The 71,710-nt window shown below is 33.0% G+C and overlaps 6 protein-coding genes, 1 long non-coding RNA gene and 1 pseudogene across 8 annotated transcripts; 5 read left to right on the forward strand and 3 right to left on the reverse strand.

Annotated features, from left to right (window-relative positions):
• The first annotated feature begins 12,145 nt into the window (after positions 1-12,145).
• LOC112735025 (cold-regulated 413 inner membrane protein 1, chloroplastic-like) lies at positions 12,146-14,449 on the forward strand. Its single transcript, XM_025784595.3, has 6 exons — positions 12,146-12,580; positions 12,663-12,797; positions 12,896-12,991; positions 13,214-13,278; positions 13,976-14,045; positions 14,133-14,449. Exons 1-6 carry the CDS (start codon positions 12,405-12,407, stop codon positions 14,293-14,295), a joined length of 705 nt encoding a protein of 234 aa, XP_025640380.1. The 5' UTR covers positions 12,146-12,404; the 3' UTR covers positions 14,296-14,449.
• Positions 14,450-15,077: 628 nt separating this feature from the next.
• Positions 15,078-17,251, reverse strand: LOC112735024 (uncharacterized). The gene is made up of 4 exons (XM_025784593.3): positions 17,113-17,251; positions 16,384-16,842; positions 15,741-15,780; positions 15,078-15,640 (listed from the first exon to the last, which is right to left on the reverse strand). Exons 1-4 carry the CDS (start codon positions 17,168-17,170, stop codon positions 15,400-15,402), a joined length of 798 nt encoding a protein of 265 aa, XP_025640378.1. The 5' UTR covers positions 17,171-17,251; the 3' UTR covers positions 15,078-15,399.
• On the forward strand, positions 15,582-18,005 carry LOC140182759 (uncharacterized). The gene is made up of 4 exons (XR_011878862.1): positions 15,582-15,717; positions 15,917-16,091; positions 16,303-17,579; positions 17,673-18,005. It is a non-coding gene; the product is annotated as an uncharacterized lncRNA (long non-coding RNA).
• Positions 18,006-19,055: 1,050 nt separating this feature from the next.
• On the reverse strand, positions 19,056-23,937 carry LOC112735026 (carboxyl-terminal-processing peptidase 1, chloroplastic-like). Of its 2 annotated transcripts, none has more exons than XR_011878861.1 (12): positions 23,346-23,920; positions 22,811-22,930; positions 22,246-22,383; positions 21,855-21,959; positions 21,589-21,757; positions 21,253-21,329; positions 20,816-20,860; positions 20,501-20,584; positions 20,171-20,209; positions 19,962-20,055; positions 19,733-19,862; positions 19,056-19,638 (listed from the first exon to the last, which is right to left on the reverse strand). XR_011878861.1 is itself a non-coding variant. In XM_025784596.3 (12 exons), exons 1-12 carry the CDS (start codon positions 23,793-23,795, stop codon positions 19,583-19,585), a joined length of 1,476 nt encoding a protein of 491 aa, XP_025640381.1. In that variant the 5' UTR covers positions 23,796-23,937; the 3' UTR covers positions 19,056-19,582. The 2 variants fall into 2 exon arrangements, 1 of the variants encoding a protein (XP_025640381.1); XM_025784596.3 differs by having other exon boundaries at positions 19,993-20,055; positions 23,346-23,937.
• A 2,450-nt stretch (positions 23,938-26,387) lies between these two features.
• On the forward strand, positions 26,388-30,081 carry LOC112735027 (uncharacterized). Its single transcript, XM_025784598.3, has 12 exons — positions 26,388-26,731; positions 26,834-26,933; positions 27,030-27,138; positions 27,658-27,746; positions 27,969-28,025; positions 28,112-28,220; positions 28,313-28,414; positions 28,554-28,618; positions 29,201-29,304; positions 29,383-29,447; positions 29,594-29,648; positions 29,750-30,081. The coding sequence occupies exons 1-12, from the start codon at positions 26,674-26,676 to the stop codon at positions 29,908-29,910; spliced, it is 1,074 nt and encodes a 357-aa protein (XP_025640383.1). The 5' UTR covers positions 26,388-26,673; the 3' UTR covers positions 29,911-30,081.
• A 9,446-nt stretch (positions 30,082-39,527) lies between these two features.
• Positions 39,528-45,131, forward strand: LOC112735029 (uncharacterized; annotated as a pseudogene).
• A 4,203-nt stretch (positions 45,132-49,334) lies between these two features.
• LOC112735030 (potassium transporter 5-like) lies at positions 49,335-54,049 on the forward strand. The gene is made up of 8 exons (XM_025784601.3): positions 49,335-49,548; positions 49,947-50,169; positions 51,229-51,477; positions 51,575-51,625; positions 51,714-52,027; positions 52,128-52,242; positions 52,324-52,578; positions 52,663-54,049. Exons 1-8 carry the CDS (start codon positions 49,381-49,383, stop codon positions 53,796-53,798), a joined length of 2,511 nt encoding a protein of 836 aa, XP_025640386.1. The 5' UTR covers positions 49,335-49,380; the 3' UTR covers positions 53,799-54,049.
• Positions 54,050-54,409: 360 nt separating this feature from the next.
• LOC112735031 (actin-depolymerizing factor 3-like) lies at positions 54,410-55,989 on the reverse strand. The gene is made up of 3 exons (XM_025784602.2): positions 55,725-55,989; positions 54,904-55,169; positions 54,410-54,782 (listed from the first exon to the last, which is right to left on the reverse strand). Exons 1-3 carry the CDS (start codon positions 55,725-55,727, stop codon positions 54,632-54,634), a joined length of 420 nt encoding a protein of 139 aa, XP_025640387.1. The 5' UTR covers positions 55,728-55,989; the 3' UTR covers positions 54,410-54,631.
• Positions 55,990-71,710: the final 15,721 nt, after the last annotated feature.

Raw genomic sequence — 71,710 nt, forward strand, 5'->3', positions numbered from 1 at the left:
CCCGGGACTTCTGGATCTTCTTCCTCTACTCCGACCACCCCGGTCACGCCATAGGTTGCGGGTTTAGTGGACTAGCCGTTCATCATAGTCCCCAACTCCAACTACGTGCCGTCGTCCACAGCGATGATGCCTCCTCCTACCACTCAGCAACCCGCATCCATGGTGATGCCGAGTCCAGCAACGATTGCCACGACCTCAGAATCTAGCCACGACAGTGAGGTAGCAGCTGATGGAGCTCTACCACCTACCATCGTACAGTTGCGCATTTGGCCTGATGGCGGCACGGGATAAGTATCACATTCAATGCTCATGTATTTTCTATTTGTTGTTTTATAGTTTTATTGATTATGATTCCCGTTATTATTGAGATTTTCTGAAAATTGATTCCTGCTTAGTGAATTTAGGTTGATTTGGAATGCTGCTGGTTATTATTTTCTAATTTTATTGATTATGATTCCCACTGTTGTTGAAATTTCTTGAAAATTGATTCTTGTTTAGTGGATTTAAGTTGATTTGGAATGCTGCTGGTTATTATCCTCTAGTTTTATTGATTATGATTCCTATTGTTACTAAGATTTCTGAAAATTGATTCCTGTTTAGTGGATTTAGGTTGATTCTTGTTTGTGGGTTATTGTTAGGTTTTTGCCGAATCCAAACGTGTGTACTCAGTAGATGAGGAATGTCATATAGGTATTTGTGAGACCATATATCATAAAAATTAATTTGATACTCAATATAAGATTTCTCACTCTAATACTTGATTTCATTTTAATCTATTAACAACATATAATATTCATTTAATGAGTTTAATTGATATACAAGTGGCTGCATTGTATTGGTTTTTCTTTAAAATGATATAGCATCTTTTTAATGATACTGGTATTATTTCAAAGATTATATCCAATACAAATTTTAATTTCAAATCAGTTCAATTATGATAAAAATAAAAAAATACCTAAACAATATCCTACTAGAGTTGCTCTAACCATATTAAAGTTATGTATGTATATGGATCAAGGTCTTCTAAAATAATAACCATATTAGTAAAGTGAGAAGAAAGTCTAATTAGTTTTATATATGTGTGGAAATTCTACCGATTTTTTTTAAAATAACATGTAATTTATTTTTTATGGCGTATCAACTTTGAATTGAATGATATTTTAATCTTATTATTAACTATACTAATAAATTAAGTTACTTCAATTTAATTAAAATTAATATCTTAACTATAATAAAATTATTTTGTATTAATTTATTATTCAAAATGGATAATTATATAATTTTTAAAAATATTGATAATCAAACTCTTTTTTTTCTCAAATCATTATTCTCCAAAGAAAAACTTCTCAATTCTTTCTATAACTTCCTGCATCATACAATGTTATTATTTAAAATGTGGGATAAATAAATAAATAAATAATTCGCATCTTATTTATCAATGACTCTATTTATACTGAGTTGGGCTTCTAAAATCTTTTGTTGTTATTTAAGTTATTATTTAAAATGGATGATTATTTGACAATATTCTTATAATAGAGTGAAAATCATTAAAGAGAGAATTAACTGTATTTTAACTATTAGATTAAAAGAAAAAATACAAAAGTTTTTCTTTTCTTTGTGTTACAAAAAAAGATTTAGAAAAATAGTTTTATTTAAATTATATAATGACCCATTTTAAATAATAATTTATTACAAATAATTTTACTATGGTTAGGTAACTTAAGTATCATTAGTAATTAGATTAAGATATCATCTAATCAAAAGTTAACACGTCATAAAAAAATAAGTTACGTATTATTTTCAAGAAGGTTTGATAGAATTATATATATATATATATATATATATATATATATATATATATATATATATATATATATATAAAGAGAAATTAGAGAGAGACTCTCTCAGATCATTTGTAAGCTTTTCTTTCTTTAATAAAATTTCTTTCAATTTCAAACATTTATCTCCTCTCTCTTTGACTAGTTCTATGCAGGTTCTACTACCACTCCAGTCTTCTTCTTTTCTCCCCTCAAGTTAGTTGTGAACAGATTACCGCCAAATTTAATTTTCTTTATGTTTTAATTTTTATATATTACTCTTCTGCATTATTATTTGCATATTTTCATATCTTAACATAACTTACTTCTAACTCTCATTTTCCTTTTAGATCTACTTCGGGACTTCTGATTTCAGAGCCTCTCTTTAATTTCTCTTTCTAGAATTGGTATTATCTCAAAATTCTGCTACAAAATATTGCTGAAGTGTATTTTTATAGACCTAAGGATTACTGTTTCTACAGTACATGTAATATTGACCTAAATTATAGATACAGTACCGGTTGATAGGTTATAAATTACTGTATAAATAGTACAATTTTCATTTCGTAAACTATTTCTATAGTATCTATAACACCAAATCTTCTTCTAGGTTAATTCCAAAACAGTTGTCTTCATTTTGATTGTAATTGCTTGAAGATGATGTTGAAGAATTAGGATTTTATTTTCCTTCTTGGTCTTCTTGTGCTTAGAGCAGCTGTAGGATTTGTTGTAGATTTTTGTAAATAATTTTTTGGATTGAGAATCTATTAAACCTGCTGTAATCTGAGCTTTCTGGTTGAGAAAAACAGATATTTTCTGGTTAATTACCTTGACAAATTTAGAATGTTCTTTGAACCATTTGTTAACTTCATCAGGATGAGCTATGGTTGAATCGAATTGGGACCACCATTTGATGTATGCATTTTTTTGGAGTATTGGTGGTGACTTTGGATGATCTTGTTTTCCACGAGAATACCCACATCAATGCAAATATAGAAAAGAATTTTAGGTTAACAGCGACATAGCCTTCATGTTTATCAAATTGTTTTTGAAAACTTTGAAACCTTCATCAGTAGTTGAGGGTAAAATTTCTGGTAGTGGGATGAAATAGTCCCACCATTGAAAAAATCAATTTGAAAAATAATAATTGATATATCTTTTGAAGTAAATAAGCCAAGAGTGTCTGTTTTGTTTATTTTAAAAGCAAAAAATCTTTGTTCACGTATCCATGTAATCCCAATAAAGGTATTTTGTAACACCCTACCACACAGAGCTTTACATCTAGGATGTAAAACAGAGATAGCGAGACACTACGACCTCTAAAAGTAAAATTATATATAACATAGATGAAAATTTGTTTTATCTCGGAGCCTTTGAAGATAGGTATTAAACAAACACATTAAACAGAAGAGTGCATCACTCTCGAAAAAAATGATAAACGTAAAACCGGATAGGGTAAGAGTAAAGCGGCATATATGCATAGATACATAGGAAAAGAATTCCAAAGATACAAATAACAAAACTTCTGACTCGGCTCTCGAAGTTTAAACCGGCCATGAGCATATAATCATACATACATATATACATATGAAACACAAAAGACCCAAAAGACAGTTTACAAAACCTGTTTCTCCAAATCAACCTCTAGGAGGGATAAAGCAATATATATATATATATATATATATAGTAGAGGTATACAAGTATCTATATATACATCAAATTCAAAATAAAATCCCAAAACATCAAAGATCTTTGCCTTCAGAAGCTCTCAGTATGCTTCAACGAGGTGTCTCACGACCTGCATCTGAAAACCATAAAATATGTATGGAATGAGAATCGGAGATTCTCAGCATGGTAATGGTGCCGCATACATAAGATATAAGGTCTCGAAAAAGCCAGAGGCAATCCTAGGATTCTGACACTTAGATTATAAAACTTAAAGAACTAAAACAGAAACCATAAACTAGGTGGTCCTCTAAGGTTCTAAACTTAACCAAAATCATACTAAAACCCTCAAATCCTTTGCCTTTCCTCCAATCCTCCAACATTGATGAAAACACACAAACAAGCAAGCAGACAATGGCAAACACAATTAGAATATAAGTAATGCAAATAGCACGTATAACAGTTAAGCATATTAAATTCACATAGGCATTCCCAATTAAAGCATAAGCAAGCAATTCAAACATATACATATGGTGTATGTCTATCCTACTGACCGTGAGCTCATGTGTCAGTTAACTGCCAGAACCCGACACACCAGGTAGCTAACCCGGATACCGTCTCTCGACTGCGTATCTCCAGGAGGCATAAAATGGGGGAATTAGTGCCCTACCACCTTCTCTTGAAGGCATACACCAGGGAGAAATAAATCGAGGGATTAGTGCCCTACTACCTTTTCCTAGTGAGGCTGTGCCATACTGATCGAGGGATTAGTGCCCTACCAGCTTGCAGACAGAGAGAGAAAGAATGTGAAGGAATACGTCGGGGATTAGTACCCTACCACCTTCCTCACATCCCACAAAACATAATCACAAGGAATGTAGGGGTAAAGAATCAAGGGACTAGCGCCCTACCGCCTTCCCCACATCCAACACATCTATACCACCATCATGTTCATTCATTCTCAAATTCGTCATTATTACCTTTTTACATTTGTTCATAATCATTGCATAATCATTCAGTATAGCCATAGCATCACACATATACTTCATACCTTTTCATTTTCATACATAATTCATCATTTCAAATCTTACTTCACCCCCAAGTTATCACATTTTCCTAGCTTCATCTTATTACTAGACATACCACTAAGATCTAAGGGCTAAAAGAGTAAAAATAGAGGTTTAGAGATTTAAAATTAGGTTTTAAAACACAAAAATTCACTTTGCTAGAAACAGGGGTGTCGTGCCTTGCTCGCGTATGCAAGATACCAAACTCGAAAGGGTTGGTCGTGTCGCGTGCAGGTGGTCGCGTACACAACCCCTTAAAATCCTTTGCTCGCATACGCATGCACCAGCCCGCGTACGCGAGACACCCAACCCGAATGGAATGGTCGCATCATGTGCGGTGGCCGCCTACGCAAGTTCTGCAGATCTAGCAAAAATCTTTATATTGCAGAATTTTAATTTTTCACTCCGAACTTGCGACGCACATAACTTTTTCGTTTTAAAACATTTTTCATCTATTCTTCAAATGACATAAATTTTACGGACCCAAATTTTCATATGAAACAAGTTTGAAACAATTTGGGGGTTCGAAAGCTGAGTTATGGCTTGCCGAAATTTGGCCAAAATTCAGATTTTCATAAAAGATCATAAACCTCTATTTTCACAAAAATCAAATTCAATACCAACATTCCACTCATACAATTAGCACCACAACATACCATTTACAGCACCACAATCTCCACATCCTACCACAATCAACCATACCTCAATATTACATAATTTCATACATAAATTCCTCAATTAACCAATAAGATCATCAATAATTCATCACATATACATATTCATTCTTAACACCTTGTCAATCATCACTAAATCATCATATTGCATTCTATTTTCATCATCAACATCAATCACTAAACCAATGGTCAACTTATTTCAACAATCATCATCAAGGCACTAAGCAATTAACATATTCATGTATTCCCACTTATCCTATGATCATCTAGCCTAAGTTTTCACAAGACATTATATATTAAATATGAGAAACCAAAATCATACCTTGACCAATTTCTCTCCTAAGTCAAAGGCACCCCAGTTGGCACAAAACCCAGCTCCAAGATTCTCAATCTCCAAAATAATGGCACCCAAAACTCCACCAAGCCTCCAATGTTCATAATTAAGCTCCAATTCACATATATACACCTCACCTATATCATATCATGAATATCCATACATGCACACTTAATACCCAACACACATAACCAAGAAATCCAATAGGATTTGAGGGTTCTCACCTCACCAACGGAGAATTGGGTCAAAATCCGGCAAATTCGCTAAGCTAGTTTGATCCTAAACATTAAAATCGACAAAGTTTCAACATCCAATTCATCTAGTTTAAAAAATTAGGGAAGGAAAAATTGAGATTGAGACTTCCTTATCAAATTGACCACTGGACTTTGTAGAGCTCAATGCTACGGTCGCGTGGACGCAAATGGTGCGGCGATCGGAGTTTCGAATTAAAAGTTATGTGAATTTGATTATCAAGTGAGGGTTTGTGTCTTTGAAGGGTGTTCTTCCCCCATGCTAAACTTATTCAGCATGTTTGGCTTGCATGGGGAATAAATGAGCTGAAACTCATGGACTTTTATGTGTTGGGTTGGGCCTTGGGCCCAATACAGGCCCGATTCGTTCGATTCGGTTTGTTTAGTCTAATTTTAGGCTAAATTTTTTAAAATTAGTGTCAACATTCTTATTTTAATAAGCTCTATTTCATTAAATTATAAAATTTATATTTCTACTTTTTTAATTAATTATTAATTTATTGACTAATTACTTATTAATTTTACAGGTTTTACATATTCTATTAGGTCAAATGGTTGAGAAAATTTTGTTATATTGTTTGGATTTTTTTTTTAAATTAAGTTGGGGTAAGGATTTTTAATATTTAGATTGTGGAGTGGATTGTGTTTATGGAGTCTTTAGAATCTTTATAGTGTTTGACACTAAAATTGAATCAAAATCTACGAGTATAAATTTGTAGAATTATCTGATTTTATTAGTGGTTGTTGGTTTAAAATGAAATGCTAGTGAGAAGACTTTAGCTGTGATTTTTTCTAAAATTCTGGTTAAATTAAGAGGACGAAAGAGAATTTATATTTTGAAAGGTATGTGGTTTAAGGTTTTGGAGGTGGCTATGAGTATTTGGGAGTTGTGTTTGGGTAAGAAATTGGGATAATTTTGTTTTTTGGGTCTTGACAAATTGTTTGTTGGCTTGCTATTAGGATTAGTAGGTTTGTGATAGATGTCAATCTCTTCATCTAAGTTGTCACATAAGTCAGTCTAAAATTTGTGATGGAGTTTTGTCAATCCAGCATCTTGTAAAGCTAATATGATTTGGATTAAAAAAACATAATCTGTTTTTATTTGTTTGGCTATTTGAGTGGTTTGTTATTGAGTTGGTGACTCAACTATATCTTTAAATTAGATAAATGACCAGGTCCAAAAAAAAAATTTAGATAAATGACCCAGTTAATAACTATTGGTGTGAGTTAGTGGATAAATAATCTGATTAAGATAATTGACTCCGATCGTTTAATTGACCCTTATATATATCACTTACAGTTGAAATTCTGAATTTTACTCTCATGCAAATACAATGAACTTGGGTTTAATTAGATTAAGCCTTTATTAACTTTTGGTGTTGACATAAACTAACCATGCCTCATTAGTGGGCCGTATGAGAAAGGTAAAATTGATATGAATATGATTGTGCCTGCAGTCTGAGGCAAAAAGAATCACGTCGGAATAGACCCGGCCCGGTCCCCTTGGAACTTTGACAGCGACCTCCACTACTATCGCTAATTAACAATAATAATTAATATAATACAATACAATGAACAAGTGGACTGCAAAGTACTAATAAACAAGATCTGAGAAACCGTGTATCTTGAAGTGAAAGCAATACAAAAGCATGTGACGTTGAATTCTCCAATCTCCATGTTAATCTGTATTTTATTGTTCCATGATTTTGGATCTTTCCACGTTCATAATCCTACCACGTGAGATTTGATTGAAGAGTAACTGCTTGTGCAGGGAAAGTTCTTGCGGTGTAGTCACTTGTTTAAAGCTTTTTCAAATTAAGTTTTTTTCCCAAAAAAAAAATGTTTTGGCCTTCATTACAATAGATAACAAACATAACATTTTGCCTAATAAGTTAACAATTAGCTGTTAATTGATTGTCAGATATAAGGAGCTTATTTATTTGTTTTTTTTTAATGTACATAATAAAAAAACTAAAAGAAAGAAAAAAAATTAATATTTAAAAGACCATAAGATAAGATAAATTCTTAAATTATATCCTCTTGAAGAAGAGATTGTAATCTTGTCGGAGGTTAAATTCAATCTACTGTATTTAACAGTTTCATAGGCTCCGTCTTTTGCCATTTAATCTACCACACATATATCGATTCTCTTTTAATAAGAATAAATTTGACATCCAAACTCATGTTGTGCTTGAGCTGAAAAATTATATGTAGTAATTTCTTCTTTTTATATTTATCTGAAATCCTCTAATTGTTCACCAGTGAAAATGCTTCAATGAAATCTGTTTTCACAAATCAATAGCCCCACTCTTAACTCTCTCACCATGAGTGAACCACGCCAAATCATTCAAATCTCAACTCTTAGCTAGTATTTGGTGGAGAAAAAAAGACAAAAAGATTGAGACAGAGAGACAGACACTAAGAGACAAAAATTGAAATAAATTTTAGTATTTTGTATGATGAAAAGTGGGAAACAGAAATTGAAATAAGAATGAAATTCTAATTTAATTTATATAAATGGTAAAATTAAAATTAATTAATTAAAATGAAGGTATTTTAGGTATAAAATGCTATTAAAATTTTAGTTTTCATCTCTAAAAATTTTAGTCTCATGTATTTCTATCGGAAATATTAAAATTTTAAAAATAAAAATAAAAATTTTAATATTAATCTCTGAACCAACAAATATAATACTGAATTTCAATTTCTCAGAACTTCAAAACAAATGCTATCTTAATACACTCACTCCAGGGAGCTTACCCGAACACCCATGAATCTAATTACCTGGGGCATTTCAAAGCACAAACCCAAAACCAAAAAGTCCCTCTTCATGGTATACGCCACCGTCAAAATACTTGAGTTTTGAGAAATTCGGTTAAGGCCGAGACCATGAGCTTAGTGGTAATTGGAACCATCCATGAGAAGCTGTAAGCTCGGAATTATTAAGAGTAAACTACTATTTGTACCCACAAAAGTTGAAAATGCTGACATATCTATCCATAGAAAAAGAAAATTACTATTTATATCCATGAAAAATTATTTTTACAAGCAAAATTATCCAAACCCTAAAAAATTATCTAAAAACCCCAAAATACCCTTATCTTCACCACCACACCACCTCCTTCAACCAATCCCCTTTCTAACCCTAACCCTCTTCACCCAGCCACCACCCCCCTTTCCCTTTCTAACACACTCTCACCATTACTTTCCACTCAATCTCCACCGCTGCTCCAATGGCTCCTTGCCACACCCTCCTCTCTTTCATCCTCACAGTCATAGCAACACTTGTTGCCGTTTTTTCGGAGAAAAAGAGCACCTTCATGGTGCAAGTACACCATGAAGCCAAGCCCTCCATCTTCCCAACCCACAAGCACTGGTACGCTTCCCACTAAACACTCCATCATCCTCATCTACTCATTACCTTACCACCACTACCACCACCACTAACCCCAAATTGCCTCTGTTTCTGTTCTTGCAGCCTCTAGTGTCAGTGTCAGTGACCACCCCTCCTTCTCTCCTTTCCTGTCTCGCTCTTGCCGACCAGAGGACCTTCGCACCCACCCCGCCCCTGCTTCGCCGCCGTTAGCAACCCTAGAGCCACAGTGTCCCCCTTCTCCTCTTTTCACCGTCGACCACCCTCACCTACTGGGGCTACCTTCTCCTCATCACCGAACCAGTGCCCCTGACGGGCCACCGCACCAGTCGCCACCACCGCGGTCTCTTTGTGAACCAAATTCGCGGTGAGCTCTCTCTCTCTCTTTCTATCTCTTTCACCATTTTTCTTTTCTCCCAGAAAAAGTGAATCCAAATACAAGAGGCTTCTGTGTTTGATTGTTCAGATTTGATCCTCTCTCCTCACTCTCTTCTCACCTTGGATCTGTGTTCTTTTTCGCCCTATTTCTATTAGCTTTCTCCATGACACCCTTTTCAATGTTTTGTTCCCTCAAACAGCTTTAGATTTCGCGGAAATCAAGATCCAATTTTGACTCTCACCCATCGTCATCCATTTCAAATTCTTCTCTGGATTGATTTTGATTCCTCCAAAGGTGAAGGTTATGGTGATGAAGGAATGGCAATGAGGTGGTTTGTGGCAGAGGTGGTTTGTGGCAGAGAAATGGAGGTTAGATCGGAGAGTGTTCATGTGATGCGAAGAGAGAGATGGGGGATGATGGTAGCAGTGGTAATGATAAGGGTATTTTGGGGTTTTTAGATAATTTTTTAGGGTTTGGATAATTTTGCTTGTAAAAATCATTTTTCATGGGTACAAATGGTAATTTTTTTTTCTATGAGTAGATATGTCAGCGTTTTCAACTTTCGTGGGTACAAATGGTAGTTTACTCGAATTATTAATTCCTCCTTGGATCAAGTTTTGAAAGCAATTGATATTGTCGAATTGTTTGAGTTGTCATTTCTATCAACTCCCACAATCCATGGCCAGCTGCAAATGTCATGGCCTTCTCACTTCCAAAACCCTTCTTGATCCAATTAAAAAAATATTGCTCAGTGAAAAAGGTTGCGTCAATAAAACCTAATATCCTCCATACTTTCTCCACTTTGAGGCAATCCCTAAGACAGTGAAAAACATTTTCTTGATGGCACCAACAATGTTTGCAACTATCAGAGCTTGTCATATGACGACGGTGCCATATAGTTGCAGTTGGAAGGACTTCGTGTAAGCTCAACCAAATTAGGATAGTTTCCAAGGCCATTTCCAATTCGAACCAGTACCCAAGTCACTGTGCACTCTAGTAGCCAGTAATAACCTAATTTAGTTGAATATTCATTGTCATTCCGCAACCAACCTGCCTCGGCGTTCGTAGCTTGGTCTCTTCCATAACACACAATCTCCATTGCAATGCGTTTTGGAATATGTGAATAAATACGACTAAGTTCCCAATTGTTATATTATCTGTAACACTAAATCACACATAACTTTACGCTATAGTCGTAAATCAAAATTGGTGAGGCATCACGACACAAAAACAAAAGATACATATATATTACTTGAAAAATAATATAGTTAGGAGCATGTGAAGAAAAGACAAACAAAATAGTCAATCGTCATCACACACGTAAAACACTAACATAAGTAAATGTCGTGTTCAAAAGTTATATATATAAGGTCTAGAATAGGATACATAATAGTTACTAGTCTCGACCCTAAAAAAAATGCTGGTTAGAATATTATAAAATAAAAAAAATATACAAAATAAAAATCATGTTTTCTCCAAATAAAAATCTCTAAGAAGAAATATACAATAAAGTTTTTAAAATGGAAAAAGTTTTAAATAAGTTTAAATAAACTTCAAAAAGTTTTCTTCGTTTCGCTAAACCGGATCCTACACACTCAGCGAGGTGCGTCATGTCTTGCATCTGAGAAATAGAAAATTCACAACAGGTGAAAATCCAAAGGTTCTCAGTAGGGTAATAGTTCCAAATAAAGACTACATAAAAAAATATGGACTAGGCAATTTTAATCTCCAACTTTACAGAAGTTCAAACCTAAGTTTTTAACTAATCTCAGCAGGATTAAATCTTTTAAAGTCTCAGCTGTATATACACGTCTAGTCTCATTTGTTTCCGGTACATCATCATTATCTTTCGTCAATCTTAAGATCTCTTAGTCATATATTCAATTCAGTAGGATCAATCACAATCACAAAGTAAATACAAAGCAATCACATTTAAGCATAATTAGAATAAGTAGTCCAGCTAACAGTTAAGCAGCATAATCAACTAGGCAAACTAAAGATAATTATGCACACCAAAATTATAGCAAACAAATGTACATGATGCATGCCTATCTTATTAGCCGTGAGTTCACGTGTTGGTTATAATGTCAGGCCCGACACATCTGATAACTAATCCGAACATCGTCTCTCTATTGCGCATCCTTAATAAGTAATAGTTTCATGTCTTATATAATACAATCTCGCAGAAAAAATGCCTTATTTACATCTTGTAAGAAGAATGTTCTGTATACCTCGCATAAATTATTAAAAAGAAAAAAAAAATTGGAAAAAGCTAAAAAATGTTAGGGCTAAATAGAAAAAAAAAAGACTAAATTGGATTTAAATTATAATTTTGCCATTTAAACTAATTAATAATTATTATATACTTCTTATGATAATTATATTAGTATTAAATAGTTGAGTCATCACCAAAAAATTATTCAAAAATTATTATAATGTCTGAAATTCAATCTAAAAATTATTATAATAAAATTAAAATTTTAAAAAATAAATTAAATAATCTCGTAAATCTCAAGAATTATTCGAAAATTTACTCATTTAATCATCAAATTAGTCTATAATCAATTAATAGTTGAGGTGATCCCAAGTATCTCTCTCATCATTGCATCTTTATCTTATGCACACGTTAACGGCTGAAATCGACCAACAACTATTACTAATTATTAATCAGTAATCACCGATTACTACAGTAAGAAGCAGAATTAGAAAGTGTCCTTAATTAACTCGGCAGTTAGCTCAACTGCTCCTTCGCTTCACACACTGCAGTTTCCTCGCCTGAGAATCCCGGAATTAGAACAGAACAAACAAATCTAGTTAATCAACCATTACCAAAAAGGAAAAGAGATGTTGTCTTCTTCAGCAGTTTCTCTCTCTTCATCTGCAACAACTTTCTCTCTCTACAATACCAAAAGGATCGTGAGCACTGCTGGCAGCAGGGCTTCATGCCTCCCTATATCTTCTTCTCCTCCACTCTCTCTCTCATCGTCGCTCTCCCTCTCCCATGCCTTCAATCCCCTCAGGTAGGTCACTAACTAACTCCATTACTTCTCCCTTCCAAAACGACCTCGTTTCGCATCTGATTTTATTTATTTAACTATGCAGCTTAAGGTCTTTGATCGCTCAACGTGATGAAAGGATCGCCAAGTCGAGGAGCAGAGTCCGAGGTGTTAATGTTGTTTGCTCTGCCGTTCCTCTCACCTTTCGCGATTTGCGGTGGATCTCCACCGTTTCTTCTGTGTACGTACTTCCATTTTCATCTGCATATATTTAATTCAATTTCATGTTAAATGATGGAAATTTCAGGTGTGGATGATGGATTTTTAGAATTTTCACAGGGTTTTGATACTGGCAAGGGGCACCCCTGTGCATAAATCATTCCTTGTTCCATTGTTTGCTTTGCAAGCACCTGCTGCTGTCATTGCCTGGATCAAGTATGTCTAATTATTTTTTATTTTGTGGCCTCAACATATGTTTAGAATTGGTTTTCCTCTGTTTGTTCAACAAAATTTGTGGAATCTTATTAATTATTCATTTATCCTATTTGTATTATTTGTATACCAAGAGTTTTAGATTATTACTCTCTGTATCAACTGTGTTATTGTCTACATTTTTTATTTCATCAAGATGTTTTACACAATTTGGATATACGACAGAGGTACATATGGTGTGTGGTTGGCATTTGTAGCACTTCTGGTTCGACTCTTCTTCTATATTCCTGGTATGTGCTTCCTATCCACCCACACTTGGACACGTAAATGAAATATAGGAAATCTAGAAAGAGTAAGAGTAAACTTTTTTTTAATCGATAATTATTGCAATGTTTTAAACCAGAAGCACTTACATAAGTAAATAGACACCATCACACCATCCACCGGTAGATCTGCAGATATATCTGGCTCATATTGGATTGACCTCAATAAAAGCTCAAAGGAGTAAATCCAGTGGGGGTAAAACCCCTAATTAGTGAATTGTATTACTGACTTCAAGAACACCATTTTTGGAAATAGATATAGCCAGTGGCGGAAATTGAAGAATTTTTTTTTTTTTGTGTGGGGGGAGGGAAAATTTTTATGTTGACATTATATAAGCTATATTTCTCCTTCTTGAAGGTTATTATTCTTCTTAATGAAGAAAATGAGTGTTGAACCTCTTGACAATCAATTGAAAGTTCAACTGTGCTAATTGTTTTCTTTGCTAAATACTACTACTCATTTAATAAAATGTTTTTTTTTGGGGGTTGGGAATTGCCCAAGCTAAGCTCCGCCACTGGGTATAGCCATTATTTTTGGAACCTTTTGATGGGCTTAATATCTTATTTTTGCTGTAAATAATGCAAATAATTCCTATTTATTTTGTTCTTCACACTTTCAAAAACTAATTGAATAAAGATTTTTCTGCTGGATCTTTATTTCAAGGTGAACTTGAGTTGCCATTTCTAGCACTTCTCTTGGTCATCCTTTCCCCTTATGAGGTCATGAGATTTAGGTAAGCAAATCCATCCTTTTGGGTTTTGAGTTCATCAAGCCATTGCCTCTTCTTCATAAAACGATTCAATGTTGTTGTCTTTGTCAGGGACACAAAAGAAGGTGCTATCATTTCATTATTGATTGCAGTGTATTTGGCTTACCAGCATTTCTCAAGAACAAGTTTACAGAAATCACTTGATCAAGGTTCAATTGTTGCCACCATAGCTGTTGTTTGTATCACTATTGCATCTTTGTTGCTTCTGATCTGAGTTGCTTTAGAATGATGTAAACTCATAATATGTTGTACATAATAATGCCTGTCAGTGGTGATCATTGTGTAATATATCATATCTGGATTCTGTACTTTTTCCACTAATTATTGCTGATTCAAATAAAGAGGTTAGGTTTGTTTTGTGATAGAAATTGGCATTCAGAGAATGATTTTATTTACATATCATTGTAGAAGCTAGTTTTATTCTTAGATTGCTATGAACCTATCATAACGCAGTTCTCTATTTTACCCAAGTTGTCTCTACTGCATTTTTATAGATTGCTAGAACATATATGAAAATGCTGCTCCTGATATTTTGTTTTATTCTAATATGGTTCACCAAATATCAAAGCATTGTGTTAGAAAGTGATGGTACTATTCTTCGTTTTTTTACGGGTGTGTTTGTTTGCACTTCTGGCTACCATGACTGAGATTACTGTATCACGATTCCACCTCAAAAGAATGGTTCCTTGAAAATTGAAAAGTGTAGGAAGTTTTCAATTTACGCATTTTAATAGAATTCCTTACTAGTGTTACCTAGCCAAATTAAGTTGCTTGCTATCCCATTGCACCAAACGTCAGAAGTTATTTCGAATGGTTAGGCAGCTTTTTGTATAATCTACCACTATTTTGGTTAGCCAAAATGAAGCCTGCATGCTGACATAGTTAAATATATGTGTGTCCGTGACTGCATGTGGTGGATAAGGTATATTTTTGTTAATTACATGTGGAGCTTCGCTCGCATAATTAAGACTAACCTGTTTTAGCCTAACCAATATATTTTCAGAAGTGAAGTAATGTATTTATTTCACTAAATTAAATGGCATGCTAGCTGATATTAGTTACAGGGATTCTCTATGGAAGAGAAAACTAATACTGCAGAAAAACTTCCTACGAAGACCTATAAATCTTTTTGGCTCTACTGTATTTCTGGGGATTTATGATCAACTAACAGCCATACATAGATGAAAGGTAATAATGGTACTAATTACTTTAAGGGAAATACTTGTTGACTTGGAGTCCTTGAAATTTCGCAAAAACTGCTGGAAGACAGTGAAATTCCAGCTTATCACTTAAAGAATGGCTGGATCTTGTTTGCTTTCTAAATAAAATTTGCTAATTGAAGTGGTACAAGGAGACTGCATGCGACCAACAGCAGCAAGGAAGAAAAGGCAGTTGTGGCTGCATTGGGGCTTTCTGTTGGTTCTGAACCATAGACTGATGATCCACCTGGCATTGTCATATCTGGTGGAGTTGGGGTCATAGTAGTTGCTGGACTTGGTGGACTTTCATATGTTGCTGGTGGCGGGATGACATCCGTTGGTGGTGGTGGCGTGCTTGTGCTACATTGATAATATTAACATATTAATACTCACAGGATTGCATACTGATATTATTCATCATAGGGTGTGAATAAGAGGTATAGGTGCTGTAAATCCATACCTTGTTGAAGTGGGTGATGCCCAGTGGCAGTTCCCAGTACCTGCAATGATATTAGATATTATTTTCTGTTTTTAATTTAGAGAAGCACATATAATAGGCATGATAAATCAGGAGTTATTGGCCTTCTAGTCCAAACAAAAAACAGTGACTAATTGAACTCTACAATCCTTGGACAGGAACTCAGAAAGCTAACTAGATTGCTGAAACTTTTAGGACATTAATCCATCACCAAAAAGGACTGAATAGACAGCAGGTGGGGGATTGAGCAGCTACTGAAAGAAGGGAACTTATTGTCCATAATTCTAGGAATGACTTAACTTGATTCCTTCAAGCTATGCACCACATAGCAAGGTAAAGGCATATTTGAGATAGAAACAAGATTACGGGGTAATCAAACTAGAATAATTCGTTTATTTTTTCTGTTTTGGTCCCTAAACTACATCTTGATCGTCCTAGAAAATTTTTGAAAAATATTCATTTTTCACAAAGACCCAGTAGATATGATACATTGGCAATACCACATAACCTTTAAGATTTTGGAATTTGTGTTATTTTATTTTAGGTTTTTGTTGTGATCCCAAGAAGAAAAGGAGAACGAAGTAACTAAGATTTGAGTTTGCTTGGAACTTGATGAAGTTCTTACTTGGATCATTGTTTGATAATGTTGCTGTTCCTCCAAAGTCACAGCTGGTAGATACAGGATTCTTCTGGAAATATTGATTGAAAGCATAAGAAGCATGGTCACGGACAGTGTTTGGTTCATAACAGGAAGCTCCTGGTTGAATTGCTGAGCAGTCTGCACCTCCATAACCACAAGCGTAGTCAAGGGCAACCTGTAGAGTAGTGTCTGAGGCCCCTTGTTTAGCAACACACCATTGCCCACCTGATGATGACGTAGGAGTGGTAGTTGGGGTTGTAGGATTTGTGTTTGTGGTTGGGGTTGTAGGATTTGTGTTTGGGGTTGGGGGGTTTTGCCCTGTGGTGTCTGGTGCTTGATATGTTGGGTTTGTCGAAGGATTTGGATTTTCTGTCCCTGGAGTTGTAGGATTGACTATAGGAACATCATCCAGTTGTGTACCTAAACCATAGGATATTCTTAAACCTGAAAAGAGAAATCAACAAAAGATCATGTTAGACTCTTCAATAAGTCAAATGAAAAGAAGTTGATGAAACTTAACCAGTCAACCCATATCATGGATCAATATATGTGAATCATGAACTCAAATTTCTTCTTGTTGAATGCATAGGGTGCATGACTATGATCTCAGAATTGAAAACTGCCATTATTAACACTTGACGATGAACTAAATCATATTTCCAATTGATGATGGCTTCCATTTTTTATGTGCACAAGAGAGATTAGTAATGTTACCTGAGCTGAATATAAGGCAGATGGAGAATAATGCCAGGTGCAAACTTCTAGTTCCCATTCCTGAAGGTTGGCGCTCTCTGATTGGATTGCAGATATTTTCTTCTTAATTTTGGAGGAATGTTTACGAGCAAAGATTTATTATACAAGGTAATCACCTTAGATGTTCCTGTGCAGAAGAATTTTTTTTCTTTTAATCTACATCTATATATTATAATATAAGAAAAACCTGAAGAATCATAGCTTTCTTGGATCAAAGAGAGAAGAAAGAATATAGGCAAACTTGAGAAAGGAGGCATTGGATAGTTGAAATAAACAAGCAAGAGAAGGTGCAAAAAAGAGATTAACAAAAAAAAGGGTGCAAGGCAAAGTTGGAAAAGGCAAAAGGGTGATCTGTTTGAGATTAAACTTGATGCTTGAGGAGCTGCAATCTATTAATATAATTAATATGACGGTGATATATGGGCAAGGTTCTTTCTCTTTTTGTGAAACTCTTTTCCTACTGTTTTATGGGACTGGAACAAAAGCTAAAGCCTATACCCTCTGATTTTGTTGCCTTTCAGGGTTTGTGATGAAGAATGTTGTCTCCTTTCAATTCTTGTTATCCTACACCTCTAAGACACAAGCCTTTTTTTCCTCTCCGATTTGAATAAGTAGCTCCTCTGAAATGTTTTCTACGATTCCTTTCCTCAGTAACTCGAGTTATCTGATTGCAGCCTTGTCCAACAAGAATCTGGGTTGTTCATGTCATTCTTAAGCTACCTTGTCCCAATGTTCTAAGCAGTCTACAGCAAAACTCAATTGCCTTATTCTTCTATTAATAATATTGGCAAAAAAAAATACAATACATAAATTAATAAAAAAGGAAAACACTTGTGGAAAAGTGTAATGGATTATCTGGAGTTTAGTTGCAGAGAGATACTTCTTTCTTTTATTAATTTATTTATTTTTATTTAATGCAAGGATTATGCTGCAAGTAGAGACATAAAAAAAAAGGTTAGGCCTCCTATATAGTAGTTATGTAATGGAAATCTTTAACAATAATAATATAAGATGTACCTACCTTAAGTTTTGAATTTGTAAATATTATTCGACAATTAGTTGCATCAAAAGAAAGATTATTCAGCAGATCATTTGTGAACTAGGAGAAAAAATGTTTAGGTGATTAGCTATGAGTAAGAGTTCATATTATATGACATCTTAGTTTTACGGGTCATGAATAAATAGTAAGTAAAATACAGTAAAGCTATACAACAAACAGATGACAAGAGATTTGCCTTGTAAACATGTAAAGTTCTACATTATGATATATGAACAAGCGATGACAGGAAAATTGGCATCATGCTTTTCGCAACATAAAATCAATAATATGTCAGTCATGGGCCTCATTCAGCACACAACATCTTGGAAGAACATAATAATAAGTTCAAGAAAAATATTACCTGTACTTACGGTGGAGGAATGATTCGAAATTGGTTTTTAGATTCAGCTCTCTTATATATTTTGTTCCTGTTAGTTTTTGGCTATTTGTAGTCATCCCCACTACTGAATCTTAATAGTAATTCTGATCACAACTGAATCACAAATTATGTCATTTAAATGAAAAAGGTCAATTAATATCAAATCATGCGAAGGTTTAAATTTTTATTTAGTGTTGATTCAAATGGAAACGTTAAATGGATACTCTATTCAAATTTATTTTTTTATAAATGATATATATTTTGTTATAATGCTATTATTTTCAGTTCATAGTTAGATATTATATTATAATAATCATTCATTTACTTTTATCCATCAATTCAATTCTTTTAGTCTAATAATCCAATAACATACTTTAAATTCATACTTTTAAACACTGATGACCAATTGATGGTCAAAAACAATAAATTCTAACAACCTCTTAGTATTCCTCTTTAGAAAAAAAAAAACATTAATGCATCGAAAAATGCAAAACCGTAATAACTTATTATAACCAATATGAATAATACAACCAGTTTATGGATATGATAATACAACATAACCAATTTGAAGAAAGGGGAGAAAATATACACCAAGGGAAAGATGAATGGTTAATTTGATATAGTTTGGGTTTCCTATGTTAGTAAGTATAAGTTAGTTCGGTTCTGCACTGATACAATTTTGCTTGCTTCCTGAGTTCACTTCTCACCCCCATATCCATTATTCAACAAGGTTCAAGAAATATAATTGAGGTTCATCTTGATTGACACACTTACAAATGTTCAATAATCAAAGACCAATCCCTCACCAATGAATCCTGGTTGTTGGAACAGCTTTATGTCGATTGCCATTGTGATCAAGAAGATTATGCAGACCGTTTGGACATTCCATCTATTATTAATGTTGAGAGCAAGTAATGTTCATGGTATCTTCCAGCAAGTAGATTCTTCAAAAATAGCAATCGAAGCAATAAAACCTGATTGAGTGTTTGCAACAGAATACAAAGAAACCTGTATTATCCTTGGTGATGAATACTACATTGCGAAAGATGTCGGTTGACGTCATCCCAAGCTGCAATTATGGGTTTAAGATCATGAAAGCCATATTATTATATCACCATTTGGTTATGAAGGGGAGAAAAATTGTAAAAGAGAAAATGTTCTACCTGGAAGTTTCTGGAAGTCAGGCTCTATGCCATTGCCATTTATGTCCATGTGATTCGGTGTTACATATTTACCAACAGTGATAACCACACCAGATCCATCTTGAAGCTCAAATACAGACTGGATTAAGCCCTATTGAAAGCAATGTGATTTTTTGTTTAGAATAGACGCATTCAAATGGACATTGAGACTCTCAAAACCAAAAGGCAGAACGAAAATGTAGACTTCTACATTTTCAGGGGTTGTGAGCAAATTCATAAACCTTGCCAAACGTGCGTTTTCCAACAAGAACAGCTTTACAATTATCATGAAGTGCAGAAGCAACCTGAAATAAGCATCACCATGTACAGTATCATAAGTAAGAGTTAAAAAACAGTTAAAAATGGCAGTTTGTGAGTGTGTCTGCGAAAAAATAAATTGTAAGATATTGAGGTCCTCACTATTTCACTCGCACTAGCAGTTCTGTCATTTACTAAAACCTGCAAGGATTAGAACCAAGAGCCTTGTCATGTGGTCCACAGTAAGAGAATTTTAATAATTAATTACACGTAATTACCATTCAAAAAGGAACTATTTTTTAATGATTGTTTTTACAAAAGAAAGCCATCTCGTGTTAGATTTTTTAATGCTGTATTCTAATTAATATCATATTACTACCAAAGTTCATGAGACAGGCAGCTAGAAACCAATGAAAAGCAGCAATTGAAGAGTGCATATATTTGGTAGTAGTTAGTTTAATGATAAAAATGAACAGATGGAGAAACATTTACAATAACAGGAGCTTGAACCAAAGGAGAAGTATCTGTAACAATAACTTCTTGGAACTGTGGATCTCTCCCGACGGTGTAGATGACCTGCCATGAAATCATTATAAAAGGACAAGTAGGTGTTAAGCAATGAACGGCAAAAGTATCACCAAGCATCCTACATTACGTACGGTCTGAGGAAGGGCCCAAAGGGTCTAATGTAGACAGCCTAACCTGATGCAAGCATCACATGGAAACAACTAAAGTACTACATAATCAGAGCAGATTTACCCTTAAATCAGAGCCATGTACTGAGTAGCAAGCAGAAAACAAACTTACCGTGTCTCCTTCGCTGAGGAAAAGCTTTGCAATTTCAATTCCAGCCTAAATAAGTTAAAAAGAAGCAACAAAATTAGATCATTTCAAAACCAAAGTAAATTGCACTCAATATGGAAATAATTTATGAAAATAAGTTTTATTTTGTCACAGCATTTCCTGCAATTCACAAATGCCAACAGGCAAATATGTACTGATCATTGATCAAGTAAATGAAAATAAATTCTACAAGTCCTCAAAGAAACAAAAAACTGAAAGCTAGCTGTTATGCTCCAAGTCAGTTTTCAAGTTCTTCATATAATTTACCTTAAACACGTCAAATTCAAAAAGAAAAGAGGAGAAGAGAAAAAGATAGAATTTCATTTCTCATATAACATACGATTAGGATGAAATATTTATCCCAACGAATCACCAAAAGGGGTATAGCATGGAAAAGCAACCTGTACTAGCCCACCAAGATTGTCTCTAAGGTCCAATATGAAATATGATGCACCCATGCCTTGAAGTCGCTTCATTGCTGCAAAATTCATAATTTAAGTCATAAAAGGACAGTAAATAACTATTTGGATATCCATACAAGTGAATATAAGGATCCAAAGCAGTTGCCATTAACACAAGTTAAATACATAAAATAAAAGAAACAAGGTACCAATATTTGGTTGGTTCAAGTGGTTTCACACTTCCTTTATTTTATTTTCTTTTTGAGCAAGACTTAAGTTCAAATTTTGTTAGTCTGAACCAGAAAAAAAAAAGTTGCATAAAAAAGTAACCCTGACCAATAACTAAATCTTTTCTGGCCAATGCATTGAACTCTTTGAGGCGTATGTACCCAACAGGAGTAGCACCACCATCCATTTGTTCCAGCCGATAAAAGACTGGTGTTCGAGCAACAAGTTGCCGCTGGACTTCTACTAATTCAACAGGACCACAGTTGCCATGCCTTACCTGAGAATAGTAGTACCAGAATCAAACCTGGACAACATCAAACCTACAGAAAAGACTAGAGTAGGTTCCAAACTAACTTGGAATCAGAATCCAAAACCTGAATAGTGACAGAAGTGCCATTAGGACCTTGCAATATGGACGATGCTTCAAATGCTGATTTTCCCTTTAACTCCATGTTGTTGACAGCCAATACTTCATCCCCCTAGCCAAGCAACCGAAAGAATAGAAAACATGTTTTATGAACAGTAGTTCTTAGTACATATGCCACTCAACAATTCCAAGAGAGACAATAAATCAGGAAAGAGTTTATGCCAATAAATGTCAAAGATGGAACAATAGGTTGTTCTAATGCCCAAAAGAACAAATCAAATTGTTGATCAAGACAGCAATTCTGTCCAGTGCTATACCATGTTGCAATTGTAACACATAGCAAGCATGTTTTAAAAATCGATATTAAGAGAGTTACTTTCTAGAGTTGTCTTTGTTACCTGTCTTACACCAGCAGAATAAGCAGGGCCATCCAATATGATTCCAAGCACTTTCAGTCTGGGTTCTCCATTTTCATCAGGAATTTCCCTAAGGTTTATTCCAATACCAGTCATGTCATACCTCGCCATCTTGGAGAACTTTTAACAGTGAAAAGAAATCCAAATGCCATTAAGTAAGAAATGTGAGAAGCACAACGTTATAAGCTAGTAGTCTGTATATTATATCATTATACAGAAGCAAAGCAAAGAAAAACTATGAAATCATCAGATTGATGATGCAAGAATCCAACTACTCGAGAGATAATAATTTGGATTCTGTAGAAATTATGAAATATATACATATTGCACAGGTGTGTGTAAGTCTGCATTTGTATGTATTTATATATGCTGATATGCATGTATGTATGTTTCTTATGTACATCCCTTTTTTGAATTAGATCATGTAGGGATAGTAAAGCAAGCATCAGCGAGCAATTCAAGCCATGTGGCTTGTACCTCAAGACATCTCATGACACAAAGAAAAACCTCCAATGAACAAGACCATGAAGTTCCTAGAATCAATTACCTCCTCAGGGGAAAGAAACCGCGTATAAGGATCACCCAAGCTGGCAAGCATTCGCTTGATTATCTGGTGTGCCTTTGATCTTGTCTGAATGGAATTACTCAACAGATCCTCCCTTTTCAGCTGGAAACAAGAAATGCTATTAATGTAAACACAAAACCATCAATATAACACACTGGCATCATAATAACAGTGAATTAACATTGAAAATACCCACTTTTGGAGTCTATACGAATTGTGGAGCACATAATCTTCAAAATTTTCTTTTTTATCTCTCACCTTGATTTTCTTTTTTCTTTGACTTTTTTCCTTATGTACGTTGTCCAAATGACAAGATTCACATTAACAAGATTGTTTAACATTAACACATAATAAAGAAGCAAACTTGGGTTAGAAAACGTAAAGGGTGTAAACAAAAAAATACCAGCCATCAAGGTTCATCACTGTGGTCTAATGTCTATGGAAAAAACGGAAAAAAGCCAAAAAGCTGCAAACTTTTGAAGTGGGGTGGGTGTGATTCTGTGATGCAAGTTAATACCTGCCAAGCATCCTGCGACCAACGGTGGCGACCAGCATCAAGAAAGCTGTCATTGACAATCTGCCAAGCTTCTTGAACAAGCCCTTCATTGGTGACAACCTCAGGAAGCAGCTCCTCTTGTCGTGTCTCAACAACATCATCACGGCATGTTTGAAGGGAACGTGGTGGAGGTTCAAGAAGTGCAGAAGTGGCGGCAGAAGAAGAAGGAAGAGGAAAAGGCAAGGAGAAGAACAAGCCAAAGGATAGGGCACCAGAGATAGCTCCAATGAGTGTGCTCTGGACCCAGTTACTGCTGCAGCAAAGGATTCTTGGATTTGCGGTTGGGATCGGAAGTTGAGGCCTTGATAGAGAAGAAGAAGAAGAAGAAGAAGAAGAAGAAGAAGAAGAAGAAGAAGAAGAAGGTCTTGAAGAGGGAGTTGGGAGTTTCAGGAAAACACAACAGGAACTCATCTTTTTGGAACTGTGTTACACACTTGAGAGTAAGGTGTTGTTTATCACTCACTCTGCTCCATCACACATCATCAATTTTTGATAATGTTAACAAAACCCATTTATCTGATATGTCTTTAATTGTCCAGTGAACTACCAACTTGGTCCTGGTCCTGTCCATTCTTTAGAATGATAATCTGTTCATGATACAAAGTGGTTTGTGTGGATATTTTTCTATTAACTCTGAAGCAAAAATAGACAACAACAACAACAACAAAGCCTTGTCCCACTAAGTGGGGTCGGCTACATGAATCAAACGACGTCGTTGTGCTCTGTCATGTATCATGTCTACAGAGAGACCGTTTACATGTAGATCTCGTTTGACCACCTCATGGATGGTCTTCTTAGGTCTTCCTCTGCCTTTCGCCCTTTGTCCATCTTCCATCTCATCCACCCTCCTGACTGGATGTTCTATCGGTCTTCTTCTCACATGTCCAAACCACCTGAGACGCGATTCAACCATCTTTTCCACAATAGGTGCTACTCCAACTCTCTCCCTTATATCTTCATTCCTTATTTTATCCAATCGCGTATGACCACTCATCCATCTCAACATCTTCATCTCTGCCACACTCAGCTTATGTTCGTGCTCCTCTTTAGCCGCCCAACACTCCGTACCATACAGCATAGCCGGTCTTATAGCGGTGCGATAGAATTTACCTTTAAGTTTTAAAGGCACTTTTTTGTCGCGTATAAAACCAGATGCACTCCGCCATTTTGACCAACCTGCTTGGATCCTATGATTTACATCATGTTCAATCTCTCCATTATCCTGTATGATGCACCCAAGATACTTAAAACTTTTAACTTTTCGTAGGGTGTTCTCTCCAATTTTCACCTCTATATTGGAGTTTTCCCTTCTCAGACTGAACTTACATTCCATATATTCCGTCTTGCTACGGCTTATGCGCAAACCATACACTTCTAGAGCTTCTCTCCATAACTCCAACTTCTTATTTAGGTCTTCCCTTGACTCTCCCATAAGGACGATATCATCGGCAAAAAGCATGCACCATGGCACAGGCTCTTGGATGTGCTCTGTGAGTACTTCTAAGACTAATGTGAAAATGTATGGACTTAAGGATGATCCCTGGTGTAATCCTATACCAATAGGGAATTCCTCTGTCACACCACCTTGAGTCTTCACACTAGTTGTGGCCCCATCATACATGTCTTTAATTGCCCGAATATATGCGATCCTTACTCTCTCTTTTCTAAAACCTTCCATAAGACCTCCCTTGGTACTCTATCATACGCTTTTTCCAAATCAATAAACACCATGTGTAGATCCCTTTTATTACTACGATACCTCTCCATCATCCTTCTTAATAGGTATATCGCTTCAGTGGTAGATCTGCCTGGCATAAATCCAAATTGGTTCTCTGTTACTTGTGTCTCTTTTCTCAACCTCCGTTCTATCACCCTTTCCCATAACTTCATAGTATGACTCATAAGCTTAATCCCTCTATAATTTCCGCAACTTTGTATATCCCCCTTATTCTTGTAGATAGGTACCAAGGTGCTCTTTCTCCACTCATCAGGCATCTTCTTTGACCTTAAAATCTCATTAAAAAGCTTGGTTAACCAGTTGATGCCTTTTCCTCCAAGACCCTTCCAAACCTCAATCGGGATATTATCAGGTCCTACTGCCCTGCCATTTTTCATCTGCTTTAGAGCCTCTTTTACCTCGAAGTCTCGAATCCTTCGATAGTAGTCAAAGTTTTGATCTTCTTCCCTTGTGCATAATCGACCAAGGCTCGGAAGAGTCTTCTGTCCCTGATACGTGAGCATTTTTCGTCAAGAATTGACAGAAATTATATTATGTCATAAAATAAAAAATAGATCATTTTTATTCTGAAAAATCATATTATCATTCTAAGAAATAGGCAAAAATCAATTGGTAATTTGCTCTTAATAATTTATTTATAAATTTCCAAATCAGATATAAAATATAGTATAAAATTTTTTTAAATATACTTAGAACACCAATATTTAATAATTTTAACCGTTAATTTTAATTAATATATATTATATATTTTTTATAATAAAAATTAATAGTTAAAATTATTGAAATACCGTGTAGTTAATACACTTAAAATTTTTCATATAATATATAGTATATACATCCTACCTCCATAGCCTAATGCCACTAATGGCTTTTTCCCCCTTCTAATCAAATAGTATTATTAGAATGCCATTAATTATCCCTTTCCCCTCACCGTAACTAAAAAAAATTTAAAATTTGTTAGAAGTAACTAAAATGATTTGATTAAAAAAAATTATTTTTAATTATCTTTAAAATAATATTGATTATGTTAAAGTGAGTATTGAGATAATTCACACATGTATAGAATTGAGCTACACAGTATAGTGTAGTTGTGATCAGGTAGTGATAGAGAGATTAAAAGTTGTGTGATTTATATTAGTAGCTCTTTATGTTTTTATATTTCTTTATATGCTCCCCTGTAATGTGTTGAGCTTCCTTCGTTTCAAAAAAAAATATTGGTTATGTTTGTTTTTCTATATATCAAAAGAGCATAAAATTAAGTGATTGGATTATTGAAATATTTTTTGAAAAATATAACCTTTCTTTATCCAGCTGTATTCTGTATATATTAGTGTATTCCATGAACTTCTCCGTTCAAATAGCTTATCGCACTCACCCAAACTCGGTCCCTCGTCATTTCTCATAAGAAACTTATAAGAGGGACAGTAAACCTGAGTTTCTTGATTTTGGGTTTATTTAAAAATCAATTTTTTTCATTCTTTCGTTGAATTTCGGTGGGTCAGTATTTATCTAAAGTTTTCAACTTCGATTTTGTTGACGTTGCTAAAGCTGATGTCAGTTCCTCTCTTCAACGTTGCTCCCAATCTTGCTGTTTCAAGACTATGCTTAGGTGCGTGCAAACTTATCCACCATTTCAGCAAGTTAGAGATTCTTTGAATTCAGTTCAATTCAGCTGAAAGAAAAATCCCATTTTGTTTTTTAATTCTCCCAGGAACGATGACTTTTGGGGAGCAGAACACACTGTCCCAGTCATTTCGCCTTCTTGACGAAGCCTTTGATGGCGGCATCAACTTCTTTGACTCTGCAGAAATGTACCACCTTTCCTTTCTCAACTACTCATGTTATCTTGTGATTTAATTAAATATCTAATTCAAGATTTTATTTTTATTTTTTGGTTGCCATTGTAGGTATCCGGTGCCTCAGCGGGCTGAGACTCAGGGTAGGAGTGAGGAATATCTTGGCCGGTGGATTAGAGAAAGAAAAATCCCCAGGGATCGTGTTGTAATTGCAACAAAGGTTGTGTATTTGTGATTATGTTAAGCTTAAGTCTCATGTTTTTTGTATGTTTGTGATTATGTTATGCAACAAAGGTTGATTCCATACTTTTGGGGGCCTGCTCATTAATCTTGTTAAACATGGAATTTCATTATTAGCATGTGAACTTTCTTCATACTGAGTGAAGATATGTGACTTTTCCTTTGAAGGTAAATTGTTAAGGTGGCTACTTTGTGAGGATGATAACTAAGATTTGAATACATGCTGTATTAAGCAATTTAATCAAACCATCTGATAGCTCTCAGTTATCATCTTCACATGAATCCTCATGGGAAGATGTGAGTAGGCACCAATTGTTAAAGGCCTCGACACATGGATCTCAATATAAACAAGCATATTGCTGCTGCTTTTCTTCTTTTCTGAGTAAAAACTTTGTTACTTTCAGTTACATATACATTGTGTGATCTGATGAATTCTTTTTGTTCAACTTAAATTATCTTATCATTGTTGTTTATAATGTCTACCTTTAATTTTGTACAGGTTGCTGGACCATCTGGGCAGATGACATGGATTAGAGGCGGTCCAAAATGTTTGGATGCCAGCAATATTATTGAAGCCATTGATAATAGGTTGATTGCTCTCTTTCTGAATTCAAGGTTTTGTTTGGTCTAGACACTGGAATTTGTAGGTACTTAGGAATAGTTGTTTATCTTCCAATGGAATTCTTTAACTGAATGAATAGTGATCATTGTAAAGTTGATGCTATATTACATTCTGTTTGAAAGGGATTGCATCTCATGATCCTGTGTCTAGAACTATATTCTAACAAAATTTTGATTTGATTTATGCAGTTTGTTACGCATGCAAATGGATTATATTGATCTTTATCAAATTCATTGGCCTGATCGGTTTGTATGCTTATGTTAGCTCATACGTATTTTGGCCTGATCGATATATGTATATATATTCTTTAATTGATACATTGACATTGTAGGTATGTTCCAATGTTTGGAGAAACTGAGTATGACCCAGTTCGTCAATACCCTTCAATTGGTATAGATGAACAACTTGAAGCTCTCGGAAGAGCTGTCAAAGCTGGGAAGGTAATTGGTATTATCAATCTAGTACAAATTTCAATCTTTCAATAAATAATTACAGAATCATGACTAATAAAATGTGTTGAACTTCTTTGCAGATCAGATATGTTGGTCTTAGTAATGAAACTCCATATGGCATGATGAAATTTATTCAGGTTGCTGAAAAAGATACTTGCTACCCAAAGATAGTAACTCTGCAGGTTTTTTTTTTCCTCCCTACCATTCAATTCATCCTCGTAGTTTTTGCTTTATTTCCATCATGGATCCCTTGCCCTCAGCTCTGCAAATCCCTCCATGGAAATTTACTTCTTGTTCTGATATTCTTCTGTTTAGTGACAGAATTCATATAACCTGCTATGTAGAACTTTTGATTCTGCATTGGCTGAGTGCTGCCATCAGGAGAGGTATCCTACTGTAATTAATCTATAATTTTGATATTACTTTATTTACTTTAGGTTAATTGTTATGCACTAATAATGTCATCCAATTAGATACTTGTGTTTGTAAAACTTTCAAGTTAAAAGGAGTCAAATATTTTTTGCCAATGTGACGATATATTATAGGAAGAATTTCAAGTGTACCAGGTACACCGGTGTTTCAGTAATTTTAACCGTTAATCTCAATTATAAAAAATATATATAATATATATTAATTAAAATCCACGGTTAAGATTACTGGAACACCGGTATTCCATGTACATTTGAAAACTTTCCTATTTTATATCCTAAGAAGCTGTTACTTTGGATTGTTATGAAACGGTGAGCATTCTTCTCGGCAGCATAATTGAAAAGGCATAACAGATTAAACATTTTTGTTTAGATTGGCTGTAATTGAAGCACTGGAAAGCTCCATTTTCTGAGCAGTAAAAGCTTAGTGCATAAAAATTTCTAACTCTTAACATCTGTACTATGATAAACTAATCCAAAATTAATCTCGTTAGATTTTAGCAAATGCCTCATTGTTGGAGATTTCATCTATTTTTTCAGAATAAGCTTGTTGGCCTACAGTCCCCTGGCAATGGGTATCCTTACAGGGAAATATTTTTCCCCCGGTGGTGGTTCGACAGATGCTCGGTTGAATCTTTTTAAAGGTTAATCGACATTCGAACATTTTTGCAGACGTTGATGATGACTTGAAGGGAATCTTACATTGTTGTTGTCATTGACAGGGAAATATTCAGAAGGAGAATCCAGATACAACTTGTCCAATAAAATTATAAAGGCTGCAGCTGCGGTAACTAGATTGTGTTTGAACTTGATTTTCCATAATATATATATATATATATATATATATGTTGAAGTGTGAACTAATCAATAATTTTAGAATCTCTTGTTTCTGACTTAGTTCTATATAATCTCTATATCTTTCCCACTTTGCAGGAGCACCTTACCATTGCAAAAACTTATGGTCTTCATCCTGTTTCTCTAGCAATAGGTTTGATAAGATTATAACTCCTTATGTGCAAATCCTAAACCCTTAACCCTCTTGCTCTTTGATTTTTCATTATATCTGCTACTCTTTATGTTCCGTGGCAGCCTTTGTTTTGCGGCATCCACTCGTCGCCAGTGCTGTTTTCGGGGCAACTAAATCCTGGCAACTCCAGGAGGTGCTTAATGCATGCAAGGTTGAGCTCACATCTGACGTAATTGAAGAAATTAACAACATTCATTCAAGGCTTCCCAATCCATGTCCCTGATTAAAAAAAAAAATGCATACAATAGGATATAAGCTGGTTGTTAGTTGTTACTATTACATCATTATAAAATTGGAAGAATATCAAGTGTACCAAGAACACCAGTGTTCGAGTAGTATAAATCGTTGATCTTAATTATAAAAAATATATATAATATATATTAATTGAAATCAATGATTAAAATCATTGGAACATTGGTATTTCAGGTACATGTTAAAATTTTCCTATAAAAATTGATCAAGCATGCGAAGTTAATGAAAATTGAAATTTAATAAACTTTTAATAAACGAGCAGAGTAGCAGATCTTACAGAATATTTGTTGGTTGAACGTTATCTAGCAATATAGTTGGGGCTGTATTAATGACATTTTAAATAAAAGAAAATAGAATTTGTCTCATAATTTTTAAGAAAGTTATATTCTGTCTTTCATTGTAAACCTTTTGGATGTGAATGGATTTGATTTTAAAATCAAATTTTTTGTTTTAAAATTGATAAAAAAAATAGAAATTAAATTGATTTGCAATTCTATGAGATTTACATTATAATTAAATTTAAATTTGTTGATGGAAGAATTTTGACCGATTGAATTTACAAGGACGTTGACTCGAGGGATAGGAGCCAACACAAATTAAGTATTAAGTTCGATTTGTCATGGCTTGTTGAAAAATAAGGTCAACAAATTAAGTATTAAGATCGATGGTGAATTGTGCAAGGGAAGTTATTTGATTATATATTTGGCCGGAACAAATATTTTTAAACTTCTCAAGGGATGACATCTGGTAATATAAGATTGGTCGACTTGTTCTATAAATTAAGAAGGTTTGGAAGTGGCAAAGAATTTGAATTCTTCATCAGAAAATACTTTCGCACACTTACGTCCCAACGACTTTCTGAGACTGCTAAGAGTTTATTCTCTGTAGGATTCCTTTCATATCTTTACCTTTTTTTTAAATTTTTTTGTAATTTTCTTTCTTACAATTTACTTTTCCTTTGCAAAGTCTTTTTTTTATTCTTTTAAATTCTACGTTGTCTTTTTAAATTCAAAGTCCTTCAACTATGTTGGAGGCATTTGTTGCTTTTTTTTTTAATTTGAAGTCATTTATGTTGTTTTCTATAATTTAGAATTCAAGTAATTCAATTCTAGTTTACATTCCGAGTTTTTCTCTCTTTTACTTGTTCAAAATGGCGTCTTTGGTGCAATTTCTGAAATTGGTATCCGTAAAAAAGGAGTAGATTTTGCTTCTAGATCATAGATATCGAACCAAATCAAATTTACTTAAAATCTGCATAATAAATTAGCATGCCCAATGGAACAATTTTTATAAAATTATGTCAAAGATTTTTTATTATAGGCTTATTTTAGTACATGCAACTTCGAAGTAGAAGAATTATTAATATGGTTGAAGAAACTTTAAATAATAATGTTCCTGTTGTTGTGGCACAAACTTTTGCAAGTTTGACATCACATGCAAATGGAGTCATTCAAAATCCTGTTTCTGGAAAAAATATTGCAGTTAATAATGCAACTGTTGGAGATAATGTGCAAGGTTCTGAAAATCGGACCGGATTGATCGGTTCAATCGGGTTAACTGGGAATCGATCATCTGGTTGATCCGGTTGATTTTCAAAACCGTTCTGCAAAAAACCAATAAAAAATTGGTTGAATTGATAGTTAACCAGCAGAATTGACCAGATTTTTAAAGGTACCGATTTTTTATTGTTAGTTCGAAACGGCGTCGTTTTGACCTTAAAAAAAAAAGAAAAGAAAATCCATTACTGAACCCACATAGCTGACCCAAGTCACCCAATCCCTTTTGCGAAGAGCCCCCCTCACCACACCTCAACCCTAATTTCTTCTTCCAATCTTCCTCCAACTCCATGAAGGCCATCGTCCCTACCACAATCAACGCGAGATCGGAGCTGTTGTCACCGGGTAGAAGGAACTCACCATCGCGGATTGAAGCTGTTGTCAGCGACGTCGTCGTCTAGTCATCTGAACTCCAAAGTTTCTGTGGTCAACTATTCGTAGATGTCTGGTGGTTTGGTCGTCGGAAACTTCTCTGTCAAGGTTAAGGTTAGGAAATGCATTAATGATTTGGTTCCAACCAACATTGTTGTTACTGATTACAGTGGGGTATTCACACGGCAAAAGGGTTAGTTATCCTTAAAGTTCAAGTTAGTTCTTCAATACAAACAACTGTCTTCGTGGTAGTAACTTCAAAGGCAAGTTATAATAATTTGTTGGGTCAAGATTGTATTCATGGTGTCAGAACGATACCTTTGACAATGCACCAGAAACTCCTCCTTTGGACTAGTGAGGAGAAGACTGAAGTGGTAGAGGCTAATGATAGTCTTTATATTTTGCAAATGCCTGTTGACTTCTAAGGTTATAATAACAAGCTGAAACCTTTAGATGTTGACAGAAATTTGACTTCTGCTAATTGTGAAGGCTGTTTTTTGACTAAGGAAGGTCTCAACATAAAGTTCAAGCTTCTGATACCAGAGTATACCCCCTCGTCTAGGAGTAAGTTTATATTTAAAAAAATAATAATAATTCGACAACTTATATACTCGAGATGACTAATGAAGAAGATGGTGTCGAATTATTTATTATCTTTAAAAATTATGTGGATAGTTTTTTCTTTTACAGTATGTTTTTTCTTTTTTAGTAATGATTCTTCTGATTAAGTCGAACCAAGTAGGAATTTCAATTAAAAAAAGTGTACTTCAATTCCTAATAGTAATTTATCTTCTGTAGCATGTACTTTTCCTTTTAAGAGTAGTGTTGGAAAAATTGTCAGTCATTCAAATGTTGATGTATCTCAGAATTTTTGTATTGTAAACGACCCAACAGTTGTTTTGGCTAATAATTTTAATAAAGTTGATGTTTCCTCAAGTGATTCAGTGAATTTATCATTTGATTGTATTATGACCTCGAACCTTTAGATTTCTGAAAAACTTCAATTGATGATGATCATATCGATAAAAGATTTGAATCACAAGATCCACTTGATGAAATCGACTTAGGAACCGATGGTGCTATAAGGCCTACTTATATTGGCAAAAACATTAATGAGGAATCCAGAACTGCATTGATTAAATTATTGACTGAATACAAAGATTATTTTGTTTGGGACTATGAGATGAGATGCTTGGTTTTGATCGATTAGCATCGATTGCTACTAAAGCCATTCTCTCGACTAGTGAAACAAGCTCCTTGGCGTTTTGCTTCTAAAATAAATTTAAAAATAAAGGAGGAGATTGAGCGATTAATTAAGGCTAAGTTCATTCGAACGGCTCGATATGCTCATTGGGTCTCAAATATTGTTCATGTAATAAAAAAAGAATGGAAAATTGGGTGTTTGTATTGGGAAATGGATCCTCTCCATTTTTTTGAACACTTGAGAGAATAAAGTGTGATCTCTTACCGTTAATTCTATAAGTGAGACCAAAATTAAATAGGAGAGAGAGCAATGAATGATGAGAGTAAACACTGGACTATCCAGTTTTTTTTCCCACTGGAGAGGATCCACTCCCGTTTGTATTGATTTTCGAGATTAATATAATACAACTCTTAAAGATGAGTATTTCGTGTCCGTAGCGAATATGTTAATCGATTATGTGGCTGATGATGAAATTTTAAGTTTTATGGATGAATATTCTACTTATAATCAAATATTTATTGTTGAAGATGACCCTACAAGAAATTCGGTCGAATACCATCGGATTTACCAAAAAAATTTGCCGGTAAATAATTAATTCGACGGTATAAACCTCGTTGTTAATTATTTATCGACGAATTTTTTCGTCCGCCGCTAATTATTGTTGGAAAATTTTCGCTAGTAGTTTTTATTGTCAGATTTTTTCTCCGTAAATCTAATGGTAATATATTATTAATTGATTCTTAAATTAATAACTATCGGCTGATTTTACCGACAGTAAACTTAAATTTTAAATTTTTTAAAAATTTGTTTAAAAATTAATATATAATTTTAAATATTTAAATTCAATAATTTATAAACTAATAAATCAGAAAATACAATACTAATGAACTCATAAAATATTAACTCAAATAATAATAAACTTAAAAAATTAACAACAATAGATAATAAATAAATAATTAACTTAGAAGATAAACAAATTAAGATTAACTCAGACAATTAACAACAATCAACTAATTAACTCAAAAAATAATTAACTTAGATAATAATAAACTTAAAAAATTAACAACAATAAACAATAAATCATTAATGAACTTAGAAAATAAACAAGTTAAGATTAGCTCAAGCAATTAACAACAATCAACTAATTAACTCAAATAATAATAAACTTAAAAAATTAACAACAATAAATAATAAGCCAATAATTACCTCAAAAAATAAACAAATTATTATTAACTCGGATATTTAACAATATTGGAACAAAAATCAGAACAATAAATGAACAAAATCTAAAAAACAGTTAAATCTCTAATTAAGGCTGCACACGGATCGAATTAGATATGGCCAAAATCTCAATCCGATCTGCACTAATCACATTGGATCAAATATCCGCACTTTTTGTTCTCCGATCTGATCCGCATATTTGTGGATAGGATCGGATTAAAATTCGGATATATTCGTAAAAATAAAAATATTTTTAATTTTAAAAGAATCAACAAAATAAAAAATAGAAACTGGAACCTTAAATCTCTAATTTGACATTAATGGTTACACTAAAATATATCAATTACAGCATACACAACAATAACAAAGGTATACATTTCAAAAATTAAAATCACATTTGTTTTAACAATAGAAACAAAAACAGAATCAGATCAAGAAACAAGCATAAACATATCTGTATTTCAAAAATCAAAGATCAACAAAAAAAAAACATATTTGGAACCCTAATTGCGTAGAAGCAGATCTGCATTGGAGAAGCACAAGCAGAAGGAAGAAACTGCAAAAGGAGGATGCAACACCAAACAACGAAGAGCAGCGACAAGCGGGTGAGGCGTAGAGGCGAGTGCGCGAGTGAGGAGCAATGGTGAGCAGAGATGACGACCGCGCCGATGAAGGAGACGACAATCACGCCGATTGAGAGGATGACCACCATGCCGAAGGAGGAGACAACGACGCGACGATGGAGACAAAGAAGTAGACATGGTCTCAGTGGTCTGAGATGACGACGGAGGAGATGCGGTAATGGAGGTGAATGACGGTGATGGATGAAGTGAACGGCAGTGATGGATAACAGGGAATGGGATTGGGTCTGGGTGAGAGAGGAGAGGGGGAGCAGCGCCGTTTATTTGAGTGTATGGGTTAAGGAATTAAGGTTTCCATTTCTTAACTATAGTATTTATATTATGGGTGCGGATCCGCGGATATGCAGATCGGATCCGCGAATATCATGGCAATATCCGCTATCTGATCCTATCAGAGTGCGGATCGGATGCGGATAAATACCACGGATATGCGAATATTATCCGATCCATGTGCAGCCATATCTCTAATACAAACCTCCTAATTGCAAATTTACTAATACATAACAAATTAAAATCAAATAAATTAGGATTTAGGGTTTAATTACCCAAAACTAATTATTGAGTTACCTGTAGACAATGGCAATGCAGAAGATTTTACTGGCGTGGTGGTAGCACAGATGACAAAATGGTGGCGGCAGTGACCAACCGGCAGGGGATGCATTAGTTTTTTTTTTAATAAATTGAAAAAAAATAATAGGAAAAAGGAGGAGGACAATACACTTGGAGGCAGCTGTGGCAGCAGCAATAGTGGCGGGAGCGACAAAAACGGTGGCAATTGAGCGACCAACGCGACGCAAGGAGTCCACACAGTTTTTGAACGTTGTTGGTGGTGGCAGATGCTGGTGGAAGGGCTGCCGGAGATGGTTTGTGGGAGGGAGAGAAAAGGGTTCAAAAATGAGGGAGAGAGGGTTCGCGATTCGAATTTAAGGCAAGATTACTGTCGGATTTATCGGCGGGTAAATTCCACAGTAATGATCTCGCCAATTTTTCGTTTTTTCCTCCAATTATTATCGGTGAATTTACCGTCGGAAAACCAAATCTAACAATAATTTTTTTATCGGACGAATTTATTGCCAAATCTGATGGTAAATCCACCTCTAATGTTCAACACTAATTCTGACAATAAATCCGGCGATATTTAACATTTTTCTTGTAGTGTGATGTGTCGAAAAAAGTCTTTCGATGTCCTGGTGCCTTAGGTACTAATGAATGGGTTATGATATCCCGGTGCCTTAGGTACTTATGAATGTTGTCTAGGTTGAACCTTGGAAATTGATTTTGAATGGATTAAAGCATAAAAATGGTCCTGGTGTTGACATTTTGATTATATCTTCGAAAGGGATTCCATCAAAATTTTGTTTGAATTAAAATATCCATATTCAAATAACGTGGTTGAGTATGAGGCCTTGATATTAGAATTAAAAATATTAATTGACAAGGAGCCATTAGATATTCAAATTTTAAGAGATTCTCAATTAATTTTAAAACAGTTATCAAAAGAATTTAAGTGTACAAGTGAGATACTACAAAAATATTTATAAACAACATGAGAATTATTGGTGTCGTTCCGCAAAGTATCATTAATACATATTTCAAGAGTTCAAAGTATCATTAGTATATATATATATATTTTAATATTTTATATATACATATAAAATAGTAATATATAATTATATATATATATATTAATGATCTTAATTATTTAAAATTTTATATTTATTTTTATATATAATTTTGATGTAGGATATAAATAAAAAATTTATAATTTATTGATAGATAAATAATATATAAAATTAATCTTTTTAAATATTTTTTAAAATATATAAGTTATAATTTATTGATATAGAATTATAGATTATATTCCTATTATTTGATTTAACTCGTGAATCGAGTTTGAGTTCAAGAAATAGACTTAATTGTTAAGGCAAATTCAATTTTTGTGAACCGAACTTAAAATCGACTCCCTTCTAGTTCTAATCTCATCAGAAAGAGCAAATTAAACAAAAGAATTATAAGGTACAAAAGAATGATAATGTACTAAAAAAAGTACTAAAAATATTTAAAAAAATTATATAAAAATATACTAAAAAATAAAAAAAGAACACTATAATTTAATATTATATTTTTTAGTAATTATCTATTTAAAAATAATTTTAATTGATATTATGTAAATAATATTATTTTATCAAAATTAATTTTAATATAAAATTATCATACATAAATTATATTGATACAAACTTATTTTTACCTAAAATTAATTATATAAATTATATTTATTTAAATTTTAATTTGATAAACGATAATTTAAATAGACAGTTAGTAATTTCATTAATTAGCATCCAATAATTTTTTGGAAAAAGGGTAAAAATTTAGTATTTTAGTTTAATTCATTGTAAATTATTTTATTATAAAAAAGAAAGAAAGAAAGATAAATATTACTCCTTATAGCTAAGGATAAATACTCCATCATCAGATTTGTCCTTGTGAGTTGAGACATGATAAAGAGACAAGCAAGTGATTAGTTAATACTTTGGAGATATTGTTGGACAAAGGATAGATAATGGATAAATACAACATCTTCAAGGACATTTTCGAATTTGTACAATGTTCTGTTTTCACAAAAGCACTGGAAAACTAGAATCAGTAACACCAATAAGATTTAACCATATCACCTTTGAACATATTCTTCTCAATCACAATAACAATGACTACTATAAAAAGTTAAATCCTAAAAGGATCTAATCTTAATCCCCAATAAAAGTTCTCCTCCCATTATCATAAAGTAGTGAATTATAGTGGAAGAAATTCTTTTTTAAACATTACATATTATTCCTATTTTAATATTAGAATTTTATTTTTCTATTGTTAGGTTATATTTTCTCAAGAATTTTTTTTATTGCAAAAATATCACAAAAGAAGTCATAATATAAAAAAATATTTAGTTAACATATATGTTAAAATTATCATTTATAAAATTATATATAAATATAAAAAAATTAAATTTTAATGCATTATTTATATATTAAAGTAAAAAGGTTTAAAAAATTATTATTAATAATAATTTTAATATATGTCTTAGAATATATGCTAACTAAACCTATAACTAAAAATGGACAAAGAAAGCAAAATAATAAAAGAAGAGAGAATTTGTAGTCAAGGATAAGTGGTTAACAATTAGTGTCGATCATTATTGTTATTCTTCGTAGTTTAATACTTTAATGCATTTTGTCGGTTCCACTTTAAATAATGGACATTCGTATAATCGTATGGCTTGTATTATGATTTCTAAGACTACTATTTAAGACCCACCTTCTATTATTCAATGACCAAAGTACCAAACCCTATACACGCTATACACGGTCTTATCCATTTCTCTAGTATTTCCCTTCTTATCATACACACACATTTATATATGAAAGTGAAATGTGAATAACTCTTAATTTGGTTAAGTGGAGATTTTTCATTCACTCTTTCTTTTCATCTTTTATTGTCTAATAATAATTCTTAAATTATTTAAAATAAGTATTTCTAAGAAGTATTCAATTATAATTATTTCTTTTGCTAATAATTAAGTGGGACAAACTACACCTTTAAATAAGGTAGATGTTACAATTATTTAAATATAATATTTTTAAAATAGTTACATTCCTATCTCATAATTAATTTATACAAATTACTATAGCTTTTATTAAAGTTTATAGATAAATTATTGTAGAAAACATAAATTTATATAAAAAGTACTAAGTTATAAACATCTAGAGACAATAATATTTTACATAAATTAATTATAGGATGAAAATATAACCTTTTCGAAGATATTATATTTAGATAATTTTAATTTTTCTAATAAAGTTGAGTAGTGAGATAAACTAAATTTAAATTTTGGAATAAATAATAAGTCTAATTTTTAAAAATTTACGTTAAGTATATAATAATAATAATAATTTGAAACTCCTTGGTACTCCAATAAATGAAAGCCTCCAGCATCATCTACAGGCACGGAACAAACAAAATAAAGTTAGTAATAAAAATGGATGTGTTCAAAATATTTTGAACATACAGGTATGGTGCATATATTTAAATTTATTATTCTACATTTGATAAATAAAAAATAAATTAATAGATATTTAATAGTTGATGTATATATGTGTGAAAAAAAGACGTATATATGTGTGAAAAAAAGACGTTCTTATTTATTCATAAAATAATAAATTTTGAATATAGTATTAAGGGATGTATTAAGTATTACTGTTTTTATTTTTAAAAAACATTCATAAAAATACATGTTTAATTTAACTTGTGTTAAAAATCTTATATAACTTTATATATTAAAAATAAATAAAACTTAACATTAGTTTTTATTATAAATAAAAAATCAATTTTTTTGGGTGACTATATAAAATCAACTTTGAAAAACCATAACAAATTCAATTAATCAATGTAAAAAGAATTACAAAAATAAAATTTTTAAAATATTTGAAGAGTAAATATAATTTTTTATTTAGTTTTATTTATATTATGAGGGATTAATAATATTGAAAAAATAAAAAAAGTTAACTTTAAACAATAAAAATATCCATGTTAAAAAAAATACATCTGAAAAATCTTTAATTGGTGATCGGAAAACCTAACAAATTCACCCAAAGAAAACATTTATATTTAAAAATTGAGAAGAGCGAGAGCTAAGACAGGAAAAAGGAGAAGAGGGCAAAGTGTACGAGAGAGAGAGAAAGGGTTTTTGTTCTCATTTTAGTTTCCGTTTCGGTGCAAATCCAAAGAGAAACAGAGCATATATATATCTCTTTGCTTCCGTATTTCAGGCTTTCTTTTCTTGTTTGTTTCGTTGGTGGTGTTGTTGCGGCGGAACCCTAGGAGAGCCCGGCGGGGGGCGCGGTGGCAGATCTGACGCGATACACAGTTTAGGAGAGGATGAGCGGGAAGAACAATGGCGGTGGTAAGGGCTTGCCGTCGGGGATTCCTTCTGGATGCCGGAAAATGGTTCAGAGTTTGAAGGAGATAGTCACTAACATACCCGACCATGAGATCTACGCCGCTCTCAAGGACTGCAACATGGACCCTAACGAAGCCGTTAGTCGCCTCCTCTCCCAAGGTTCTCTCTCTCTCTCTCTCTCTCTCTCTCTCTCTCAGCTTTCTTGAGTTGCAGTTGCAGTGAGTAGTTTTAGTTGGATATGTATATGTTCGCTAATCTTTTGCGTTTAAAATTTGTTTAGATCCTTTTCACGAGGTCAAGAGCAAACGAGATAAGAAAAAAGAGGTTCGTTGTTCTTGTGTTAAACCTATGCATTTTAGGATTTTTTTCTTTACGTTTCTTGCTTATTAGTTTATGTATTTGCTTTGCTCATTGCACTTGCACACTTATATTATATATTTCATTCATGTATTTTCTTTAAAAAATTATTTGTTGATTATTCTTTTATTTTTGAACAGAGTAAGGATACAACTGATTCCAGGCCTCGTGGAACAAGTAATACATCTAGTCGAGGCAGCGGGGCAAGGGCCGGGACGGACCGGTATGTTGGTCGTGGTGCCGCAAATCAATACAGTAGCAGTGGTATGCGCGCAGTAGTGTTGTTTTTGTTGCTAGTTTTTAAATTTTGATTTGGTATGCATTGTTAAGACGATGTTGCTTTGAACTTGAATTAATATTCTTTTTATTTTTGGTTGTCAGATTCCGGTCTATTGCAGGGGAAACCTGTAACCAAGAAAGAAAATGGAACCCCTGCTTATGGCAGCTCAACATCATATGCATCTAGTGTGTTGGAGAATAACGTGAGCAGACAATTGCCATCCCACAGGTCTCTTTTCCTTCATTTGTAGTTATATGTGCATGGAGATTTGGAAAAACTTATTCTCAGATTTGAGTTTACTAAAATTAATGAAAATCTTATGGTTATGGCTGCTTTTGAATTGTTCCTAGTAAACAGTTGAAATGGTTTTATTAGCACTTGCATTTATGTAGCATGAAATTCAGTTGCCAGGTGATGGATATGTAAAATGGTTTTCCTCCATTTTTTATCTAAAGAAGAAAGCCGCCTCTAAAAGCCACATTACGCAAGCAATTTTCAATGTTGTTTTAGTTTCGTGTTGTTTGCCTCTTAAACAGTTGATGCATTCTGTACTATTGATTCTCTTGACTTTATGGTTCTAATTATGAGGAACTGATGTTCCTTGTGTGCATTTAATGGCCAGTTCAAGCATTAATAGACAAAAACTCCTGCACATGAAGTTTGATATAAAAAAATAGTAATGTTTTTACGTATCTGGCTATTAATTTTTCATCTATCTTTATTCTTTTTGTGGCTTGACGTGGTTTCCTAATCTATATATGAAACATCAAAGTATTCCCTCAGCATCCAATATTTGCTATCCAATATAGTCCTTATAATTTAGTTAAACTGGTATTTGGATGACAAAACTCATGACATAGTTATGTTATAAAAACCAATTTTGTTGTTGCTAGCAAAAAGGATGACCAATGTGATTTACTCATAAACCTCTAGAAGGCTATACAATGTGATTTTGTTCATGTTTATAAATATCTTCAAAATTGTTGCAGTGATTCAGTCGGTGTGAGTGATGCATTGTCTTCATCTTCACAACTTGGTGGATTTCAATCTGCCTGGAGGGGGAACCCTGGTCAAATATCAATGGCTGACATTGTCAAGATGGGTAGGCCACAGTCCAAGACAATGCCCAACACTTCTATCCACGGTGGTAATCATCAGAATGCTTTTGCTCCTCCAGCAGCTTCGCACAACAATTTGCATTCATTGCAAGGTCATCCTTCCAAGCCGTCGGAGACAAATAATGATCAGGGTTTTGTGGTTAACCACAATGTTCAACAGAATGATGAATGGCCATCTATTGAGCATCAACCTGCTATTTGTGTATCATCTGCCGCTGATCTCCATGCAAATGCTGACTACAATACAAACTCTTCTAACTTTGTGGAAGCTAATCGGCAATTGAAGCCACATGCAAATGAATGTGTAACTGAAGATGGTCCAATGAGGAACCCAGACAATGCCGGATCTGTTTCCTTATCTGCTAAAAGTTTATCTGAGGATAATCCAGAAAGCGCATCTGCTTTTGAGAGTAGTCTGTACAAGGACATAAATTCCTACCAACCTCATCAGCATCCTTTCGAAAACAACGAAGGTGATGAGCATGCTAATGATTTGCAGTTTTGTGTCTTCCCCGCAAAAATTTCACTAATGATCATATTCCTTTGTTTTCATGATATATTTTCTGCATCTGTTGTAGAAATGATAGAGAGATTGTGTTTTCCCTCTGGCAAGTCAATCTGATGTCATCCTCATGTTGTGTGTATTTCACTACTTGTGATACACTAATGGTGGAATACACATGAGGATAGTTTAGTTCATGTGTATTCCTTCCGTGATGCAATTGGTTAGTTCTTTGGAAATCTTTAGTTATTTACCATATTAAATATATGCTGCATCTTCCTTTCAGCTGAAGATGGTGTTTCATCAGCAGTGACAAACTTAGAGCAGCTTAATCTGAACAAGGATGATGAAGGCAAAGAACAAGAGGAGGACAATCCTCCACTTCTTATTCCAAATCACCTCCAAATACATACCCCAGAGTGCTTTAGTCTGAGCTTTGGAAGTTTTGGATCTGGAAAGAACGCTGGCATCACAGGATCTGGGCCATATTCATCCCAGCCATTGGAAAGTAACTTGGAGGATACATCTGGAACCATAGATGTTTCAACAATCGGGTCCTCAGATGTTAGGTATGTGCATATGGCTTATGTGTGCGCACACACACAGTTGCATTTATAGTCATTTGTAGTTTACTTACTTTAATATCTTCTTGCAGAAACCCTGACTATTATGGGGATGAACATCTTGATACTACCTCGGATGGAATTTAGCTCACAGGGCTGGTGTGGATGCTGGGTCCTATGAACATTCTTCTGGTTCACAACCAGAGGCTTTGAAATCTGAACCTCCTGAGACATCTCACGAAAATCAATATTCATTTCATTCGTCTTCACACGAGTTTAATTATGAAAATGCTCAACCCCAAGATGTTGCATTTTCCCATTCACAAACCAGCTCTCAAATGCAGAATCTGTCTCCTTTCTCTAGTGTAATGGTAAGTATACAGTTAGAATTTTTAATATTTAATGTAAAACATATCAAAAGGCCAGCCATTTTATCCTTTTGTGTGTTTTAAGTGAATTTTGGTTGATTATGGAATATTTGTAATATTAATATGGTCCAACAATTTTGCTATCTACACCTAACTCTTGGTGCTGTTTTTCAGCAGGGATATACGAATTCTTTGCCCAGTTCTCTGTTGGCATCAACGGTTCAAACAGCAAGGGAGGATATCCCATATTCACCCTTCCCTGCAACACAATCATTGCCTGCAAAGTATAGCAACATTGCTTCGTCAATTGGTGGTCCCACTATTACCATGTCTGAGGTGCACTTCCAGTTCAAACTTTATATTTTTAGCCGATTGAGTGAGATTTTGTCATATCAATAAAATCGAGTGTTGTGGTTTACAGAATATGTGGTTATTCTTAGCCCGGAAAAAAGGATACCGGAACTTATAATCCATACTTTTACTGTATTTGATGTTGACTTCAGTCAATCAGTTGTATAGCAAAATTCGTTAAACAATACCTTTAGTTGAACCTTGGTGAAAATTATCTCCAAAGTTATGCTATAAGTTCAACCTTGTCCTTTTAATGTTACTAAAGGTTATTGGTGCATGTTGTTGAAAAAAAAAAGACTTTGTGCAATGATCCCATAAATGTTCACCTTGTACAGATGTTTGTATAGGTCACTGGTGCATTCTTTAAATAAAGATTGTTCACTAGAAGAGAAGATTATATTTCACAATTAAATTTTGTTTTTGTATCTTGAAATTGTTGATATTGGAAGAGGGTGATGTAAATGCAGTCTTATAATAACTTCTCTTTTCCATTATACAGGCTCTAAGAGCAAACAGTATATCTGCAGCTCAACCAAATCCGCAGGCACTGCCTGCCAGTGTTGCCACTGCACCTGCACTTCCTCAACACCTTGCTGTGCATCCTTACTCCCAACCTACTCTTCCTCTGGGACATTTTGCCAATATGATTGGCTATCCATTCATGCCTCAGAGCTATACCTACATGCCATCAGCATTTCAACAGGCCTTTGCTGGAAATAACACATATCACCAATCTTTGGCAGCTGTGCTTCCACAGTATAAAAATAGTATTTCTGTTAGCAGCTTGCCTCAATCTGCTGCTGTTCCATCTGGATATGGTTTCGGAAGTTCAACAAGCATTCCTGGAGGAAACTTCCCTTTGAATCCACCTGCAGCCCCTACCAGTACAACCATTGGATATGATGATGTATTAAACTCCCAATACAAAGACAACAATCATATGATTTCACTACAGCAGGTATAGAGATTGCTCATAGCATTGCTTTGCAACACTCTCGTTGTCGATGGTGAAGTTTCTTATGGTTCAAGGCAATCTGATGTGGTTCATTTTGTTGTATTAAAAAAACAAAAAAACACTATTTAGTCTATCATTTTATCTTTGGGCATGTTGGCTAATGTTTGTATTTACTTGTGTGACAGAATGAGAATTCTCCCATGTGGGTTCAAGGGCCTGGATCAAGAACGATGTCTGCCGTTCCACCCAGCACATACTACAACTTCCAGGGACAGAATCACCAACAAGGTGGATTCCGGCAAAGCCAGCAACCATCGCAGCATTTTGGACCCCCCGGATACCCTAACTTCTACCAACAAGGCATGTCCCTGGAACATCAGCAGCAGAACCCTAGGGAAGCATCCCTTGGTGGTTCTCAGAGCCAGCCATCAAAGCAGTCCCAACAATTATGGCAGAACAGCTACTAATCTTAGTCACTTCCCGGTTTTGAAGGGTCTTTGATGTGAGTTTGATGAAAAGTGATGACCAATCAGAGGCATTTCCGCGGTCTAATAATAATATTATATGTACCATTATTTTGGTCTTCTGAAAGGGACCGTGATGTGGCTGCCGCCCTGTGCGACGAGATTGTATTCTACATAATTATGTTCCCTCATGTTTAACGTAGGTACTCTGTGCTAATTCCGTACGATACTCTTTCTTTTACATTGTTCTCATCCGGTTATAGTGGAAAAGTTTCGTTCGTGGATGTTACCTCCTCCGAGTTCTTGGTTCCCTTTCTTATTATTATTCCTTTTATTATTCCTCTTATTAATTATATTTTTACACTATTTTTAATTTTACAATTAAATAGTTAAGTCTTTTAAAGGTCAAAACATTAAAATTAATAGAATATTTTTTTAAAAAAATATGGTCAGATTTAATTAAATTATTAATTATGTGTATTTTTAATTTGTAAAAAAATATTTTGTTAATTTTAATATTTTTTATATTGACAAAAGATGAATATAAAAATTTAATTAAAAAATATAAAAATTTAATAAAATTATAAAGACTAATAGAATAATTAAATTTAAAAATAATTATGTCCAACCAATATGAATGAAGTTTGACCAAAACCAAAAGCCTATAGCTAGATCGGCAGTGGTTATTCTGCTAGTGTTTAACACCATCCCTAAAGAGGAGAAATCTAGTATATAGTTCATTGAACTTGTTCAAAATGAGATATTATTACTTATCAGCATTATCAGCAGATTATTTTATACTTATAAGTCATACCATGATATTTCAGAAACCAATTAGTATCCGTCTTTGCTATTGAATAATGTAGGTAAGGAAGTGAAACCTTTAGTTGTCTTAGGTTAATAGAAACTAAGAAAATGAGAGAGGTGACGTGAAAAGTCAGAAAGAATAAAATAACTGAAAATAAAAAAAGTCATAGAAGACGAATAGGACAAATTATGCAAGATTAAAAGGAGTTTCTATTAGTCATCATCGTGTTGTAATATACACAATAATGCAGAGTATATATAATCCCCGAATTCATGTCATACTTAATTAGAAAATCCACAATACAGCAAAGGTTTAATTATTTGTTCATCTTGATAGTTTTATTAAATTTTTAATAAATTTTTATATTTTTTAATTAAATCTTTACACTATTTTTAATTTTGTAATTAGATTTTTTTATATAAAAAATATTAAAATTAATAGAATATTTATTCTAAAATATATATGATTAAAGATTTAATTAAATTTTTAATTATAAATATCTTCAATTTGTAAAAAAATATTCAGTTAATTTTAATATTTTTTAGATTAGAAAAGATCTAATTATAAAATAAAGTTTAATTATTCTGTTGGTCCTTATAATTTTACCAAATTTTTAATTAGGTCCCTATATTTTTTTCCTTTCAATTAAATTCCTACATTGCTTTAATTTTGTACTTAAGTTCTTCCTAGTGTAAAGTATATTAGAGTTAACTGAATATTTTTCGCAAATTGAAGGTATTTATAATGAAAAACTTAATTAAATCTTTGATCGTATGTATTTTGGTAAAAATATTATGTTTATTTTAACATTTTTAACATGAAAATGACGTAATTATAAAATTAAAAGTAGTATAAGAATCTAATTAAAAGAAAAAAAAGTATAGAAACTTAATTAAAAATTTGATAAAACTATAGAGACCAACAGAATAATTACACCTAAAATTAAAAATAATATAAAATTTTAATTAAAAAATATATAAAAATCTAATTATAATTTAATAAAATTATAAAAACTAATAAAATAATTAAACCTACAACAAAACTAAGTTGATTATTAAATGGTTCGAATCACAATTAGTGCAAAGGTTTTCCGTACACTAAACTAATTTCTTGACAGGGATACCATGGTTGACATGAATTGTTTGGAAGGGAAAGAATTTTTTTATTGGTAATAATTACAAATTTATAAAAGTTAAGTAACTGGTCTGTGTTATTAAAAAATGGATTCTCTCTAATTTTTTTAATATTTAAAAAAATAAAATATAATTTCTAATCTTTAATTTTATAAACAAATCAAAATTAAATATAAAAAAATAATAAAAGATTAAATTTAACACTGGACACCGTCCAATTTTTTTTTGTGGAGAGGATCACTCCCGTGTTATTGACATAAGGATGATGAGCATAGAATGTTGAATGCATATAGTATAATATCCAGACGAATAATTAAATATATAATATGCAACAACTACCAAACTTTGTACGATACCTCGGAAAATATTGAAATCCAGATCTATTATTTGTTTGATAAATATAATACTTCAGCATTTAAAAGTAGAATGTTTAAGGATGTCCTATCTAATTCAATAATAAAAGAATCGGAAATTTGAATTTTTGAGGCTAATGTATTGATAATGTAAAAAATTTTATACAATTATATAATTATATAAAATAGTTAGTTTTGTTGATGTATTATTATATAATTCGATACACGTATAAAATTATTTTAGAATAATAATGTATTAAAATTAATTTTTTTTAAAGAAATTAATAAAAGTCTTTGCTGCTGTTGTTGTTGTATGGCTTTTAGGTTTTTTCCAACATTTTATTTTTTATTTTTTAGATATTAGTAAAACTTAAAATATACAATACATAAAGGTATATTATTAATATTATTGAGCTGTCCAAAACTTTAAAAAACATCATTAAATTCAATAATTAAGTATTACACTAAAATTTTTTTCATATCCAAAAAAATTAGTCTTTTTTTTCTTTGATTTAGATCATCTAAACTGAGAAATTGTAGTTTGAATATTAAAAATAGCAAAAATATTAAATTCATAGGTTGAATACAATAAGTGACGGAAAAAAGGATGGTTGACATGAATCGCTTACAAGGGTTGGGAATTTTTTTATCGGCAATAATTACGATAATTGTAAGTAAACTAATAGTTTTCAACTTTTCATGTAACAAATTTTCGAATAATATAACATGCAGGTGTAAGCTGCTGTACCTCGGAGTTGACATAAACTATTAGATAGCGTTTGCATACCCAACTCTATTATTGATGGAAAAATGATAAAAGTTTTCTAATGAGTGTGTTAAAAGTTACCTTTATTTGTTAATTAAAATTTCATTTAATATACGTTAATATATCTTAGAACGTTGTTTAAATTACAATGAGATGATTGTTCAGCATGCTATATATTAGGCGGCCTCCACTCTTGGTATTTGAGATGCAATACAAGACTATTAGTAGGTGTGTATGGATATTCAGTCCAATTTAATAATAATATCTATATTCTATATCTATTATAAAAAAATTTCAGCGAGTTATAAAATTATTTGGTCTGCTAATTTATATGCATGGTCTCTCTTAACAACTCATTTGTTGTCCCTCAAACCAATTCATCATATTAATCCCACTAAACATACATGAAATAATAAAAAATAAATATTATATTAATATTCTAAATAAAAAAAAACAACTAATAGGATCATCTTTAAACGGCTTTTAATAAGTAGGAGTGTATTATTACTTGTTGAGTAATATTATATGACAAATAAAATTTATTATTTTTAATCAATAATTTAATATTTAGCCGAGTCCAAATAATAAAGACTAAATTTTAAATTTTAAATTTTAATTTTTAAATCTAAATTTAAATACTATAAAAATAATTATTAGTCTAAAATATTAATTAATATTAATAAAAGATATTGACTCTTTAATAATTTTTATTTATTAATTAAATAAATTTTAACTCTTTTTTTAAATATTAACATTTTCTTAATATTAATAAAAGAGTCCTTAATATTTTTTTAATATAACTAGGTATCTTTTAAATATTATTCTTTATTCAGTTTTTAGAAGAAAAAAAAAACAAGTATTTTTTTTATTTTTTGAACAATTAATACGTAAAAATAGGTATTTAAATTAATTAAATAATAATAAATTTTTAAAAAAATTGACCAAAAACTAAAATTTAAAAGACAAGTAATATTTTTGATTTTTTTATTTATTAATTAAACAAATTTTAACTCTCTTTGTTTGTTAATTTTATATTGTTTAAATCTAAAAGGATAATTTGTTAATTAAGTTAACGAATTTTTTGTTAAATTTATAAAAAAAATCTAAAACATATTAATTTGTTTGTTACATATAATAAAAAGTAAATTTTAAAAAAAATTGCATTCCTTTTTTTTCGTAGCGCATTATATTTACTTTAAATGGCTGAGGTATGTTAAAATGATAATACTCAATATAAAAGAAAAATACTAAATGATCAAATGAGTATCGAGCTGGGTAGTCGTTAGAAAAGCTTAGGTGTTGTTAAATCATTGTCTAACGATTTTTTTTAAGGAAGTCATTTTCCAAAAAATTAATAATGAAGGAAGCAAATACCGCTGACTTTTTTGTAACTGCCTATAAAATCCTAAGAGAAGTTATAGTAGGTATAGGAGAGATACAAAATAGGTATCTCCGAGAACATAGTGGTGAGTATAATAATGGAAGGCATGAAGAGTGAGAAGGAAACACTAGCATCAAGTAATAGCGAGCCTAAGAAGAAGAAGATAATTAGTGATAGAAAGGCTTCTTGGGGTAAGCTTGTTGGCCGTGTTGATTCCCTCAATTTGGAGGCTGCAAGAATTCCTTCCACCTATCACCGCCATTTGGTTTGTCATCCTCCTCTCAATCTTATCAACTTTCGAAACTTATGATACATAATAACATTGTAACACCTTTTAACATGAGCAATGCTACATTACCAGTAAATATTATTATTTTAGATTGATATTTAGTTAATAATAATTTATACTTACATTAATAAAGATTTACACATATAAATTAATACAATTTATATTTATATTTTTTAAAATTTACACACATAAATTAATAGAATTTATTTATTAAAAATAACTTAAAATTTTTGCTAACTAAATATTAGTCAAAATTACTAAAAATTAATGGTCATAATAACAGTTTTAGGCCATAATAACAATGTTTATATTTATTAAATAAATAAAAAAACCTAAAACATGATACGATGACCCTAAAATTTGATGTATAACAGATAAGTTGGAGAACAACATTGAGCTTAGCATTTCAAAGCATAGGGGTGATATATGGGGACATTGGAACATCTCCACTTTATGTGTATTCAAGTACCTTCACCGATGGTATAAAAAACACTGATGATCTTCTTGGATGCCTCTCTCTCATCATCTATACCATTGCACTCGTTCCCTTCCTTAAGTATATTTGCATCGTTCTGTGGGCTAATGACAACGGTGATGGTATGTTAGTGTCTTATTTCTTAAGTATAGTGTGTATTTAATTTTATGTCCTTTCTTTTGGCGTCTTAACTAATGTTATTCATTAATAAAGTGTATATACCTTGAAAAATTAATTTTCTATGGAAAAATGTAACTATGAAATATAGTTGATAATAATTATGGAAAACTTGAAAAGAATGACATCAATTATATGTAATTAATAAGCTTTTTAGCTTAGTTCTAAAAATCTTACCGAATGGACCGGTTTAACTGAATTAATTGGCAATTAATTTTTGTCGGTATGCTTCAGACAAAAAATCGATTGCAAAATCAATTAAACTAGTTTAAAACCAGTAAATCTGTCTTTTGTTATTGAAAAACGTATAATTTTTTTTTTGAAAAATATACATTTTATAAAAATAATTCTTTTATTATATTCTTAAAATTTTAAAATTTCAACTGAGTTGTAACTTAGTTGAAATTTTAAAATTTTGAATCTCTAGATTTGTAAGTTTAATTACTATTCGAATTTTAAAAATATTTTTTAGAGAGATAATTTATGTCATATCAAAGTTTTACCTTAAAAAGTCTAAAATTTTCTATTGTGTTTAGTTTAAAAATAAAATAAGACAACTAAAATATGACATAAAAGACAACAATATAAAATTTAATGTTTTGTATTTTGTTTGATAATAGATTAAATATAAAGATAAATAAATTATGAAAAGCCTAATTTATCTTCATTTTCTACCTCATAAGATTTAGAAAAAAAAATATAATAAAAAAACATAATTATAAAAATATAAAAATAATAAAAAAATACAAAAATAAACGGTATCTTTTATTAATGTCTTTATATCTTTATAAAAAATATATAAAATACACTAATTCAATATATTAGAATATAAATATCTGTATTTATGTTTCATTTATCAAACATTATTTTGTATGGTTGTATTTTTATTACAGCGTTTTGGTACATATAAACAAATACGGCCTAAATAAATATATTCCAAGAAACATTATTTTGTCCTTTTTAGTATTTTTTATTATTTCTAAATTATTATGATGTGTATTTAGGTGGGACATTTGCATTGTACTCTTTGATTTGCCGGTACGCTAAGGTGAGCTTAATTCCAAATCATCAACCAGAGGATATGCAACTTTCAAATTACAAACTGGAAACACCATCAAACCAATTAAAGAGGGCACAAAAGATTAAGGACAAGCTAGAGAATAGTAAGTTCGCTCAGCTTCTGCTTTTTGTTGTGACTATCATGTCAACCTCTATGGTCATCGGAGATGGAATTCTCACACCATCCATTTCAGGTGAAATTTTGTCACTAAAGAAATTCAACTCAATTAATTAATGAATTAATATCAATATAATTGTTAACATTCATTTTCGAAATTGTTTGCAAAGCAGTACTTTCTGCAGTTGGCGGGATCAAATCAAAGAGTGAATCACTTGGCCAAGGTACATACATGCTTCCCTCTTCTACTTAAGTGTTTATATTTGTACATAAGTTGCTGAGGAAAAGTATATAATGGTACTGTTGTTTCAGGTGCTGTTGTGGGGATCTCAATAGCAATCTTGATAATTTTGTTCTGTGTTCAAAGATACGGCACTGATAAAGTGGGCACAACGTTTGCCCCAATAATCATTGTGTGGTTTTCATTCATTGGAGGCATAGGCCTCTTCAACTTGTTCAAATATGAAGTTGGTGTGCTTCGAGCTTTGAATCCAAAGTACATTGTAGATTACTTCAGAAGGAATGGTAAAGACGGATGGATTTCTCTGGGTGGAATTTTTCTATGCATTACAGGGACTGAGGCCATGTTTGCAGACTTGGGTCACTTCAGTGTACGAGCAGTTCAAGTAAGTGAATAAGCAGAGTGTGGTGCTTCAAGCCATATTCTCATTAATTTGCTTTTCCTCAACAAAATATACACTTACTTCCATCCTATGCTTATTGCAGCTTAGTTTCTCCTTTATTACATTTCCTGCACTAGTGTGTGCATACAGTGGACAAGCTGCATATCTTAGGAAGTTCCCGGACCATGTGGCGAATACATTTTATGACTCGATACCTAGTAAGTTTCTTCTATCTTGGTAGTAAATTCAGTACACGCAGATTCATCAAATGGCTGAAATGCCGAATTTTCAATATGCAGGTGCAATATATTGGCCAACATTTGTTGTGGCAGTTGCTGCTGCCATCATTGCAAGCCAGGCTATGATTTCAGGGGCATATTCTATAATCCAGCAGTCTCTAAGTTTGGGATGCTTCCCTAGTGTTAGTGTCATACATACCTCTGCCAAGTATGAAGGTCAGGTTTACATACCCGAGATCAACTACATTCTTATGATCTCGTGTGTCATAGTCACCGCCGCCTTCCAAACCACAAATAATATTGGCCATGCTTATGGTATGCTATTATTAAGAACTCCAATTTCATAGTCTATCAAGTCAAACATAGACCTTGTGTGCTAAGTCTGAATTTCCATGACAGGGATTGCTGTGTGCATGGTGATGCTTGTCACAACGGCCATGGTTGCTCTTATAATGCTTGTTATATGGAAGACAAATATATGGTGGATTGTTCTTTTTGTTTTGGTATTTGGTTCGATCGAGATTGTGTATTTATCATCCATGTTAACTAAGTTCATTCAAGGAGGCTTTCTTCCACTAGTACTTGCTTTGTTCTTGATGGCTATCATGGCCATTTGGCATTACACACACAAAAAGAGGTATATGTTTGAGGCCAACAACAAGGTTTCTAGTGAACATCTAAGAGAAATAGTAAGCAAACAGGTTGTATCCAGAATACCTGGAGTAGCACTTCTATTCTCAGAGCTAGTTGAAGGAGTTCCACCCATTTTTGCTAAAGTTGTTGCCAACATACCTCATATCCACTCTGTTGTTGTGTTTGTTTCCATGAAGTCCATCCCTATTAGCAAAGTCGCATTAGAAGAGAGATTCCTTTTCAGACAAGTTCAGCCAAAGGAATATAGAATCTTCCGCTGTGTGGTGAGGTATGGCTACAATGATGTGATTGGGGAACCAAAAGAGTTTGAGGAACAATTAGTTCAACAGCTAAAAGAGTTTTTAAGACTTCAAAATTTTACTCATGTATACGAGGGGGTGGGAGTTGGTGATGCTGAGCATCCAGATTACCATTTGCAAGTGAGTATCCAACAACAGCAATCCAGCAGTGAATGGTTTGCTAAGGATGGAAAAGGTTCTTCTAATCGAATAATGCCTGCATCATTTTGTTCGCACCAAGTGGAAGACCAAGTGGTGCAGTCCCAATCTGGTCAACAACATTCAAGGTCTAACCCTGCCATAAATGTGTCCCATGCTTCATCAGGCTCCATTCAGTCATTTGGAGCAGTTAGTAGAATCTCAAACCCAACTCTGCAGGTAATAGAAGAGGAGATAGCATTTGTGCAGAAAGCAATGGAGAGAAGTGTGGTCTACATGTTGGGAGAAGCCGAGGTGGTGGCAGATCCCAATGCATCCGTTTTAAAGAAAATAGTGGTCAATCATATCTACAGTTTCTTGAGGAGAAACTTCAGGCAGGGAGAACATCTAATTGCAATCCCACGTTCAAAGCTACTCAGGATTGGAATGACATATGAGATATGAGATATGATGACACACTGAAAGATCAAGAATGCTCTAAAGATAATTAGTAAGTAAATAAGAAATATGAATATTGTACTTCAAATGGTTTGGCTTTTGCCTTTCGTAATTGGCTTGATGCCAACTAGGTTGTTGGTTGTTACCATGAAATATAATGTAATCATATAGTACTAAATGTAATGGATTTTGTTGTTGTGCATGTTGGATAATGTTAGAAATTAACAATGAGGAAAATTCTATATTCTAGGAATAAATCCTCTCTACTGCATGTTTAATTGTCGAGTGTCGACATGACAAAAGAGAAATTTACTTCAGCACCATAAATGAGTCCCACCAGGTTAGATCACATCCTAAAAGTTACAAACAGATCTAAAGACAGAAAAATAACTGAAAGCAACCTTCAAACAATAATACTCAACCAATAACTAGGATCTCAAAACAACAAAGATAAACTCAGTTATTCAAAAAATTTAGGGATGGAGAAAAAAAAGGTCTATCCTATCCATACAAAAGAAAGCATGTATCAACCAAATGAAGCAATAAGGTAAACCCTATTTTTTTTTGTCTGATCACACATACATTTACAAATTCAGCAAGTAAGCATAGGACTAAAATGCAACTCCAACACAAATATTGTATAAAATCACAAATCATGAGATCAAAACATGCGGAGATTGTTGAAAATGTAATAGACATTATACCACAACATGGGAAAATTGAGGCCATAACTAGCCAACATAACCATCCCTGAAACTAAAAATTTTCAATAAAAGTAAAGCCTTAAGGGGGCACACCGCACTGCAGTCCCCAGCACAAAGCCTGCTATTTGTAGTTGTTTAGTTGGCGCGGCTCTTGAACACATCGAGATCCATCTCAGTAGGATCAGTTGCTTGCAACTCCACTTGAATCCCATCGAGCTCTCTCTTGAACCTGTCTTTGGAGCTTGCATAAATCATCTTATTTCTAACCCTTGATGTGTCAGGAGACCTTCAAATAAAAAAAGCAACAAAGTCCAACAAAAGTTAAATTAATATCAATCGCAGCAACAATAAACAATAAAAGCAAATAGCTGGAGTATAAACAAACAAACAAACAAACATCTAATTACCAAGCAATGAAGAAAATCCTGCTTTTAGGAACATTGCCTTCAGTCAAGTACTCGAAATCATATACAGCATAGCGGCACTCATTAGGAGGGAGGCAAGCAGTGAAATCTTCATAGCCTTGAGCTGGCTCACCAAGCTTCTCTACAATGACTTGCTTCTGATTCTCCTCAATCTTGAAAACTATGAACCTGTGAGTCCTTTTTGCCTTGAGCTCCAAAAACCGCAACTTGCAGTCATCATGGACTGCCATTCCTGAAGCAGCATTTGCCTGAGAAATTGAAAGACACACAAAATCAAAGCAATTATGATCAAGCATCTCCACAGACAAGCCCAAATGATTGATTACATGCACATACTTGGTTTAATCTCTTCGCCACCAAAGAAGCTAGTCAATAAGAAAAAGAAAATCAAATTATTTGATCTTCACCTCTAATTGGTGAAGATTCAGTGGATGCGAGAATTTTTAGACAAATCTTATCCGAAACCCAAAGCATTTGACTTAAAATTAAAATGTTAATGTGTATGAATTTGGGGTTAATTGGAGTGTATAAACAACTTTGAAAATTAGGAAGGGAAACGAGTAATCAGATCTGAGGGGAATGATGTATAATGATCAGATCGAGAACATGGAAGGTGTGTAATCCGAAACGAACAAGATCAGCAAACAAATACAGTGTCCAAAGTGATGATCAAAATAGCTGTTGATTTTAAAGTTAAATAGCAGCAGCAGCAGCAGCAACAACAACAACAACAACAATAATAATAGTAATAAGGTAGCAGGAATTGAAGCAGAAGTAGTAGCAAAGAAGAGAAGAGAGCAGACCATGGTTGCGTTGAGTAATTGGTGTTGATAAGTAAGAAAGAGAGAGAGGGAAGAACGGAAGGAGAAAAATCGGAATGAATTTGAGTTCTGTTTTTCTCTGTCTCTCAAACAGCAAAAGGTTGCGTTGATAATAAGAAGACAAGAATAAGAGAATAGTAGGCACAAATTTAATTAATTAATACACGAGTGATAATGGGTATTGTGGTCCATATCATGTCATGTGTACTGTATTCACCTGATGTGCCTCGACTAGCATAGGTGTATAAATAACATTAAATATATATGGATTTATATATATGTTGCGCCTTAAGAGCATATGTAGTTGTCAAGTATCAAGGGTGGTTAATTATTATTAGTATATATGGTACTGATTATTTATTTGGTATATTTCAAAGTCAAAAGTTTAATGGTAATTGAGAATTAATGTATGAACTGATATTGATTAATTAATTATAACTTAAAAGGTTGGAAAAAGAACAACATTATTATCATTGTTCGTTGTAGTCGTGGATACATGACCCAATGATATAAAAATAGGATGATTATTATTTTTAAAGAAAGTAACTCAGATATTTTTCTCACAATAACATATAATTTATCATGGACTGAAATAATTTTAAAACTCAGCCCAATTCAAATTCTACAAAATTGTCCAAATTTAACAATTAAAATTTTTTGAGCTAAATTTAAACAACTGAAAAAGAATGTAATTTTTAAGGATGTCTTGAAAAAATTAAAGAATTATTTTTATGTCACTAAATTTCAAAAATGAGGATTGCTACATGTACATATGTTACTAATTTTATAAAACAATGACAAGTTAATTGACTAAAAACATTATGATAGTTTGGTACATGCAAAAATACTTTCTAAAGAAGTAGAACTACACTTATATGATACAATGCTAAAACATATGTTCCATAGTCCTTATGGAACACTTGATCAATCTTCACCCTGCATAAAAAATTATCAATGTAAATGCAACTACCCAAAAGACTTTGCAGCAGAGACACAAAGAGGACTCATAACCGCAATATAAGCGACAATTTGCCACTCTAATTCCAATTAACCAAAATGTCATAGTTAACAATACATAGCTACTACTAAAGTATGATTATCATATTAATATTGAGATGTGTAATAGCATTAAGAATATAAAATATCTCTACAAGTATTGCTACACGGGTCTAGGCAGGGTTGCAATGGAGATTCACAAAATTTCTCACGTTAACGAGGTCCAACAGTTTATTAATACAAGATGGATTACCGCTTTAGAGATATGGTGGAGAATATTTAAATTTAACATTTACCTAATGAATGAATCTATGGAAAGGTTACAAATTCATTTGCCAAATTAACATTAAGTGAACTGCTATGATCATCAAACCATTCTTAAAATACTTAATGACAATTATTTCTCTAGAACAATGCTTATTGAATTCTTTGCCCTAAATCGGGAAGAGGACTAACAAAATAGGCGTCTTCTGTGGAGGAAAATTCTAGAATATTATACTTGGCATAACAAGAAAAAAGAATAGCATCGGCGCAAGACACAAAGGAGAGCCGTCGGTTTGAATTTATACTGTTTTACCTTCAGAAGGAGAAAAATTTTATTTGCGTATTCTGTTATCTAATGTTAGAGGACCAAGCGGTTGTGATAACTTTCTAACAATGAATGATGTTCAATATTCACCCTTCAAGCAATCTGCTCAATATCGAAGATTATTAAAGAGTGACAGTAGTAGCGCGGGCCAAACGTCGGTTCGAAATTTTTCAAAAAGAATTTCGTCACAAGTATAGTTCTAAACTAACAAATGACCCGTATAAGAGTTTAGAAGATTTTCACAATTCAAATCAATAAAAATTGGGAGTTTTAAATCCCGGGTCATCTCTCAAAAGAATGACAGTGAGGTGTGCGTATCATTGGCTATGAGAAAAATGGGGTTTGAAATGCAAAAGACAATAAATTAAATGACAAGAAAGTAAAGAGCAAACAAAGAAATTCAAGTGCTGAAAAGGCATCTTGGCAAGAATTGAAAGTCAAGGATTCATATCCAAGTCATTGACCACAAATATGACAATGAAGAGTTAATCCTACTTCATCATCCCCAAACATCGGAAAAAAGTCAAATAGGCATAGTTGATCTTAATCTATAAGTCTTAGCCTTAGTGAAAGACTAGCGTCAGTGGAAACAAAACTAACTATCAATCCTAAATTACCAATCAATATTGGAATCAATGACTCAAGGCCACCTAAGTCTTCAATTCCAAGCTAAGAATGCAAAATTCTACTCTAAAACTAAGAAAGACACTTTAACAAACACTTTGAATGCATAAAAGAAAAACATGATAAATTGCAAAAATTATAAAATCTATATCAACTAAATGTAAGCAAGCAATAAGAATAACTAAAAGGAACAACAATAAACATAAGAATATCAAATTGCATTAAATGAAAATTAGAATTCAAACAAGTGTTCATAAACTAAAATTGACAAAATAAAAAAACTAACAAGTAAAAGTAAACAAATTAAGATACTAGAACAAGGAATTGTAAAGAAAACTACAGTAAAACAATAATTAAAACTTAAATCTAAAAAGAAATTAAACTAAAAATCCTAAAACATGGTTCTACACTACTACTATACTACTTCTTACACTACTTGCTTGATTCTCCTTGAGTCTTGCCTTCAAATGCTTCAGAAATGAGTTAGATTGGGCCCAAAATGGGCTTGAAATTATGATTCACGTGTTTATTTAAGTAAATTATGTGTTGTCACCCGAACTCGACCCGGTGGCCCAATCATCATACACAATTAATATTTTGTATTATTAGTGATGGATGATGGCTATTCTTATGTGGATTTTGTGTTATTAGTCATTATAAGACTATAAGTTAATGTTTTATGTTTAAAATGCACAAGACTTTATATTAATGCATAATATTATGTTATTTGTATTGATTAAATATTTGGTGTTATTAGACAATATTAGTATTGATTGTGGTTATACTTTAATTTTAGAAAAGAGTTGGTTCTTGTTATATTTTTCTAAGTAAATTTTACCATGTCAAATAATGGTTGGAGTCTTAGAAATTTGGATATTTTCACATGCTAGCTTACAAGAAGGTATCAAGGTAATGTAATGTTAATGACCTGATTTTTACCCGGTTTTTACCCAGTATAATCGTGACCCAAAAGTGTGTTAGTTTCGTCGGGTCTAGGGCCAGGTTTGGGTCTAACAAATATACCTGGTATATTTTCGGGTCGGGTCTGGGTCACATCAAATCCAGTTTCACCCGACACATGAACACTCCTAGCAGTAGTGGCTAACCAATGGAGGGGGTGCTGACAGTAGGAAGCTCACCAGAAATGATAGAGAACAGGGGGCTTCCTATTTCTGGATTCAACCACGAAAGTTGGCAGTGAGAGAGAGAGCAATAGGAACCTGAAATGGGTGTGAAAAGGTGATGAGAGCTAGAAGGAGGAGTGGTGGCTGTCGGCAGTGAGAATGGTGGTTGCCGATGGCAGGTTGTGGAAGATGGTGGAAATGGATGGTTGGGGTTGGTGGTTATGGGCGAAGAAGAAGAAAGGAAGGAGTGTAATGGTTGTGTGTGAATTAGGGTATTCACATAAAAGGGTTAGGTTTTTGAATTTGTGCATGCATCTACCATGCGTACGTACAACTTGAGCGAAATTTGGAGGTGGTGCGTACACACATAGTGTGGGTACGCATGATTTCAATTCTGTAAATGGTGTGATGTGTACGCATACTCCATGGGTACGCACGATTTTGGTTCTGGAGGGGAATCATGCGTACGCATGATAATATATTTTTTTTAAACCTACGCCTAAAAAATCTTTAACCTATTTTCTAACATCCTAGAGACCATATTTAACTAAAAAATTATTCGTAAACTTAATAATTGCAACAAGGATAGAAAATCAAATTAAGAAAGCTATTAACTATTTCAAAAGTGACATCAAACATGATGTTTAAACATGTAATTAACAATAAGAATCTATCAAATCAAGCTAATAACTAAGAAAAACATGTACAATAATAGTAAAAACAAGTGAAGGTTGGAAGATTTTACTTTGGTGGGGTGTCTCCCACCTAGTACTTTTATTTAAAGTCCTTAAGTTGGACATTTGGTGAGCTCTTGTCATGGAAGCTTGTGCTTGAATTCATCCTTGTACTTCCACGAATGCTTGGACTTTTAATGCTCTCTATGATTCCAATTGATGTACGCCAAGCTTTGATGAAGTTTGAAATAAGCTAAGAGCTCCCAAAGTTGATGATCCTTACTATGTGTTCCGGGATCCCAAACCTTGTTTTTGCACCTGTCTTCTAGTTGAGTCACATGATTCCATCTGGGTATCAACACTTCTGAATTCTCCCTTAAATATCCAAGCTTCCTCCTAGATCCATTCAATTGAGCATTGCACCAACCTCGGAACCCAACCAAACCTTGAGGTTTCAATCATAGTGAGCCTTGATTTATGTTGCCAACCACTAACCACCTCTCTCTTGCTTTTTAATCCACACAAAGATCTAAGTGGACCATCCGTTTCTAGAAAGCTGTATGCAAGTGGGCCAATAAAGTTAAAGGACAAGATTTTTACCCACGCAATGATGTGATCGATGGTGGTGACTTAGAAAGAGAGGCTTCCAATAGCTTTAGCACCAACAACTTTAGCAAAGTGATCTCCACTCCCTTTTACTTTTCTTGGATAACTTCCACCTCTTGACAAGCTTCCTCAAATTCTATTCCTTGCTCACCAACTTCTTCTAACTCTTCCTCATTACTCAAGTCATGTTTCAGAGGTTGTGCACAGTCTTCCTCAACATCAATACTACACTTCATAGAGAAAGGTTCAATAATCTCAACAAGATCATTATTTGGAGTGAAAGTGTCTTCAATCTTGGAATCTATCTATTACTCAACTCCTTCTAACTCTTCAACCACTTTTCCAAATTCACCGAGTTCAACTCCCTCCACTTGTTGCAAGTCATGCTTCAATTTCTCTTCTTTCTCTTGAGGTTCCAAGCTCTCTTCCACCCTACATTCTTTAATTGAAGTTGATTCTTCACATTCATTTGAGGAAGTGCTTGGATTGTTGTAAGAGCGTATTGAGGCCAATCGGGTTAAAGCTTTGGCTAAGATAGCCATGATAGTGTTTTGACGCTCAATTCATTATTGCTTTTCCTTCTCGCCTCACTTTGTTCTTGAAGAAAGGAGTGGAGAGTATCATCTATGGAGTGACTCCCAAAAACTTGAAATGGTTCATTTATCAACTCCTCTTCCTCTATTTGGGGCTCCAAGGTCTCTTCCACACTACACTCTTTGGTTAAAACCAATTCTTCACATCCATTAACAAGAGTGCTTTGATTGTTGTGTGAGTGAAGTAAGGTTAAACAAGCTATGGTTTCTGTTAAGGAAGCCATGATAGTGTCGTGCCTCTTTTGAGATTCTTCTTGCTCTTGGAGAAAATTTGATGAAGGTTGAAAAGCTTCTTCCACGGAGGGTTGTGGTGGAAAATAGAATTTATCATCTGGGTGAAAGTTTTCATATATGGGAGGTGGTTCATAAGGGTGAGAGTGTTGAGGTTGTGTATATGAAGGTTGTTAGTTAAGGGAGGTTTGAGAGTATTGATATTAGAATGGTGGTGGTTCTAAATGTGATTCATATAGCTCATATGGTTTTTTTTAGGCACATAAGGTTGGTGGTATGGTGGATATGGATTAGGATCATATGGAGGTGTTTGGTGGTAAGATGGGACTTGTGAGTATGGTGGTTGAGGACAATGTTGAGGAGGTGGATGATAGGCATATGGTAGTTTTGATAAACATAGGGAGGCCCACCATATCCATTGGATTGGTATGCATTATGAGGTGGATTGTGATCATAGTAGATCGAAGGAGGTTGTTGTCATGAAGGTTGTCCATAAGAACGTGGCTCCCCCTGCAATTGCTTTTTTGATCCATAATGCGAACCATCATTGAAGTTTTCATTTCCTATAATATAGTTATAACCAAACTCAAAACTAAAAGGGTGAGAATTCATAGAGAGAAGAGAAAATAAAAGCTATTAAGAAACAAAGAAAAACATACTCCTAACTACTAGCAAAAACAAGCAAATAAACAAAAAGCAAACTATTCACAATATTAACAATAACCAATAACAAGCACACTTTGCAATTCTCCGGCAATGGCGCCAAAAACTTAGTGTGGGCCAAATGTCAGTTCAGAATTCCTCAAAAAGAACCTCGTTGCAAGTATAGTTCCAAACAAACAAATAACCCGTATCAGAGTTTAGAAGATTGTCACAATTCAAATCAATAAAAATTGGGATTTTTAAATCCTGGATCGTCTCTCAAAATAATTGCAGTGTGGTGTGCATATCATTGGCTATGAGGAAAAAGGGGTTTGAAATGCAAGAGACAAGAAATTAAATGACAAGAAAGTAAAGAGCAAACAAGGAAATTCAAGTGCTAAAAATGCATCTTGGAAAGGATTGAGAGTCAAGGGTTTCAATCTAAGTTATTGATGACAAACATGACAATTAAGAAGAGTTAATCCTACTTCGTCATCCCAAATATCGGAGAAAAGTCAAATAGGCATAATTGATCTTAATCCACAAGTCCTAGCTAATTCACTAATTAGACTTAGTAAAAGACTAGCATCAGTAGAAACAAAACTAACTAACAACCCTAAATTACCAATCAATATTGGACATCAATGACTCAAGGTCACCTAAGTTCTCAATTCCAAGCCAAGAATGCAAAATTCTACTCTAAAACTAAGAAAAGACATTTTAACAAACACTTGGAATGCATAAAAAGAAAACATGGTAAATTACAAGAATTATAAAATCTATATCTACCAAATGCAAGCAAGCAATAAGAACAACTAAAGGAACATCAATAAACATAAGAATATCAAATTGCATTAAAGGAAAACTAGAATTCAAAAAGTGTTCATAAACTAAATTTGATAAAAATAAAAAAAATAACAAGTAAAACTAAACAAATTAAGATACTAGAATAAGAAATTGTAAAGAAAACTACACTAAAACAAGAATTAAAACTTAAATCTAAGAAGAAACTAAACTAGAACCTAAAATCCTAGAAAGAAGTTGGAGCTTCTCTCTCTAGGAATTAATCTAAAATATGGTTCTACACTATTAATACTATACTACTTCCTACACTGCTTGCTTGATCCCCTTTGAGTCTTGCCTTCAAATGCTTTAGAAATGAGTTGGATTGGGCCCAAAATAGGCTTGAAATTGCGACCCACGTCTTTACTTAAGTAAATCATGTGCTGCTACTCGTGCATACGCACAACTGGGTAGATTTATAAAACTTCATTTCTTCGTGATTCTTCCACTTTTGCATGCTTTTTCTCCATTTATTCAAGCTATTATTGCCTTCTAAACTTTAAATCACTTAAACAAACATATCAAGGCATCGAATAGAATAAAATTAAATTAAATTTAGCAATTTTAAAGCATAAAAAGCATATTTTTCACAATTAAGTACAAAAAGAAAAAATTCACAAAAACATGCAATTTCAATGAAGAAATACAAGATAAATTGATAAATTCCACTCTTTTCAACCCAAAATTCATCATAAAATAGGGGTTGATGCATTTTTTGGCGGTAAAAAATTTGACACGAGCTAGATATCGGTTCAGAATTTCACAAGTTTCAAAAACTCAATTATGTCGCAAGTATAGTCTAAACTGGCAACCAACTCACAATTAAAGTTTAGAAGGTTGTTACAAAAATCAAATCAATAACTGGGAGTTGAGTCCCGGGTCGTTCTTCCTCGGACTTGCAATTGAATGCACATCATTGGTTATAGAATTTGAGGGTTTTGAATATGAATGCAAAAAGATAAGGTAACTAGAATTTAAAGAGCAATCAACAATAAAATTACAATAAATAAAAGCAATAAGCAAGTAAATAACTATCTAGTAATCATGCAATTGAGATGGCAATAATTAAGAGGTAATTATACTAGAAAGCAATGGAATTAAACTAAAAGGTCAAGAGAATTGAATCAATAAAAAGATGGTAATCAAATACTTGAAAAGGTTCATGAACTAAGGGAAATAGCAAAGGAACTCAAGTAACTCTAAGGAATTCATTTGAGAGTGATAGTAGCATTTGTGCATGTTTGATTGAGGCATCTAGTTTATGATTGGCATGTGCTTTACGAAAATTATTTGTAACCATCTTAATATTTTGTGAGCCTACAAATGTCAGAAGTCTATGAGATAAACTTTTTTCATATATGGTGAATGATTATCTATCAACTAGTACTATAATACCCTTAGGGTTAACAAATCACTATTCAAGGATTTAAATGATATCCTCCTTCAACATGAAAACAGATTACACAATACAATTTGCCAACTCTAACTTCTAAAAATGACAATAACAACTTGATACCCAGAGTTATCCAAAAAGAGCTGTGCATTGAAGCTTTTGTAAATTTTATTTTTTTCGATGACTTTGGCTTACTGCATACTGTTCACTGTCAGTTTGGTTTTAAGGTGAGTACAGAAAAGGAGATTGGTTAGGCTTAGGTTTCTCTTACTATTGGAAGTCCTTAATTATTTTGTAGTTTCATTTTGCTGATTTTGTTTCCTTAGAGAAATTTTGGAGATTGGTTAGAGTTTGAAGATTTGAGGATGTGATTAATTTTTGAAACTTTGGGGCTGCATGTTCAAGTTGTGGAAATGATAGTTTTAACTGTTTTGAGTATTATAGTTGATTGTAGGGTGTTCTCATTTTGCCTTTCTTCAACAGAGAATGCCTTCGCCTGCTGCTTGCTGCCGTTGGGCGCCGCACCGCTACTGGGTTTTACCTTCTAGAGTTCAGCTGTTCAGATTCAGTCTTGGATTATTCTTGGTACATTCATTAATCATGATTCACCGAAATTGATTATTCTTGGTACATTCATTGTTGTTTGATAATTGATACACTTTTGTTAATTGTGATTGAATTTATTCTGATGATGTAATTGCAAATTTAGTTTCATTAATTTGTTTGTTAATTGTTTTTGTGTATTGACTTATTAGGAATTAAGAATTTGGATATTATTAGTTGTTGTTTATCAATTTTGTATTTATATTTTTATACTGTAATCTTCAATTTGTGTAGAATTGTGAATATTTTTATTAATTAATTAACTTAGATTTATAATTTTATTCTATTTGTAATGGAGAAATATTTCAAAAGAATTTCATCATTGGAGATTGGATCCTAAAATAATTTATCGACTTCGTAACCATATGGGAGATAAATTTTTAAATGACTGTTTAGTGACATACATTGAAAGAGAGACATTTAATTTTATTGAAATGAAAAAATTATTCAATTTTTTCAAAATATGAAACCTAAAAGAATGAAATTCTAAATTATTTTTTATTATTTTGAATTATTATTTTATTATTTTAATTTATTGGTTAAATAATTTAAAAATAATAATATTTTATAACGTCATAGTATAATTATAAAAATTATTATTATATTATATATATTTTTTTCTACTGATAGAATTTTTTAGATCCGTCACTCTTGATAACAATATATATTTGTTAAAACTTAAAAGTAAGACCGTGAGAAATTTAACTTTAACACAAATACAATAATAATAAAAGAGAGTAATAATATTTATATTTTATCTCTTGTATTTGAAAATGTATTGTGCAAATTATATTAACCCTTTTTTTTATTATAGAGTCTTTATCCAATTAAAAAATTAATAAATGATAAAATTTGATGACGGTAAAATGTATCTTATTTTCTTAAAAAGTCTCAATGCTAGATTAAATGTTATAAGTCAATAGATAAATAAATTTTAAATTTTCGAATAAAAATATAGATAACGTGTTATACATTTTTATGAGTTACTGAACTAATTTTTATTGAATAACTAATTTAAATACAAACTAAAAAAAGCTACTATAAATGTTAACCAATGACAATAATCATGAGACACATATATAAATTATTTAAGGATAAAAAACACATCTCAATTTAGTAATAATAACTAGGTAACAAATTTTTTTATCATAAAAAAGATCTTATCAAATTAAAATTTAATAATACGAAAAAAATTAACGTAAACACACATAAAAAATCACTCTTTATTCCGCTATTTGAAATATATGAAATAATTAATGAATTCTTTTCAATAATCTATAATCACGGGCATATGTTGAAAAAAAAAAACTCTAAAACAATGTTTTATTTACCTATGCATGTGCATAAATTAGACATAGTATTCGAATATCCCAGAATTATGTTCGAAATTTTTAAGAGAATGTTTTATTTACCTATAACAATGTTTAAAAAAAAAACTCTCAAACAAAGTTTTATTTACCTATACTACCTATTCTAAGGATATGTACTCACTGTTATGCACGTTTATTTCAGCATAAAACATTTGACATATGTTGCAATGGAGGAAAAGTCACTTTGCCACAAGTAAATGCTTCTCAGAAATTACTTGAAATCTTCTTAAACCTTTTTGCAGAAAGGAACCATTTCAAAAAACACATTCGTAGTTACAACTATATTTTTTCTTTCATTTTGTGTGGTGTGCACATAGACAAACAATTAACTACAACAACCATGGTATATATACATTCCGTGCTTAAGGATCAATATAACGTAGTATAGGAGAATTTTATTCGGATCAAGGAAGGCAACCATGCTTCTTGCAACTTTATATAATATATATATATAATACTAAACACGAGTTACAAAATTGGATGCTGGAGAATGCACAACTGTATGAAAGTTTGGTTTTCAAGCTACAACAGTTATTGCACTATAATCCTCCATAATAGTTGGTGATGACATTGAAACAATGGTGAGTGGACGAGATATCAAGGTTCAAACTCATGCTGGTAATCTTAGAAGGATTCAAAAATTTGTAGGCTATTATGATCCGCTACAATATCCTTTTTTTTTCCATTTAGAACCGATGGTGAGATATCAATACTTGAATTCAAAGTGGGAACAAAGTATCATGTCAGACATATTATAACTATATGCTCTAGGTACAAACTCATATTTTCTATATAATTTATAGACTTCCTTTGATAATAGTTTGTGCCAATACATTATTTCATAATTTCAATCCGTTTCCTATTAATCTCAAAATTCATAGATCTACCCTGATAATTGGTGCACGAATCCCCACACCTTCGTACAGCTGTACCAGCAAGTGTACTGGGTCGTCCAAGTAATACATGAGCGAGTCAGGATCGATCCCACGAGGATTGCGGTTTGAAGCAAGTTATGGTTATCCTGCAATTCTTAGTCAGGCGAATAAAAGAGTAGGAGATGTTGGTATGTTATTTTTAAATGCATAAAAAGGAATAAAGAAAAAGGATAATTAGAACTCAGAAGTCGTGTAAACTATGAAAAGAGAATGGTTAAGGCTTGGAGTTGCTTTGTCTTTCTGAATTAACTCTGGTAATACTGTTCCCTTTACTTGTGAGTGATTTCTTCAATGGCAGGCTGTATGTGATTGATGTTGATTTGAGCAGCCGCCAATACTTCTCCAGATCTGAACCCCAGGGTTAGTGCGGATCCATTCTGATTGAGGGTGAAGCTCCTACAGTTCATTCTCCTTGATGATCCTACTCAAAACACCACAGACAAAGTCGAATCTTCCAGATCGGAGGATGCTGTGCCTTTGGTTCTAGCCTCTACCACAGAGACCCTAATCTCCCCGTAAATTGACTGAACTGATAACTCAAGAAGTCCCCAACAAAGTCGTGGATTAGCCGTTTGAGAGATGTATAGTCAAGCTAGTGCTTCATCATTGTCTGATGAAAGACGCACTCTGAACCCATGTAGAATGTGATAACCTTATGCTAGTTCAACGCATTCATATTGATGAAGAACGAATATACATCTTAGAATTAATCAAACACGGATTGAAGAGAAATAGTAATATTTTTATTAATTCATAGGACTCAGCAGGGCTCCTCTCCTCAATCTAGGAGGTTTAGAAGCTCATACTGAAAGGAAAATACAATGGTGAATTCGAATATAGGCTGATCTCTCTCTCGAGAATCCTTGATAAAATGTATAAAAGTTTTTAAATACTAACTTATTACATAAAAAAAGGTAAAACAGTCTTTTAATGCTAAAATCCACTTCTGGGGCCCACTTGGTGAGTGTTTGGACTGAGCTTTGATGAGATCCACGTGCCAAAGGCCTCTAGGGTGTTAAACGCTGGCTAGGGGGTCCTCTTTGGGCGTTTGGTCGCCTGGTTTTCTCCCTGAGCAATGGACGCCTAGAATAGGGCAGGAGGCTGGCATTGGACACCAGTTTTGGGCCTTTTAATTTGAAGCAAAGTATAGACTATTATATATTGCTGGAAATTTCTGGAAGTCAGCTTTTCATAATCGTTAAGAACGCTCCATTTGGATTTTTGTAGCTCCAGAAAAGCTCTTTCGAGTGCAAGGAGGTCAGATTTGGACAACATCTGTGTGCTTTCTCTGTCTCTGAATCAGACTTTTGCTCCAACTCCTCAATTTCAGCCAGAAAATACCTGAAATTGTACGAAAATACACAAACTCATAGTAGAATCCAAAAATGTGAATTTAACACTAAAACCTATGAAAAATCAATAAAAACTAAACAAAATATACTAAAAACTATATGAAAAAGATGATAAAAAGCGTATAAAATATCCGCTCATCAATAATCATTCAATAATTTTGCAAGCGAGGTGACTTCTTCAACAATATGTTGTTGATAACTATGTGAAAATTGATACAGGCAAGTTAAGATGGGTTCGACAAAGACAACACAACCTTCGAGCGAAACTATATCAAGGCTTACAAGATGCTTTGCATATAGGAGAGACAAATGTTGGTAAATATTTTTTGTTTTAATGGCTACATTATAGATCATTATGTGTTTTCAAAATAAAATTTCAAACTAGTAATACTTTCCTCTATAATTAGTTTTAAAAAATGTTGCTAGAAGAATGATATTACCATCGTCGTTCGTAGGTAGTCGTTGAGACATGACAAAATAATACGAGAATGGAATAGTTATTGTTCTTAAAGAAGGAAAACCAGATATTTTTCTTATTTCAATCCTTCATGGTAAAAAATAACTTTGAAAGTCAGTCCTATTCAAACTTCGCATGATCGTCTGGATCTAACTACTTAGATTTTCAGAGCCAAATTCGAACAATTAAAAGAGGATGTTATTATCAATGGTGTATTGAGAAAGGTGAAAGTTATATTTATGTCATTGAATTTCAAAAACGAGGATTACCACACGTACATATGTTGCTAATCTTAGAAAATAATGACAAGTTGAGTGATCTAACCAGTATATAGTTTGGTACGAGCTTAAATACCATCTTAAAAAGCAGAACCACACTTACATGAGGCAGTGCTAAGGCATATGATCCATGGTCCTTGCAAAACACTTAATCAATTTTTACCATGCATGAAAAATAGTTAATATAAACGCAACTACGTAAAAAAGTTTGTAGCAGAGACACAATAAGATGATGACTCATATCCTCAATATAGGAGGCAATTTGATACTTCAATCCGTTAAACTAAAATGTCATAATTGACAACATATGGATAGTTCCGTACAATCCTTGGCTACTACTAAAGTATGACTGCCATATCAATGTTTACATATTTAGTAGTATCAATAGTATAAAATATGTATACAAGTATTACTATAAGGGACTAGATCGTGTTGCAATAGAGGTTCACAGAAGTTCTCATTATGATGAGCTACAACAGTTTGTTGATGCAAGATGGATTACCATTACAGAGGCATACTAGAAAATATTTAAATTCAACCTTTACCAAATGTACTCATCAGTGAAAATGTTGCAGGTTCATTTGCCAAATCAATATCAAGTGAGCTTTTATGAGCACCAAACTATTTATGAAATAATTAATGATGACTATTTTTCAAGGACAATGCTCACTGGATTCTTTTCACTTAATCAGGTAGAGAACCAACAATCTAGGCATCTTTTGTATAGAAAAATTCCAGAATATTATTGTTGGCACAACAAGAAAAAGGAATGGCGTCACGTCACAAACGAGAGCTATCAGTCGGATCTATACTGTTTCACCAACAGAAGGAGAAAAATTCTATTTACGTATTTTGTTGTCTAATGTAAGAGGACCAACCAATTGGGATGACTTAAATGATGTCCAATATTCATTGTTTAAGCAATTTGTTCAGTATCGAAGATTGTTAAAGAGTGATAGCAGCATAAGATCGTGTTTGGTTGAGGCATCTATTTTAAGAATGCCATGTGCTTTAAGAAGGTTGTTTGTGACCATCTTAATATTTTGTGAGCCAACAAATGTAAGAAGGTTGTGGGACGAGTTTTTTTCCATGTATGGTGGATGGTTATCCATCAACAAGCACTACAACATGTCATGGGTTGACAAATCGCTTACTCAGGGATTTAAATGACATCCTCCTTCAACATGAAAAACATATTGCACAATATGATTTATCAGCTCTAACTTCGAAGAACAAAAATTACAACTTGATACCTAGAAGTATCAAAGAAGAGTTATCCATCGAAGTACCTCAAGAAGTCCTATGCTCTATAGAAAGATTGAATCATGACCAATACGTAGCTTTCAAGTGCATTATGAATACAATTGATCGAAGAGAAAGTGGAGTGTTCTTCATTGATGGGCCAAGGGGAGTAGGCAAGACATTTCTTTATAGAGCTATGATTGCAGACTTAAGAAGTAAAAGACATATTGTCTTGGTAACTGCATCATCAGGAATAGCTACAAGTTTTTTGTTTGGGGTCGAATAGCTCATTCTACATTTAAGATCCCAATTAATGCTGAGCCATCCTCCATATGCGACATAACTAAATAATCTGATTTCGTAAAATTGATTAGGCAAACAACGACGATAATTTGGGATGAAGCACTAGTAACTAATAAAGAGATAATGGAATCATTAGACCAGGCATTGTGAGACATATTAGAAAATAATGATTCATTTGGAGGAAAAGTGATAGCGATGAGAGGAGATTTCCGCCAAGTACTACCTGTTGTGCCGAAAAGAAGTAAGTCGCAAATGATTTTAGCTTCTATTGTTAAATCACATTTAGGGGCAATCACTAAAATTCTCCACTTGCAACAAAATATGTAATCTCTTAATGATCATGATTTTGCAGAGTATCTTATGCGCATAAGGGATGAGATTGAGCCTGCTATACGTGAGGACTTGGTACAAATAGAAGCACACATGGCAATACCATAGAAAGGTGAGGCATCATTACACAAATTAATAGAAGAAACCTTTTCAAATTTACAAGCTCATGAGTGGGATGCATCTTATATAGTGGAAAGAGCGATATCGACACTTAAAAATTATGATGTACAGCAGTTCAATGATATAACCATCAACTAATTTCTGGGAAATGAACGAATTTTAGCATCCTTTGATAAAATGGATGGAGATACAAATAATATGTATCAATAAGAATATCTTAACTTGATCTCCACAGGTGATTGCTACCTCATACATTGAAGGTAAAAAAAAGTGCTCCTTTGATGTTACTGAAAAAAAATAGACCCTAAGGCAGACTTATGCAATGATATAAGGTTATTATGTCCAAAAACTTTTTAAAACATGTTAAATGTGAAAATCTTAACAGATCAACACTCTGGATAAAGAGCTTTTCTATCTCGGATAAAATACAAAATAACTGAACTGCCCTTTGTATGTACTTATTAGGAAGTAATTTTCTGTAAGTCTGAGTTTTGTCTTAACAATAATAAATCACAAAGAAAAACTATTCCTAAGGTAGGGATCTATCTCCCTAAACATGTGTTTAGTCATGACAAATTATACATTACTCTATCTTGAAGTGTTTCTTAGTCAATCACAAAAATCTTAGTTAAAGAAGAAAAAATAAATGGAAAAAGTGGACAA

The sequence above is a fragment of the Arachis hypogaea genome, chromosome 20 (assembly GCF_003086295.3).
Source record: "Arachis hypogaea cultivar Tifrunner chromosome 20, arahy.Tifrunner.gnm2.J5K5, whole genome shotgun sequence".
Lineage (NCBI taxonomy): Eukaryota > Viridiplantae > Streptophyta > Magnoliopsida > Fabales > Fabaceae > Arachis > Arachis hypogaea.

Excerpts from the sequence above, each read along its gene's own strand:
- LOC112735025 (XM_025784595.3), top strand. The coding sequence starts at position 12,405 with ATGTTGTCTTCTTCAGCAGTTTCTCTCTCTTCATCTGCAACAACTTTC. Across the intron at positions 12,581-12,662 it reads CATGCCTTCAATCCCCTCAG|CTTAAGGTCTTTGATCGCTC; the intron begins GTAGGTCACTAA and ends TTAACTATGCAG. Across the intron at positions 12,992-13,213 it reads GCTGTCATTGCCTGGATCAA|AGGTACATATGGTGTGTGGT; the intron begins GTATGTCTAATT and ends GATATACGACAG.
- LOC112735024 (XM_025784593.3), bottom strand. The coding sequence starts at position 17,170 with ATGGGAACTAGAAGTTTGCACCTGGCATTATTCTCCATCTGCCTTATA. Across the intron at positions 16,843-17,112 it reads CTGCCTTATATTCAGCTCAG|GTTTAAGAATATCCTATGGT; the intron begins GTAACATTACTA and ends TTCTCTTTTCAG. Across the intron at positions 15,781-16,383 it reads ATTATCAAACAATGATCCAA|GTACTGGGAACTGCCACTGG; the intron begins GTAAGAACTTCA and ends ATATCATTGCAG.
- LOC112735026 (XM_025784596.3), bottom strand. The coding sequence starts at position 23,795 with ATGAGTTCCTGTTGTGTTTTCCTGAAACTCCCAACTCCCTCTTCAAGA. Across the intron at positions 22,384-22,810 it reads GGTTTCTTTCCCCTGAGGAG|TTCTCCAAGATGGCGAGGTA; the intron begins GTAATTGATTCT and ends CACTGTTAAAAG. Across the intron at positions 19,863-19,992 it reads GAAAACGCACGTTTGGCAAG|GGCTTAATCCAGTCTGTATT; the intron begins GTTTATGAATTT and ends TGCTTTCAATAG.
- LOC112735027 (XM_025784598.3), top strand. The coding sequence starts at position 26,674 with ATGTCAGTTCCTCTCTTCAACGTTGCTCCCAATCTTGCTGTTTCAAGA. Across the intron at positions 29,305-29,382 it reads TCGGTTGAATCTTTTTAAAG|GGAAATATTCAGAAGGAGAA; the intron begins GTTAATCGACAT and ends TGTCATTGACAG. Across the intron at positions 29,649-29,749 it reads TCCTGTTTCTCTAGCAATAG|CCTTTGTTTTGCGGCATCCA; the intron begins GTTTGATAAGAT and ends GTTCCGTGGCAG.
- LOC112735030 (XM_025784601.3), top strand. The coding sequence starts at position 49,381 with ATGGAAGGCATGAAGAGTGAGAAGGAAACACTAGCATCAAGTAATAGC. Across the intron at positions 51,626-51,713 it reads GAGTGAATCACTTGGCCAAG|GTGCTGTTGTGGGGATCTCA; the intron begins GTACATACATGC and ends CTGTTGTTTCAG. Across the intron at positions 52,028-52,127 it reads TCAGTGTACGAGCAGTTCAA|CTTAGTTTCTCCTTTATTAC; the intron begins GTAAGTGAATAA and ends TGCTTATTGCAG.
- LOC112735031 (XM_025784602.2), bottom strand. Across the intron at positions 54,783-54,903 it reads AGGATTTTCTTCATTGCTTG|GTCTCCTGACACATCAAGGG; the intron begins GTAATTAGATGT and ends TTTTATTTGAAG.